The sequence below is a fragment of the Dipteris shenzhenensis genome, chromosome 30 (genome assembly GCF_047967505.1).
Source record: "Dipteris shenzhenensis isolate YYH24624 ecotype China chromosome 30, Dip_SZ_1.0, whole genome shotgun sequence".
NCBI lineage: Eukaryota > Viridiplantae > Streptophyta > Polypodiopsida > Gleicheniales > Dipteridaceae > Dipteris > Dipteris shenzhenensis.
In genome coordinates, this window is record NC_141625.1 from 44,882,224 (window position 1) to 44,954,312 (window position 72,089).

The window sequence follows — 72,089 nt, forward strand, 5'->3', positions numbered from 1 at the left end:
CTTGATCCTACTCAATATGGTTTTTTCCTCGACGGCATATTACATATAGTATTGCTAATGCATGTGGGTATAAAATATGCCAAATATATAGAGCAAGATGTTTTACTATGGCAAGTTGACATGGCTAAAGATTTTGACACTATCTAATCGGATTTCATTTCACAGACTATGCATGTATCAGGTTATGGTTAAATTTGCAGAATATTATTTACTGGCTTTACAGTGACACTAAGACTGCTTGCATACTCTCAGGAGATATTTCTGAAGCATGGACTCTCCAGTGCTCAATTTGTCAGGGCTGTCCACTTAGTGCATTGCTTTATGCTATTGCTATAGATCCCATGCTTTAGTATATGGATCATTTGGTAAGCAACAAATATGCTTCATGGTTTGGACATTCCTGCTAGTGGTACACTGATTGCTCAGGCATATGCTGATGATTCCTTTTTTACTCCAAGGAATACTCAGCAGGATCTATCCTCTCTCCTCTCTTTTTGGTTTGGTTGCTGGCCTTCATGTTAATTTTCAGAACTCCAAATTGTTACCTTTGCATTCCAAGGAATGGCATTCTCTTTTATGAGCTGGTGAATTGTCCAACCAAATCAGCTGGTTCGTCATTTGGGTCATCCTCTTGGTTGGATGATTACTCGTCGATAGGAAACTAATTGGGTTTTGGCAAAACTGAAGAATAAACTTGAATATTGGAAACTTGACACATGGCTTTGCATGTATTTAGTTTTATTTGCCCTTGATCATGTTCAACAAAGGGCATCTTGCAGCCTTCATGTCTCTGGTTATGGAAGTCTTTTGGTGCTCTAAACATGGCAAAAACAGGCTTATGGCATGTATTTAGTTTTATTTGCCCTTGATCATGTTCAACAAAGGGCATCTTGCAGCCTTCATGTCTCTGGTTCTGGAAGCCTTTTGGCGCTCTAAACATGGCAAAAAAAGCTTGAGGTTACTTTCGGTGCAGCATCTATGCTCTCCCAAGATGCATGGAGGACTTAATATTCTGAATCTTCATGTACATATTCTTGCTCATAAAGGCAAAATGATGCTGCAATTTATGCAGGGTTCTCAGCCACGGGCTGCCATGATGTGTCATTTGCTCTCTGAACTTACTACCCCTACCTTTGGTTATTGGCAGCCCACTCCCTGGGACTTTATCTTAGGTTCTATTGAGGGAAAAATCAAAGGCTGCCCACTGATCTCCAACATGTTGATGGACTGGAAACATATTCCATCTTGGAATGGAATGGCAGGGATTCTTTACGGGGCAACTCTTTTACGTTCTAAAAGCATACATTCGTCGAAAGAATTTTCCCCTTCGTTGGCTTTGCCAGAGCCTCGACATTCGCATTTTCTGAGTATGAAGGGGATCCATTATGTTGTAGATGTGATTCATGATGATGGGACCCCATTTTCTTTCCCTTAGGCTACTACAAAATTCAGTCTTGGCATGCACTACCGTCTTGTTTGGTGTCTTATTACTCATATGCTTCAACCTTATATTCCAATACCTCCTTTGGAAATTCGGGATCACAGCTTCAAGACTGGACACTTCATTTGCCAGGGTCGGCATGTCGTCCCTTGAAGCTATCTCACACAATAGTTTCTTCTTTATATAAGGTTCTTTGGACCTTGCCTTGGGTTTCACAGCGGGCAAACAACCTTTGGCATATAAATTGTCTTGCATAATGGTGGTGACGGAGATTGTGAGGGGTTTGGAAATCTAAAATTCCACTTCCACAACAGGTTTTTTTTTGGAGAATATTGTTAGGAGTTCTTCCATCAGGACAGTTTCTGTCACGCAGACATGTTGCTCCACATGTTTGTCGTAGATGCTTAGCTCCACGAAAGTCAGTGCCTCATCTTTTTGGCATTACTCTCACACGTGTGACTTTTTGGGATTCTGTGCCAGCGTTTACAAACCGGATTTCCCAGTGCTACTTTTAGAAAAACTTTCTAGTTATTTGGGATTCACCCACACAGACAAGGTTTTGATTTGTTTTTTGTATGGGTTCGTATTGGGCACTATGGACTCTTTGGAAAGATAGAAATCATCGAGTCTTAGGTGATCCCATTTTCCCCCTATACTCTTTCTTCAGACACTCTTTGCAGCAATCTTTTTTTGATTGCTTGCAAACAGGGACTTTTGATCATGATGTATATTTGTCATATCTTGACATCTTCTCTTGATGTACTTGACCACATCCTGCTTTGGGATTGTGACTCTGTAATATAAAAGCAAAATCTTTTCACACAAAAATGTGTGTGTGTGTGTGTGTGTAAGAGAGATTGAGAAAGAGAGAGAGAGAGAGAGAGAGAGAGAGAGAGAGAGAGAAGAAAGAAAGTTTTTAAAAGTCCTCGGAAGACCGATGGATCTATGAGACTAATAGAAAATGAAAACCTGATACAAACAAGCAGAAACGTGGAGCCACTAAAACGGGCATCATCACCATGCTGACTGCTAAGTCCTAGGTAGTACATAGTCATATCATCAGTGATGACATCATCATCATCCTCATCATCATCAACATAATCACCATCATCATGTCAAACATCGTCACCAAGTTAGGCCAATGCAGCACAATGTGGGGACCTCACAAGGCTGTAAGAAGTTAGGGGAGGATTGAAGTGAGGCGAGGTTGTGCTGATGTGTAGCTAATGATGGAATGCTAGGGACTGTCGATGAGCACTGCCTACCTCGGTCTCCTAGCCGTGACTTTGCTCCTGACAAGGGCTATGGTAACCCCTGTGAATTGTGACCCAAGTCTGAACATGGATGGGAGGTCGCCCAGTGTAATCTGCATGTTCGTCCGTTGTCGAGAATGGCATGACTCATGCTCTAGATCTCTGCTGCACCTGCTATCTGTGACCGTGTAGTCCATGTGGTTCGACCAAAAGAACTTCGTGATCTTGATCTTGACAGTAAGCCCAAAGTCTGTCTCTGTATCCAGAGTAAAAACTCCCTGTGTCGAATTCACAATCTTCTAGTTCTCTTAAACGGGCTACAATCTCTTCTAATGGAGTTCTTCTAGGCATTTTCTATATCCCGTGACATTTTTGCAAAAAGTGGAGAGGAATGCCAAAATATCCCCCCGTGTCAGCTCTACCAAATATGCCACCAATGGCCAATCCCTATCATAAGGAATTCCAATGCTGCCAGAAGCACCACTGTCTTGCTCTCAAGCTTGTCCCCTTCTTGTGAACATTGTTTTCATAGTGCATAGGCTAATGACTATTCAAAAACCATTCTAAATTTGAGTGTATGGTTTCTTACTAGTAACTTCACCTACAACATGTCGCATTACTATTCGATAAATTTGCTCTCATAAATTAAGATCAATAGTATTGGAAATTGTTATTGCTGATGTTAGATGTAGATTGTACGTTCCTAAAGAAGGCATTATACAAATTTGCAATCAATCATATATGTAGGAAATTTTAAATTTGCTTGGTTTATGTCCTTTGAGTTATTTTACAATTCATGTTTCAGAGGATATGCATTTGAATTACTATGATTATTTTCTTGGTTTTTGCCTGTAGAAGTTGTCTTTCTCTCCATGGAATAATTATTTACCTAGAGATACAGATGTGTCTTTCTCTTCTCTTGCATCCACGCAACCATCTAACAATAGAATCATCTGCATAATCATTGAAAGGTCTTCTTTCTCAAATTTTACTGCTCTTATCTTTCCCTTCTCAACACCAATTTGGGACATTGCTTTTTCCTGGTCAGAACATTAATAAAACATTGAAAATACACACTTGTAAGGACAACTTGGAAGAGAAGCTAATTAAGATTTAAATTATCACAGAATTCATCTGGGACAAATTGCGTAATTCATAGACAATAATAAGGGAACCCAAGTCCACTGTGCACTTTGCTTGGCAATTCCAATTCCCGAGTAATTATAGCACATTTGAGAATTCTAAATTGTAACTATTTACAACACCAATGTGAGATTGTGGGGAGCAGTATTTATAATGGCCACACTGTGCTACAAGAGACACTAAGCAAGCTGATGCCTGACTTCAGCATAACCTGAAGATGCTTCCAAAGAACGTGTTGAAACATTGTTATCATGCATCTTCACTCTCTGATTGTCCACCGATTACCGGATGCTGTATAATTGCTCAAACTCTGGTCGCTGCTCTCCCCACTGCTGTCAGCACTTCCATATGTGAATGTGTAATTGTGTTTTCTTGGTTTTCCTGTTCCACTATCACTCAAACTTCCACTTAAAAATGGATCATCAATGCCTTTAATGGCATCATCAGTGAAGCAAAGCCAATTATCATCCTTAACTTGCCTCCTTTTGGTCTTGTCATGCCTCCTTACCTTCTTTTTAAACTGATGAAAGGTGTTATTCAGACGTAAAAACCCTTTTTCAACAGGTTCTCGAACTTTGTCCACTGTGAACTTTACATCATTCACCATCTGGAGGAACAGAATAGTGTCAAAATAATGCACGATACATTAAGAAAACCAAAAATACACACGTGAAACAATCATGTCACCACAAAAATCCTAGTGGAGGAAGCTCCATGCCTTCAATTAGATAATCGTTCTGTTTCATTCAGTCAGAATTGAATTTCCTTGTCAATGTAATACACCGCAGAAGTCAAGCGCCACTTCCATTCAAATGGAGAGGTACGATAAAAGACTCAAAGATAATACTCATAAGAACCAATCATCCTGTTTAAAAAAAGGACTCCTATCTACATAAGAAGAGTATGACCAAAATTTCGTAGGAATTCCGAAAAGAGGTCAAAATACATTCCGATGTCCATTCTATTTTGGAAACCATGCATGAGGATACTTGTAGTGTCCTTGTTAAATGCCATCCTCCTTGTATCAACATCCATGTATATATCCTTGAGTAGTTCTCGGATCTCCTCAGCCATAGAGAAGGTCTAAAGAAGGCTCTCAATATCTGAACAATGTGCTCAACAGAAGGCTGGCAACAAGCTTGCCACGATCGCCGAGTCCTCACCCAGGGTTTAAAGAAGGTAAGACATGGACACTGAGAAGCGGATAACCTGTACAAGAGGATGAGTTTTGAACAAGCAGCAATGGCTCACTGAAATAGCCACAGTATGAGATTAATCTCTTTCTGCCTGGGGGGCATGTTGTCCTTTATCATCTTGGTCAATACATCCAAGAGAGGTCAGCCATCTATATGAGTAACCTTAGGATTTGCGAAAATTCAATCTTTGTCTAAGAATTCTCAGAAGACACGCCCACAACACTTGCCAATTTGAATTCTGAAAGCCATCAGTGTCCCTAAGAATCAGAAGCATTGACTCTGATCTCATGGTATACAGGCACCTAAAAATATTGGGGCACTCCAAAGACCCCACTTCAGAGAGAGGATTACATGTTTATGAAAATGGTAGGCCTTTTCACCTGGAATATTTGAATCCCATTGCATGGATAATTACTATTGATTTTGCACTGTGAAGCAACAATCTGATTTAGAAGGGGGATGCTAGACTAATTAAAGAAACTAGACACCGTCCACCACAATCCCTAAAAGGCCGATCCTAAAAGTTAAGTGCGACACAGTAACATGAGGAGACTAGCCTGTGATAAAGTTGACCGGGCACTGGTCATCACAATCCGTGAAGGTGCAATCCTACAGGATATAGTAACACGAGGTCGATACTAGCCTATGATAAAATTGATCAGGCACACACTCATCACAATCCGTGACAGACCAATTCTATTATCATAACAAGTGTACTCAATTCTTTATTCAAGGTCCCACTCACAGATTCTAATTGAGTTAATCATCAAAGCTGAGCAAGAAATCAAAACAACCAAGTCAGTCCTGCAAAGAATTGAAGACTTACATATTCACCACCCTTGAAGATGACGTCATGCATGCTTTCTTTCAGACTTGTTCCTACATCTGAAACATTGGGATGGTAAAGCCGCATAATGCTAGGCCTTTCAGCATCCTTCACCTCTTCTAGATCAGGTAGTGAGTCAATTGATGCATAATCAGATAGAACTGAGACACTCCCACGCTTTTGAGGACCCATAAGCTGATAAGGTTTTGCTGGGAACACATACACATGGCAAACAGCTGCAAATCCCATCTGCATGTAAAAACAATAAAAAAAGACATTTTTACAGCAGTGGAAAAAATTCATTGCTCTCTCTGTCTCTCTCTCCCTCCCTAAACCCTAAACCCTAAACCCTAAACCAGAGGGAAGGAATGGTACACGTCATGGCAGCGAGAGAAGCAGGGAAAGGCTGCATACAGAGATGGTAGGGTGATCATCCGAGAGAGAGGAGATCAGGACCAAGGGGAGAAGGAAGAAAAGGAAGAGAAAGAAGAGGGTGAATTATGACGGTGTCGGGCCAAGGGGACACAAAGTGGACTGAGAATTGTAGTGTGGAATTGCAATGGCACACTTTGGTCTGATCCAGGTGGTTTGTCGGAGACATACACTGACAGAGACATGTCTTCTACATTGAGACACATAAAAGCCCTGAGAAAGGACTGCCCACCATGACAAGATATACATGGGAGTCATCTCGTAGGAAGGAGACGAGGAGAGACACTGGTGTGCGGGGTTCGAAGGGAGTGGCTATCCTCTTTAGATCACACATGAGGCCTCTCATATCAGTGGCACTAAGAGAGGAGCATGCACGACGCATGTGGATACGAGTCCAGCTACCAAACGCACGACCGAGTCTCATAGCAATGTCTTATTTCCCTCCAAATTTTTCATCCTATGCACGTGAGGTCACCACAGAAGGGCACACCCCATATGAGTCGATTCAGGATGATATCACTGAATTCTCTAGGCAGGGGGACATCCTCCTTCTTGGTGACTTCAATGCATGCACAGGGAATAGGCAGGTGGGCCTACTAGACTCTGCATCGGATTCCCTCATAGTACCAGATGATCTTATCTTGACAGGTGACCATGTCAAGAAGATTTCCCAGGACAAGGAGCTACTCATGACTGAGTTTGACATGACTGACCTTGGGTTATTACACTACTTCCTTGGGATAGAAGTGAAGCAGGCCAAAGACAAGATCTTCATTTCACAGGAGAAATACTGCAGAGAACTTCTGAAGAGATTTCAGATGGAGGATTGCAGGACAGCAATAACTCCCATGGAGGTCGGACTCAAGCTAAGTACTTGTTCACAACACATCTCAGCCGGTCGATACTCCTTTGTACCGACGATTGGGAAGCTTGCTTTACCTTACCAATACTCGACCTGATATTTGTTATGCAGTTGGGCTATTATGCCAGCTCTTTGCTTCTCCCAGGAAGAGTCATTGGGATGTAGGTTTACGGGTGCTAAGGTATCTAAAGGGTACTTGCACCTACGGGATCACCTGCACCAAAGGCATCGAACTAGGCGGGTTCTGTGACAGTGATTGGACGGGTGATGCTGACACCAGAAGATCAACAACAGGGTATTGCTTCTTACTTGCATCTGGTGCCATCTCTTGGCTGAGTAAGAAGCAACCCACAGTGGCCCTTTCATCTACCGAGGCAGAGTACAGAGCCACATGTACAGTAGCTTGTGAGACACTGTGGTTGAGGTGGATTCTGGAGGACATGGACGTGAGTCAAGAGGACACAACAGTGATGATGTGCAACAATCATAGTTGCATAGCCATTGCCAAGAATCCAGTGTTCCATGCACGGACCAAGCGCATCGAAGTTCATTACCACTTTGTTCGAGAGCTCATCATTGACGACGTGATCGAGCTCATGTACTGCCCGACCACCGACAACTTGTCTGACCTCTTCACGAAGGCACTCCCTCGAGAACAGATGGAGCACCTCATCAGACGTACGGGGATTGGCCCACAGTTGTGACATTGAGGGGGGTTGTTAGAATCTCACTGTGCCCACCTATGAGCCCCTGATTTGAGGGGACAAGGGGCAGTGAGAGGTAGGAGGGCTGGGGAGAGACCCAAGCCGGCATTGGAGGGAGGATTGCATGGTAAATATAGGCGACCAGCACATGGGCTGGTTGCAGCCTGCAACAGCAGGTATGAGGGGGCTCTAGGCCTCACATGGAGGCACCAGCAGCAGCACAGACTAGCCGCCCATGGCACCCTTATATAGGGGCCTGTGGCAGGCCAAGTTGGCCCAACCAGGGCTACCGACCAGGGATGGGGCCCCTATGGTTGGCCACCAGACAGGGTAACCGACCCTGCTGGTCGGTCATTTGAAGGGGCCTGGGAAGAGCCTATAAAAGGCCCACTTCTGCATTCAGCCCAGCATCCAGTGCAATACAGAAAGCCCTTCTCCAAGGCCATGTTCAGCACTCAGATCTGGGACAGTTTTGTGAGAGAGAGTTCATCAGTTTTCTCCAGCACCCTGCTGTGATTTGTATTGCTCCCTTGGAGCCATTTTCTGCCCACCATCCGATGGATGAATATACTCTCTCTCTCCGTCTATATTTGCTGTTATTTCTGAGTGTGTTTTTGTCGCATCTGTGATCATCTATCTAAGTTGAGTATGTAAGAGTTGGAGAGATCCTGGGTGGAGGATTGAGTGATTCATTCCCTCCTCGTTTCTAACATGATCCCAGCCAGAAAATATCAACCAATAGGACTCACGGAGGCGAGGGCCGCAGGGACTGGAGCCTGAATCAAACACGCAAGACTCGGTAGGCACTAAGACGCATATCACGCTAGGAGACCTCACTTCCATGCTCACTAGACCATATGCATGACCCATAGGAGTGACCGTGCACTTGTTCCCCGCAAGGCTACAGCCAGGAGACTTCAGCGGGCTGTACATATCGATAGCCACCCGCGCCCTATCACAGGGTTTTTGCCAGCTTCGACAACCCCCTCTCGCTGGCTTCTACTCATAAAATTTTTTAATGTACTGACGTCGTTATGGGCAGGATTATGGATTATGGATTTTATATTTGTCATGGGTGTTGATGCCTATTTAGTGGCTCCACCCATCAGAGCATTGTATCAACTTCTCTTAGTCTCATAAACCCTTTTTGGTGTTTTAATAGACTCTCTCTCTCTCTCTATGAAAGAGACGGGGGAGAGAAAATCAACCATGACTATACTATCAAGGCAGCAATCGACATCATAACAAAAGAGTACATGGGTACATGTTTGAAAAAGCTAGCTAATGGGCAGGCTCCAGACACAGAAGGGGTCTCCATCCACCACTCATTCATTGTACACTTTTTTGATGTGACATTGAATCCTATAGACCCTACCTCCTCGTTCCTCCTACCTGCTGCCTACTCTCTCTCTCTCTCTCTCTCTCTTCTCCTCACCCTTCTCTCTCTCTTCCTGTCCTTCTACCCCCTTTCCTCACTTCTCACTCCTTCTCCCCCTTCCTCTCTCTCTCTTCTGCCAATTCTACCACCTTCCTCCAATCTGCTCCTGTCTCCTTCATTGCATTGGTATCAAAGCATTGCTCTTGGCACATGTCCTTCTCTTCCTTCGAGACATGCAAGCAGTACACCACAACCACGTGGTTGGGAAGCACTCAAAAAGAAGACAATTGCTGCTGTTCATCATAACCACCCCCCCAATCTGGTGTGAATCTCTGACGCTGCCGGTTGTTTGTTGAAAGCTGTTCACCAACACCTTTCAACAAAGAGCCTTACTCAAATCTGCAACTCGAATCTGACGAGCCCCACTTGTTGTTTGAAATCGATGCTCCACCCACGGGACAAATCATTAGGAGACAGTCAACCCAAGCAATACCACGAGAGCCTCAAAGAGGACAGATGCTTGACGACAAAGCTCTGTTCCAACAAAGCTCATCCATGAGCATTGGTCCTCGTTTGCTACGTCAGTCGCTGGTAAAGGCGTTCCTTGTCAGCCCTCATGAGTCCGTCGCGTGGCAGTCTCATGTCAATCCATCTCGTATCAGACAGAAGTGAAGGAAATTTGGCAGCCAACATCCAACGCCCCACGTTGTCATTCAATTCGTGCCTAAGCTGCCATGACGTGCTGTGCCATCCGTCGCCTAGCCCAACCGTTTAGCCTAAGGTCAGAGATTAGCCTTCAATTAGCCGGGGTTAGTTAATCAAGGTTAGTAGTTAGGTTTAGTTAACTTAACTCGGGTGAGGCTAGTTAAGTTAGGTCCAACTAACTCGTGGTTAGGCTCAGTCATGGTTAGGTAGCTAAATAGGGTCTTATCTTAAGTTTGAATATGTGTGCATAGGAAGAAGAGTATGCAATAGCCTTATCTATATACGAGTCTAATAAGAGACAGTAAATCAGAGATATGGAACAGCCACAAATTCATTAATTTTGAGTGACAGAGGCAACAAAGCAGGTCACAAGAGTGAAATCTTCACTAAAACTGGTCTCAAAAGAGGACATAATGAAGCGTAAGATTCTCCCTTTTTATTGGGTGCAAACAGTACCACATAGCAAAAATTTTGATGTTCTGTACTTCAATAAGCTAGCAATAGCTACATTACCTCTATACAAATAATAAAGTCTTGAATTCGAGATTGTATTGACTCTGCAAACATTGTTTTGAAAAGCCCCACATTGAAAACCATGGCAATTATAAGTCCCTGCCACCAAGTAAGAAAAACAATTGATTTGAAGCACAGGAACTTCGCCAATGGCTGAATTGGTGCAAGTTCATCTTTGGTCATGTTGTAAAACTGTATAAGGCAGTATAAAGCCCAAGATTGACTAAAGTTGATAACAACAGCAATATATGGGTACCTGTAAGAAATTTATAGAAGTCAGGACTTGGAATTTTAACTAAACCAGAGATGCAATAACCACTGATGGAAGATATCAATAATTTCAATAGTATTAAATAAAAAGAACAAACAAATCTCCATGACTACATATATGATTCCTTTACAAAGGTCAAAATCCAACTTTGAGTCTCAAGTAGTTGGTCTAATGATTCTATTTGAATCATGAATGTAGGAAAACACAGGCTTACAATGTTTGTCATCAACATCCAGTATCATATTATGGCCAAGGCTGTCTAATCATCCAAATTTCCCTGTGAATAAATTTCATTTCTTTGCATCACAGGTGAGCAATTCACATTTTTGCATAAAAGAACTCAAACTACAAGAACATTTTATTCTTCAGTTCAACCGTTCAGCGCAGCCTCATTTCCTGTAAGGGGTTTGTAAGAACTTTGCAAGGTTTAGCCTTGCACTTCAAGCCTAACTGAAATCGAGAGGCCCCTTTGGCCCTGTTTCACATTCTCTAAATTTGCCCTGTTCTTGGAACAACTTTCAAGGGTGGTGAAACGTCTCAGGCATAAAGCCTACAAGCACAATCTAAAACTATACACCAGACTTAGTGAGGAACACCATATGTAAGACAAATATGAAAGATTACAAAACAGCTGGCATCTCTTCCTTCTCTAAGGATGGCCTTAAATACAAAAAGTGAGGGCATTAGGACTGCGAAATTTAACCATACAAGAATGCATATGTGTGATATATACCATTTTCCATGTGTCACTTGACAGATAGACTAATTGCCTATGCCACTAAAACTGCGCACTATATATGGCCTTAGCCTCAACAAATTTATGTACTGACCTAGTTGCTTGCTGTCAGTCGACGACATCGCAGTTCAGGACTTAAAGATCCCGTCTTTAAGGACAAGAATTGCATGACGGATCCCTCGATATTCTATGAGGTGATTGCTGGGGAGAGTATACTCCAGATCAAGCAACATCACCACGTGAGAAAGGTCTATAAAGTGCCAGAGCGGCTTTTTTTCAATAAGAATGGTCACCTTTAAATCAGCGAACTATATCTCTTGCAAAAAGTGATAGGCAACCAGGCTATAAAATTTTCATGGAGTTAAGGCTAGTTCACAGTCATATCATTGCTTCAGCCTTTATAGTAGTTAAAATATTTCAATATCAAACAAGTTCAATTGCATTCGTTAAAGGAAATTCTGAGGCACTTGATACATTCAAAATTGCAAGGCCTGATATAAGACCTACTGTGACAAATGAACCCAGTACAGACAAATAGGAGAGGTGATCTCTCTCTTGTGTATTTGGATGGTTCTGCGGAGGCGGGAGAATTATTTCGCCTAACAACATCATGTGAAAATTGAAAGCAGCACAGTGCATTTGGATAGTGAAGATATGAAATAAGATATGTTCTAATGAAAGCCTGTGATGGATTGGCCAGAAGCAAAAACCACATATAATATGTACCAGCTAGATGCATGACCAGAAGAAAGGGTTGTGTCACAATATCAGTGTAGGGCCACAACAATGCAATCGCAAATTAGAAATTCAACCAGAGCAGCGAAAGGAAAATTTTATTTGAAGCATGGAGAAGTTATTTAAGGGCGTTTGGATCATTGGGACATTCTTATCATATTCCTCGAGAAACAAGAGCCATGAAAGGTACAGTTTTTCTGGTCATTGGTCCACTCATTCAAATAAGCACTACACATCAATTGTTCTTGTTTATAAGCTTCAAATTGCAGTGTGCTTAAGGCTGATTCAGAGTGTTTTATGGCTGTTATTGCTATTTTCTACTTTTCTTTCCTGTGCCAAGCTCTTTTCTGTTGCTCATACGTCTGCACGAGTTCTATTCTTGACTGGAAGCTCTCTTCAGCATATTTCTTACACATTTGGGGCGATATTGTGCATACCATTTGCACTTTGGAAAATGTTCAATGATCTAGGGCATATGATACGGTGATGACACTAAACACTGTCAGATTGAAATTGCAAACAAGGAATGTCATATCAGCAGTGATCTGCATTTGATGAGACAGGTACTCAGGACAATAACCTGTGGCAGAATAGCTAACAGGATGCAATTTTTTTAAATATTCCAAACGACAGGGGCAGAGGAGCATATTGAACACAAGATCAAGCATCCAGCTCAAGAACACACTAACCTGTTTAAAAACTCACTCATTAGCTTTTAGAGATGTTAAGAGATCAATATTTAACAGGACAAAGGTGTAAGATTTGGCTCTTGTACAAAGTTAATGCAGCAACAAGGTCCGCAGGAAGTTGGAACCTCCACTAATTCTGATACAATACATGCTGAAAGCTTGAAGAAGAAGAATATAGGGCAAGTGAACTTTTTTTTTTGGTGGCAAAAAATAGACTTCCATTAAGTATGAATAGAACCCGCAAGAGCAAGCTCAAGGTGGAAATACATCGTGCAATGCATGAGAAAAAACTCCTTAAAAAGAGGTAGAAAATAACCAAGGCTGAGGCTGAAAATGCCACCTCAACCCTGTGGGAGTCTCAGAGAAGATGGGGGAGCCCCTCCATTCCCCAAGGAAAATGGCCCTCCTAGTCGAAGCTGCCCGAGAGCTTCCCGAACCTGGATCTCCATAGGTTCACTACAATCCCACCATGAATAGAAAGCTCGAAGAAGAGAGTGATTTTCCTATTCATGTGGGAGAAATATGAAAACTATCCCGATGAAGAGCTCTGGAAGGCCTCTAGCCTCTACAGCTGAGCTGAAAACTTTCATTATACTGTCAGTAGTGGTAGGTGAAAACTTTGAGATGCCTTGAACGTGCAATTCCATCAAATATTACCGCTTGGTGGAACTGATTGCAACTCAATGTATGGATTGAAGTTCAATGCTGATAGCTTGGTCCATAGTAATCGCTCCCCGCGGGTGGAGCAAGGGAAACACATAAAGCCACCCTCTTTGTACCAATACACCTTTAAAAAAGTGCAGGGTGGGTGTGCTATGTGTGGCAATCTTCTTAAAAAGATATCCCCTAATAACATGGCATATACGTGAGCTTTAGAATATCCTAGAGATCTCAAACTAATGAACCACCTAGTACTAGAGCTCCCTTAATACAAGGCCCCTTAACCCTTAATGCAAGGGTTCCTTGATCAGGGGGATTCATGAAGTAAGCTTAAGCTAAACTAGCTAAACTTGTGTGGTAAGTGTCACATAACCCACATCACTCAGTTTTCAGTGATGCATGTTCAGCAGGGTACACTTCAAACTCAAAAGGCATTACTTCCTAACCTAGAAGGAACTTGAACCTTCTATACCATGAAGAATGAATATGGTATGACAATTACTATGTCCATACCAAAAATCGCCACTTTTCTCATTCAAGTTGTCTTCTGCAATATGTTTAACAGACAAAATAAGAACATTTAGCATGCCCTATACCAAACTGAGGTTCAAGCTCACACCCTTTGTCCCATTTGAATTCTCCTTCTCCATATAGATTCCACCATTCTAGCACTAGTGATAAGAAGGCACAGACTGTCTTCAGGATCATCTGCAAAATAAAAAATCTGCATGAGTTAAGGGACGCAGCTTCATAACTTCGAATTCTAAGCATGGCAATTGATGAGATAAGATTTAGACACACATTCCACTATAAAGTGGGGAGCAATGTGCTCCTACAATTTCAATACAAATATGGAACGTTTCATCCAGGATTTGCTACATACATACTGCACAATCCCAAATTTGAAAGCTTGGTAGAATTCCTTGCCAAGGCTCCAGGGCTTCAAGCAATAATTAAGTGGAAAGAGATGTGTGACAGCTGCTTTGCCAGATCTTTGAGCTAAAAGTGGAGTTCGAGGACCTGCAATTGCTTCTCTCTCCATTGATTGAATGGTCTTCTCTTCGCCACCTTCAGAGAAGAACAACGCTAAGGAACCCTTACAGAAATAATTAACGCATATCTTTCCATGAAACAACCAAGTAATGTCATTATGTGTATCTTTACCAGTAGTACAAGAGTATGACAGATAAAAGCTAATAATGCTGATATCTAATTTTCTTGGAATAATAAGGCAGCAATGAACATGTTCAAAACGTTTTGCATGCAGGACAAGAATATTGGAGTCCAAACCTCACAGTTATAACTAGCAATTTCAACACCATTCTGGTTATAAGCTGCCCCTGGGTAAAATTTCGTATTGATGTCTCGGGTAAACAGTCAAACATTTCTAGCATGTAGTGTGCTTTCCCTGTCCTCTCCCACTCCTTCCTTGTAGGGCTGCCCTTTCTCCCTGTAGCCCGCTTCAGGTGCCTTTTTGTGACCCTCTCCTCAGCCTGTTTCAAACCCCCCCCCCCCTTTTCTCCAGGTCAGGTCCCACACTTAGAGTAACCATCTTGAGTGATGTTGCCTTGTCAAATCTGCACCATGCTTAGATGGGTCTACCATTTGAGGTCAGGGCTAATTTTTCTTTCGTAAGGACTGTGTCATAGACACTTGCAAGATATTTTGACAGACCACAGGTTCAAAGGAGAAACCAATAATCCTAATGAGTGGGACGAATGGCTCTCAGCTTTGGAAGGATATTTCAGATTATATTCAATGGATGATGAGGGCAAGATTCTTTCTGATGGCTGCGCAATGTCCACACCTGGATGAAGATGAGGACTTCATCTTGGAAGCCCTACACATGGGCAGCTTTCTGAGACCTCATTAGTGTCATAGCTAGAGGAAAATTACAGCAGTACAGCCCAGGGTTGAAGGCCTTACATATGAGGACTGAAGATCCTTGGAATATTGAGTAAGCACAAGAGCTGCTGGAAATTTTTGAGCGTGAATATAGCATCTATAATGAAGATGATTTTCAGTGCATTTGCGCAGGACAACATAGCCAGAGATGCAGCGGATATGAAAAAGCAATTGATTGTGCAGCTTCTTGATGATGAACCTGCTGCTAGGTGGGATCAATGCTTACATTACCTAGGAAGTGCCACAACATCTAGGGCAAAGAACTTTCCTACTTTTCCTTTTGACCTCATGCAGGTTGGAGCATGTTCATTTTACAGCAGGGGCTTTCAGAGTTTAACCATCACTTGAAATTTTGAGGACAAAATTTATATAGAGCAGGGATGGTTGTAATAAAGGCAAAATGTTGGCCAACTCTCAGCTTTGGAAGGATATTTCAGATTATATTCAATGGGTGATGGGGCAAGATTCTTTCTGATGGCTGCGCAATGTCCACACCTGGATGAAGATGAGGACTTCATCTTGGAAGCCCTACACATAAGCAGCTTTCTGAGACCTCATTAGTGTCATAGTTAGAGGAAAATTACAGCAGTACAGCCCAGGGTTGAAGGCCTTACATATGAGGACTGAAGATCCTTGGAATATTGAGTAAGCAGAAGAGCTGCTGAAAATTTTTGAGCGTGAATATAGCATCTATAATGAAGATGATTTTCAGTTTATTGCATTTGGGCAGGACAACATAGCCAGAGATGCAGCGGATATGGAAAAGCAATTGATAACTACCCTTCTATGTACTCCAAAAAGCAGCCTGTACCTTCTCAGCTTCCACTTCGAACAGCTCCCAAAAAGTCGATGTAGCTTGCTGATTCTCCTCTCCACAGCTTAGGTCTTTTTAGCCAGCCTTAAGCTTTGATACCATGTGAGAAGTGCAGCGGTGCGGAGCAACAATGGAGAGAAAACAGCAAACACTCACAAGGAAAACTGGAAACAAGAGAGACTTGCACAAGGATCTCAGGAAAAATCTCCTCTACTGCTGGAGAAAAACCTCAACCGATGAGTGTACAACTGGCTGCTGAGATGCCAAACAAGGGAGGGTCCCCCCTGCCCCAAATGAGCCGACTAGGGGGGGATAGGAGGCCGACTGCAAGGGCCGACCCTGGTCTGGAGCAGACCAACCAAATGGGTCGGCTGTAGCAGCCTGATGGGAGGCCAAGAGGCCCGCAAAACAAGGCACCAACCAGGCGCATATGTGCGGCCTGGTGGCAGCCCCAAGGCGGGGCTGAAGGCGCCTCAATACCAGCCTGTAGCAGGCCCGGGATGGACCTGCAGACCCCTGCACCCTCCATGATAGATGGCGCCCCTCCAAGACCTCGAAACAGAGGCAGACAGCCTCGCACAGGTCCGTGTACACACAGGCCTCCATGGTGAACCCCCTCTGCCTCTCCGGGGCGGGCAAACCCACAACAATGGCCCTGAAACTCCCTCACATGGGCGGGTAGACCCACAACCAAGGCCCTCACTCAATGAGACAGGAGATGAACTCTAACAGAGTTTTGGTCCTGGAGATGTGTGTGTGCGCGCGCACGTGTGTGTCTTGTTATGACAGAATCCCCAATGCATTATAAGCGTGATTCACAAAAAGATAACCCTCCGATAATCTTGCTGCTGCAGTTCATTCCTATGTGTTGCTTTGAACCTCCAACTCCATCATTTGCAGCATATCTCAAATACATGAAAACTCCGACTTTAAGGAATGAATCTCATATACTTACCAAAGGCATTACCCCACGATTTTCCTCTATCCATATATACTTATAAAGGCATCACACTACTATTTCCGCTATCCTTAAAGCATTATTTCATAATTATTTTGTCCTTCCTGCTACTGCAGCCATATTTAACAACAGTGAAAGAATGCCTGTGGATAACCTCCTGCACATTGGGATATCTCTATTCTGTTCTCATGCACTGACATATAGGAAGAGAGTGCCAATGTTAGGTAACACACAATGGCAACTCATTAGAATCAATACGTTCCCCTAATAGTAATCCTGCATCTCCACTGTTTCTTAAACTAAAGTTAGAGGTGTGGGATGGGACTATTCTGGCTGCCTGGATACAGATGCTTGAAAGGAACAACTAACTTTTTAACCTAGCTTCCTCAGTTCCACAACCCATAGATATAAAGAGCTCTGAGCTACCCAGAAACCAGATTGTGCACATGCACAAACAGCACATTTAGACACTGCAACGTATAGGATGGACTGCTTGACATTTGACAGCCTTCCCAACAAGAGATTCAAATCAATGGAACACACGTATGAGACTCTACTCCAAACCCAGAGAGACATTCCATAGCATCAAGATGCTTAAAATATCAAAGATGCACCAATCATCCAAAACCTTTAAAAGCATGCAAACCAGAGATTCAAATCAACAGAACATTTAACTTGTACACATATGAGACACTACTCTAAAACCAGAGACGTTCCATTGGATCAACGATGCGCCAATCATCCAGAAACTTGAAAGGATACAAATGATGCCCTCACACACAACGATGTTTGTGCAATTGTTTTCTAGAAGACAGCCTCAAACGATGCAAACAGAGCCCACAATAAACCTTTACCTAGGCAGGCAACAAGGTAGCGTCCAAAAGAGTAGAGTGCAAATGCTTCGTAGCAATCTCGCAGAATTTCCCACTCTAACTCAGCTTCCGAACTCCACAGTGACACAAACTGCACCCCAGAGTACAAAAATGGTCTTTACTTTGATTTCCAAAGAGAGGCTTCATTCCGTAAAACGAAAAGATATTAGGATTCCCAATCTGCTGATTGAGCCATCACTTTTTAGTTGCTGAGTTTTACTCACTAGTGATCAACCAACACAGACTACACACGATTATACAAGAAGAGACATAGGTCTACGTATAAAGAATCTACATGGCAGATTTATTAAACACCGTAGAATCTGAGGTAACTTGCAACTAAAAGCTGCGAGTGGTTGATAGATAATGCCTTACAGATTCTGTTGCATATAATGGCACAATTAAGATTACACCAATCATCCATTTTTGCTCCTGCCATACAAGGAAATGATGTCAGATAAAATCCTGATTTCATTTCGTGCTCAGTTCAAGCTGTTGTGAGCTAGACAAACTAAAGTCAAACAGATCTATTGTTAAGTAGGCTTCCCGTTATCTGATTTGCCATTCCTTTTACGGCTAAGTGGTTATGCTGGAAACAGACTGACAAAAGAAAAAAAAAACAATGTCTGGAGATATCAATTTGCTCAAAAACCAACGTACGTTTTCAAGGAAAAGCTGATTAATGTCAGGAGAATTCAGCAAGTATTATCGAGAAAAATCTTCATCCATTCTTTTTCCCTGTTTTCTATGTGGAAGAACGAGAGACAAAAGAAAGGGAAAAGGGCTTTGGGATTGACAGGAGGGATCTGTGTTAAAAAATGCTGTATAAATTCAATATAATAAGAGCACAATGAATGTGCCTAAATTCATCAAGCCCATGAGATTAGATACTTTGAAACCAAAGTGAAGGCTAACAAATTTACATTCCAAATTTTCCTGATAGGAACCATCCTCCCTTTTCAAAGAAATGTCCATCTTCTTGAATTGGTTCTAAAAGCCCACCTTAATGGTGATCCTTTTCTTGAAGCTTGTTCTATTTCCAATTCAAGCAGTGTGTCATGCTAAACTTTCAAAAGGTTTGTGTGGCTTTGTAATGAGGTATTAAGCTGAAGTTACTGTCAAGCAGAAATGCATATACTGCTACTCTTGCAAGAAGGGGATGGATATCTCATAGATAAATGTTTTCTCAAGTACAAACTAGTATACTTCAGTTTTCAGCTAGCTGGTGCAGACTTCAACATAGCTGTTTCACTAATATTCCATTGCATTCTTCTCATAGACACAAATCCAGTAGACATGGCAGTATTAGCAAAATTGACATCCATACATAATCCACTCATAAGAACACTTCCATATACTTATTACAGTGACGCACAATGACTCTTACACCATTCTAGCTCTGACAGCATTTCAAGGCACTGCTTTCCTTTGTAAATTGCAATCATTGATTTTGTGTTGGTTAAATGAGTAGAGGGTGCATTTTTCAATGCAGCCAGGCAGGAGTCTTTTGCAAACTTCAAAATCATTTGGCTTGTTCTGAATCCAAATACTTATTTTTCAAGTAACCTTCATAACATTCTAAATATAACTTTGTAAGGCTTTAATATATCCAGTCTTACAAAACTTTTTGTAAAACAAAGAAGAGAGGAAAAGAGAAGGAAATTGTAAGCGACATGAAATACAACGAGTGAAGGAGAAAAATGAAAGTAAAAATAACTCTGTAAGCAAAGCTAAAATTATGTTCTCACCCATATCCATGCAAAAGCTGCTATCTGCGCTTCATCTTCAAGTTTTGTGAGCCGATTGCATTGGGCCATGGGCACACGGAGAAGCAAAAAGGCCGCTTGCAAAGAAGAGATCTATTTTTGTTCATCTAACTAGCCTTGTCAATAGCCTAGACCTCATGATAGGGAAGGATTCTCTGCTAAATCTGGTTACTTCTACTCTACTGTTTGGAGTCATCTAGTCTAAGGCTATCTACTGGTCCAGAATTAGTTAGAACTTGTTAAAGATAGCGCTAGTTCTGTTTCACTCAGGTTAGGATCACTCCTACCTTTTAAATTCATCACATTTGACAAGATATGAAAAATGAATTTCCAACATTGTAAAATGCCATAATAATATAAAACATAGGGTTTCCAATAATGAAATTAAAAAACCCTAATCTAGAATGCGTCTCCTATTAATAGGTGGCAGTATATGCCATGTCAGCCCTAGCTATGTGCTAATACTATTGCTAACCAAATGGAAGCTCTCCCGATGGGGTATCTAACAATCAACTCAAAGGCTTATCATGTAAACCACAAACCAAGTAGACCTTTGTAAAAACAGCGTCACTTTCAGCACCACCGAAATCTTTTTACTTGCTGGCTGATGAAAGCTTTGTTGAGAAAGTTCACACTCTCCCTCTCTCTCTCTCATACACAACTAGGGCCCAGGGCAACATGTCAGGTTGGACCCCCCCGAAGGCTTTTATTCATTCAGAAAATTCTGAGTACAAGAGTTCAGCTCACGGGCTGCTTTTAAAATCCTACGTGAATCCATTTTTACAAGAGAACTCAAAGCTCATTCCTTTTTGGCAACATGCCAAGTGTCCAAATCCTAGACTGGCCTTAATTACATGCCTCAAAGGGCAATTTCTGGGTCTTCGTAACCGTTAACTAAAGCGCACAACCATGGCACCCATTAATGGTCAGCCCTTTGCAAGCAAAGACTAATCTGTGAACTATTCCTAGTCACTGTCCCCACCAAGCAAACATGTGCACATAACATAGAACAAATTCTTTGGTCAACCGAGGTCAACCCTCTTGGTCGTAATTAAGGAGGCCTGCCCATCAATTGAAGCGCATTAATTATGGCCAAGTCTCTCCAACTGAGATTGGCGCATCTTAGTTAACCGAAGTTAACCCTCTTGGTGTAAGCTAAGTCTTGTTGACTGAAGTCAACTCTTTCTGACCAAAGTTAGCGCTTTGGTTCTTTGGTTAACCGTGGTTAACCATCTTGGCCGAAGCCAAGTCTCTCCTAACCCGGGTTAGGCTTACTTAGTATCTTTTACCGAAGTCAATACTTTGACCAAATAAATGTAACTCTTTGAACATGTTACATAATTAAATAAATGAAGAACTCATTAATTACGATCAATAAATGGTCAGCTAGAACTTTGACTCTTAGTTGAAGGAAACGTCCTAAAAAGTTAGGAAACCCCGTTTCCTAACATTTCTAAAATTGAGACGTTTCCGAAACTTGGAAATGTTTTGGAAATGCCTAATCTACAAATGCGCCAGAAGAAAAGCGAACAAGGGCAGGTATTGACAAGAGATGATGGCAGGCTCTTGCAGTATCATGGTGGGTGCATAGCGAAGGCTTTAGAAGTAACACAAGACTCGGATTAGACGATCTACATGGGTGACGACTAATTCATTAATGCACTATACGAATCGCATCTTCAAGGAGCATCTGCTCCATGCTCTCCAAGAATCCAATTGCTTGCCTTGCGCACATGTCTAGCTTATATGGTGCATGTTTTGTTTAATTACTAGCTTCTGTATGTGAGCAAAAATATACTTTATTCAACCTACCCCTGCCGTTTCCTATTGACGCAAGTGGCGTTTCAGTAATGTTTCAAAACCACCACGTTTCCTGCATGGAAACATTTCGTGCAACATAGCTTTGACTTTGGAGTATTTACAGCTTGGTGACATCCCCTCGGTTTCTATTCAGTTGACCTCAACTGAAAAGCTTCCTAGTAAATATCAAAAAGTTGTGGATGGCCAGATAACATGTCTTCATCTGTCCACTTGGCATCCAATGCCGAGTAATTCTTGAATTTTACAAGATACCTGTAAAATTCCTTGCCTTATTCTAGATGGTAGAAGTGCCTAGGCTGTTGTGTCGCTCATTGGTTTGGTGTTGCTTGCTGGCCTCTGCGTGGATCCTTGCTTTGTGTCGCCTTGAGGTCTCTAGAGGCTTGCAGAGTCGCGGTGAAGCAACAAAGTTGGAGTCGCACAGAGGTTGATAGAGCGTCGTTGAGTCTTGGTATTGAGGCGGCTTTGGATGTTACTGTTGAGTCCGCCTAACTTGATGAAGGCATCGACAAGCGACAGGCTTGAGTGTTGAGCGAGGAGCGATGACGGGCTTGATGCTTGAGCAACGAATGACACGTCTGAGGCCTGAGAGCTGGAGCGACAAACGACAAGCTACGGAGCTGAGCGACCTGCTTCTGTCTCCTCCGTCCTGAGCCTTTGTCTGGGGAGCCTACTGTGTGACGAACAACCGATGCCGACGGGCCTGCACGGCACTGTACACCAATCTGAGAGTGTTGGAGACGAAGAGCATGCACACGGCGGGTTGTGGGGTTATTGTTGAGAGGAGTCCTAGGTTTGCCTAGGACGTGCCCCTTGGAACTGGAGATTGCACATCAAGTGCCATACCCCCAGGGGTCCTAACAAGCTGCTCAGGATTTTCCAATGCTTCTTGCACCTACAAATCAGCTCCAAGACTCAAACGGGAGCTGGATTGCCAAGAAGCTGTGCGATTGTGTGTGGGAGCTCCTGCCTCAACAAGCTGCTAGCGTCTCAAGAGTCGGGTCTGCTTTGGTGCTCTCCTAGACCAGGTGTTGTTCGAGTTGTTCTTGGGGAGTTCTCTGCATCTTGAACTCCAAGCTGTAAGCTCTGAGTGGCAGCTTGCTAGTCTAGAGCTTTCGAGGCTTGGTTTTTCAGTGAAGTCTCGCCAAGGGTCGCTTGAAGTTTTGACCTCTTTCAAAGCTCTTCCATCTCCAATCAATAGGCACTTCTTTAGTGGCTCGAGATTCGGTGGTGTTTTTATTGTTGTTCTTTTTAGGAGCAGCCCAACGGAGACCTTGGTGCAGCTTCTGCTTCACAACTCCAACACTTTGGAGATTCGAGCCTTTCTTCCTTTTTAGGCAATGCAGCTCTTCGTGTTTGTTTCTCGGGAGAATTGACTTTAACAGCGACCCTTGGTTTGGCAAGAAGGACTCACCTTGACAGCGACCCTTGGTCTGGCAAGAAGGGCTCACAGGGCAGCACCTTGACCCCCACTGTGGTTAAGATTATGCTCTCTCCGGAAGACAAGCAGCAGGTCAAGTGTGAAGTACAGGCTTTGCAGGAGCAGCTGCACTCCCCCGACACCACGGCCTCCCTTGTCGAGCAGAGCCCTATCCTACTAGGCCCTCATGTCGTCTACCTCCTTCCTTGGTACCGTGGCTTCACAGTCGAGGACGTGGATTCGACTCATCACGTGCCACGATTCCCAATGACGCTCCGCTTCCCGGGGCTTTCGTAGGAGTACAGATCTATTCTTCCTTCCATAGGAAATTGTTTTGGCACAGTTCTAGCATCTCCGCCACAAACAGTAGCTTCAGTAGTGGCAAACGATGGGGTCCCCGGCCTCCGGGTTATCGCAGAGCATCCAGAGTCCCTCCCAAAGGAGATCCTCTTGGAGACCTTAGATGGTGGTGAGTTCAGACAGCGTGTGGAGATCTTTGGCTTGCCTGAGCAGTGTCTTCGGTGCAAACAGATGGGTCACTTGGCACGGGACTGTTTGGTGGGCAGGGCCCCCTCACCAGAGACAGGAGCATAGGGAGGCTCAGCGCCGTCCGTCGGCCAAGCCCCAGCAACAGACTCAGACACCTTGGGTCGAGCCCTCCCAAGGGACTTGGACCAAGGTGGAGAAAAAGAAGCCCTCCAAATCAGCTCGAAAAAACAAAAGAAGGAGAGCCAGACTTAAAGAGCGCGAGAAGGCGCATACTTCTTCTTCCCAGGACACAGGGAAGGGGAAGGGGAAGGTGCCAGTAGAGTCCCTGGACCGGACACAAATGGAGGAGGATGAGACATTTTTCGGTCTCCCCTCGGACCCGCAGGCGACAACAGAGCAGAGTACCCACGTTCCCGTTCAGCAGGAGTCTGGAGCCCCAACAGGGTCGGCTCCGGAGGACCCTCCGCCTCCCCCACCCCCTCCTCCCGAGGTTGCCCATTGCCACCCCCCCTAATCCCGCCCCCCTCTCCCCAGTTGCTGTTACTCTCACCTCCCACCCCCCGGGCTCTCCTTCTTGCCCCCCCCCTACCCCCTTACAGCAGCCTCCTCCCCCCCCGCCTGCCTCCCGCCCTTCCTTGTCTCGGCCTACGGCCAAGGGCACTCTTCGACGTGGCCCAGTCCAGGCTCTGCCTCCTCACAGTCAGGGTCATCGGGGCCCTTTTCTCAGCTTCTAGGTCCTAAGCCCCGCCTTGGTCATCCTCTACCTAGAGAGTTTTGGAGGCTAGGACCGTGGAACTACCTAGAGATTCCGGAGAGATACCCGCTTGCTCTGGAGGTGTCTGTCCAGATTTTACAGCCTCGAAAAGGGGGTTCCATAGGAGTGTACAGCTCTCACACTCGTCCCTTCTGGGGATTTCACTTCTCAGCTAGTGGGGAAGAGCAAATCGGAGATTTGGCAGCAACCAGAGGACACTCCGGAGGGTGGCTGGGCATCCTAGGTAGCCGAGGCGATTCAGAGGAGCAGTGAGGAGCTCCACACCCAGGCTCTCCACCGTCGTTTTTCCCTTTAGAAGAGAGAGAGAGCTTTGAGGCGTGACTTAGCCTCCATTGAGCGGCTCGGGGAGCAGGACACGGAGTCCCAGTGGCTTGCTGACAGATATGAGTGTGCATGTCTCGAGCTTCAGGACACGAAGAGTCTGTATACTATATGCGTGCTTAGCTGACCCAAGGGTATTTAATAACCTCCCCTCAAAAGGTACTATACATGAGCATTCCTCCAACACATACTATGCAATAAACCCCAAAGAAGAAGGGCCCACCCCTATGCACCTCATAAGCTCCATGCAAGTGAGCAATATCTGTTTAAGGACAAATAATAGATCACATCAAACCTTGTAGACAAAAGCCATGCAACATCATAAATTAGTGAAGAATTAACCCACTAGTCAATTCACATGCTCACTATTGAATACAAAGAAATTTTGAATACACAGATGTAGAGTCTGTATCCAATATGTGTGCATAGCTGACCCAAGGGTATTTAATAGCCTCCCCTCAAAAGGTACTATCCATGAAGCCTTCCTCCAACACATACTATGCGATAAACCCCAAAGAAGAAGGGCCCAACCCTATGCACATTATAAGCTCTATTCAAGTGAGCACTATCTGTTTAAGGAAAAATTATAGATCGCATCAAAATTTGTAGACAAAAGCAATGCAAACACTTAAGACAATAATCATGCATCATAAATTAGTGAGGAAATAACAACTAGGTCAATTCATGTGAATACAAAGAGATTTCGAATACACAGATGCAATACCCCAATCATTGTATATCAAGTACCAGCAGGAAGCAAGAGAAATAATTACCTCAGGATTGTTGTACCATGAAAGATGTTCAAAAATAAGGAATGTTGAAAGAGCTAGAGCAATGAGCACAAAGACACCAGCTGTTAGTATTGCCCAGGCAGAGGCTCCATTTGAGTATAACCCTATGCCTTTTGCAAGGCTCAAGTCGCCTCTCATACCCCCTCAGTATTGACCAGCAAATCAACCTTCTTCTTCCTAGCATCAAATAAAAAAACTAAATATTCAGCAAAATTATAAATATTATCAGATAAATCATTCCGCACCCTCATAAAAAGGTATCTAAAGCCTAAATTATCGCAAACTCTTGTGATTCATTTTGTATTACGATAAGATTAAAGCCTCCATTCATTGCCTTTGGAATAAATGTCCACATTGACCACCATCATATGCAGCCATGTATATAACTCAACTGTGATCACATGCATGCATGTTCAATGTTCCAATATGTAAAGGTGTTCCAAAAATCAGAATGGAGAAATATGCGCATCACAAAAAGGAAAACTTTGCAGAGGTTTTACAGTATCCACGTGATCAATTCAAATAACATAATAAAATGTGCATATCTACCGCTTCGAGTCAATAATTGATTATCTTCTTTTAACAGAATATTACAACTAATCTTCTGATCTCATCAAAGCCTCACCAAGTTAGTTATAAGGTAAGTAGGAGACTGAATTTGTGCACTTAATATGGTTCAAACAAACTAAATTTTGAAAGGCTAGCGTGTTTAGATTACCCCAGTAGTAAAATATATGGGAGAGAGGAGAAGATAGATCATCCAGTGACATTTTATGCTCATGATGAGAATGGAGTTGCCTCCCACATCTCTTAGGATACAAATTTTGTAATATAACAATTTCCGCCTAAATTTACACAAGTCAGGCAACGTTACTCAGTATGTTTCCCTAGTTTGAAAAAACATAAAAATTGATCAATTCATCAATGGCTGGAGAAGAAATTGCTATCATTGGCCCCACGCTCTGCTACTCATGCTAGTGTAGTGGGAAACTTTCATGAAAATCACTCAAGAACAGCAATCTTATGAGTAAGATGATGAACCTCATTCATGTGATGATCTCTGATTTCAATGGAACATGGCAGATAAGTTGCAAAGAATGCTAGAAGACGAGCACCTCACAGCCAGTAGACTAGATATCAGCTACCTAATCAGTTCACAACTGTACCAAATTATGAGCACACTACAGCAGACGAGGAACAGGTAATAGAAGACCCCACAGAGACTTATTATCCTCCAGAAAGTAAGGAAAACGCCCCTAGCCATCCTCTTACTCTGCCTCTTCCTCCGCCCTCTCCTCATCCTCTACCACTTCCACTTTCACATGTTTCATAGAAGTTGGTAGTAGGACTACGTCAAAGCTGGCTTGCTGTAGCCCAACCCCCGGAGAGCACCCACGAATTCATGCTACCCTTATGCACCACCACATGTGCACACAACTAAACTGGGTGGGATACACACAAATCTGGAGGATTGCACAAGCCAAATGGACAGCCAACAGTGACGTAGCTGTAGCCCAACCCCCAGAGAGCACCCACGAATTCATGCTACCCTTATGCACCACCACATGTGCACACAACTAAACTGGGATACACACAAATCTGGAGGATTGCACAAGCCAAATGGACAGCCAACAGTGAAGTATATATCCTGCTTCAGAATACGACAGAAAATACAAAAGTGGCCCTCAGTCTAGCTCACACCTACAGCCCTGAGGCTGCTTAGATCCAGCACACAAGGTGGCCTCAATCCTGCTCCTACTGGTGCAGATCCCTTCTTGCGTTTCGGTGGCTGCCGGGAGAGCTCCAAGTGACCGCAATACAATGCCCCAAAAGGGGCTATCTATAGGGAGAGGCTGGGTGTCTCATCCTTTCCTTAAACAGGCCAACTGAATCCTATATAGGGCCTAACCTGTCAGCCATATGGCCAGCCTTAACCTAGGCCTCTTGCCCCCAACCTAACCAGTGTGCTGCTGACCTGTAATCAGGCTGCTTACTTGCACCCAACCCTAGCTGGCTGTTGCAGCCCATGGTTGGCCTTGTTCTGAGTACATCCAGCAGGCTGCCCTATATAGCCTTTCAAGCCCCCCAGACAGGCCACCTAGCCCTCTTGCCTGGGCCATGTTGCTGTTCATGTAGCAGCCAGATCCGAGTCAGATGTGCTGCCCACATGCAACCCCTTGACTCTTCATGCAGCTTAGCTTGCTGCCCACATGGCAACCCTTTCCTTCTCAAATCTGCCCATGTGGCAGCCTCTCTTTACTGCCCACATGGCACACCTCTCAAACCCTAACTTATTGCAAGTGTCATGTTCTACTCATTCTCCAACATACATGATACTACGGATGCTGCTGAGGGAAATTCAGGAACGTATTGGGTGTAAGCAACCATCATATAGCGGCTGAAGTACACACATCTTGGGCTTAAAATGGAGCAGTGGGAGTTGCAACAGCAAATTGCAACTAAGACTTGTCCAGAATCAAATGTGTAAGCCCCTCGACACATCTACATTCTAAGGCACCTTGCCCAAGGATTTCATAAAATGCACCACGGTGGTTACCATCTATGATCTATGCATTATCTGCCTACGGTTAACCAAACCATCAGGCAGTTGCAAATCTTTGGTATAGTGCATTTTCATATGCTTCAATTTTAGATAGCTACCTATTGGCTTAGTGGTTGCTGCTCACCAAAGGCTTGAACGTCGAATTGTCGCACACCTGCAAATGTTTCGTGAAGCTACTGGCAACGCAACGGATACAATTGCTGAAACCATATCGCCTCATAGACATAAGCACACACACAAATCCAAAGGCACGGTCTACACGAGAACTCAATATATATCAGCCCCTTAAGACTCGGCCTGACAATCTTGCTCCAATTTCCACCGTTGATAATTGTGGATCAGCTGAGCTAAAGCAGTTGAACAGTGCGAAATAACCTCTCTCTCAAATAAAGAGCGTAGAAATACGCAAGCAACATAGATTCAGATCGACAAAAAGACTTACCTTGAACCGTAGCAAAAGTGCGCTGAGAAGCTAGGTGGTCAGCGATCGATCGAAGCAATTGAACCAGCAAAGGCGGATCTCCGGGCAACGATCCAAATTCTAATTGAGTTTCCGCGTGCTGGTGGGAGTCCTTGTAGTTTGCCACGTGTCAACGAATACAACATAATGGTTTTGCAACGCAAGACAATACGACTTTCGTTCTCTTTTAAAAGCTATCTTGTTCCCCACGCTAGTTAGGCCGCGTGTGCCCTCGATGTCCCTCACATGAGGGGGGGCCGTTCGTCGCCCCTTTCACAAGCGGCGGACAAAATCACATTATGTATTAAATGCTCCAGAAAATTCCAACCAACTTGGTTTAGTTCAGTCGTTGGACTGTCAAAATTTGTACATGGTAGACCCGGGTTCAAGACTCAAGTCATGCCACTGCATGCTTTTTGGCGGAGCTCCATGGAATACCCTTGTAGGCGGCAAGTTGAGGTTAACCAAAAATTTTATGTTCGTCAGGTGTGACTGGACTACCGCATCGTTCTTTCATCGCGACGGGCGTCTGCGTGTGAAATGGGCTTTGGGTGCGCTTGAGCTAAGCAAGGGATCACGGATGGGTGGGCGCCTCCATTTTCAAGAAGCTTCAACCACTGATTCATGGGTGTTGGATAGTGGTGCCTCCCGTCACATGACCTGCAAGAAGGGTCTATATTGTTCCATGCAGCCTCTACAGGAACCCATCACCATGACGGTTGGAAATAACGCAAAATGCCCTATTGAGGGTACAAGTACGGTTTCATTTGTTTCTGTAAATGGAGATGTTAAGAAACTATCTAATGTGCTATATTTGCCACAAATCAAGAGAAATCTGCTATCAGTTGCTTCCAAAACTGACCTTGACCATGAGGTGAGGTTCAACAAGACAGGAGCAAAAATTCTGGATAGTGCTGGCAATCTTGTTGGCACAGAAGTAAGGAGGAACAACCTGTATGAGCTAAGTGCTCTTACAACCACCACTGGAGTGGGCACAAGCAAACTTTGGCACATTAGATTCGGCCACATTGGATTTGCAGTGCTGAAGGAGACGTAGAAGCAAGGCATGGTTGCTCACTTACCTGCAGTAGCAGAAATTAAAGAACCGTGTGAAGCTTGCACGATGGGCAAGCAACAGAGAAAGGCATTCCCACAAGAAAGCAAGAATAGAGCAAACGCTCCTCTAGAGTTGGTGCATGTTGACTTGTGCGGCAAGATGCCTACACACGCCTTGGGGGGATCTTCCTATTTTTTATTGATCGTCGACGACTATAGTAGGAAGATGTGGGTGTACTTTCTTCGCGAAAAGGCTCAAGTTTTTTGTAAATTGAAGAATGGCTACAGCTTGTTGAAAATGAAATAGGGAGAAGAGCGAAGAAAATTAGATTGGATGGTGGTGGTGAGTTTGTTGCTACAGAGTTTGGAGATTTTTGCAAGAGCAAAGGGATCAAGCGACAAATGACGACATCACATACGCCTCAGCAAAATTTTGTTGTTGAGTGCCGAATGCGGACCATCGTGGAGATGGGGAGGTGTATGTTGAAAGGTGCTGGACTGCCAAACCATTTGTGGGTTGAGGCTGTCAATACTACGGGTTACATCCTTAATCGTAGCTATACAAAAGCACTCAAAGGTAAAACACCACATGAGGCTTACAGCGGCGGTAAGAAGCCATCTGTCTCCCACTTCAAAACATTTGGGTGTGAATGCTATGCACATGTACCAGACAAAGAGAGAAACAAGCTACAACCAAAAAGCACCAAATGTATCTTCTTAGGCTATTGTGATGAGAAGAAAGCCTATAAGTTGTATGACCGAGAGGCAAAGAAGATCATAGCGAGCCGCGATGTGGTGTTCAGGGAGCAGCCACATGCAGTGGAGGCAGAGAAGAGCTCTTCCACTTTATCATCACGTGAACAGGTAATTCACTATGGACCTGTCCCAAGAGCTATAAAGGAGGAGGAAATATCAGATGATGAAGGTATAAGTCACCAACCTTTTGTTACACCACCGGAAAAGCCATTGCCATGATGGGTAAGGCAGCTCAAGGACCATGATAACCAGATGCCTATGTCTATTGAGCAGCATGCAGATGGACCAAGGCAGTCTCAGAGAATAGAGGAGCAAAGGTGGGCTTCTACTCACATAGTCAATATGGCCTTGATGGCTGAGATTATTACAGAAGTAAAGGAGCCTGCGAGTTTGGAGGAAGCACATTGCAGACTGAAATTGGAAAAACGCTATGCAAGTAGAATATGACAGCATCATGAAGAATGAAACTTGGGAGCTGGTAGATCGACCACCTAACAGAAGGGTTATTGGCACCAAGTGGGTTTGGAAGGTAAAGTACAAGGCCGATGGGACTTTGGAAAAGTACAAAGCCAGATTGGTTGAACAAGGATTTTTATAGGTTGAAGGGTTTGATTTTTAGGAATCTTTTGCTCCGACTACCAGAATGACCACTATTCGCACAATACTATCGATGGCTGCTCATAAAAAGTGGCCAGTTTATCAAATGGATGTTAAATCAACATTCTTGAATGGTGACCTCAAGGAGGAGGTGTACGTGGCTCTCAGCCACCAGGGTTTGAGGCCCCCCATTCTGAGAACAAGGTATGCAAGCTGAATAAGGCATTGTATGGGCTGAAGCACGCCCCGAGAGCATGGTACCAACGGATAGACAAATTCTTTCATAAATTAAACTTCAAAAGATGTGCCTTAGATGCTAACTTGTATGTGTACAAGAAAGGTGGAAAATCTGCTATTATTGTTCTATATGTAGATGATCTCCTTATTACAGGTGACTATGAAGACATGATCTAGCAGACTAGAAAGGTGTTGAGCATTGAGTTTGAGATGACAGACTTAGGCTTGATGCACTACTATTTGGGGATTGAAGTCTGGCAAGATCTTCATCTCTCAGCAGAAATATGCAAGGGAGATCTTGAAGGCATTTGGTATGTCTGAGTGCATGGAGATAGCTACACCTATGGAGGTAAATGCGAGGTTGTCTATGGAGGATGCCTCACCACCAGCAGACATCAGGAGGTACAAGAAGTTGGTTGGCAGTCTCATCTATCTGTGCAACACCAGACCGGACATTAGTTTTGCTGTTGGCATTTTGAGCAGGTTCTCTAATAAGCCCCAAGAGAATCATTAGAATGCAAGGATGCAGGTGCTCAGGTATGTGAAGGGCACTCTTGATTATGGCATCACCTATGGTACGGGCACTTCCGTGGCTGGTCATTGTGACTCAAATTGGGCTGGAGATGTTGATTCTAGGAAATTAGTTTCTGGATATTGTTTCTCTTTAGGTTCAGGTATCTTCTCTTGGACCAGTAAGAAACAACCAATAGTGGCATTGTCCTCTACCGAGGTTGAGTACAAGGCAGCATGTTTTGCTGCATGTGAAGTAGTGTGGCTGAGGAGGATCTTATGGCACATGGGAGTGCAAGAGGATGAGGCAACTGTGCTGAGGTGCGACAATCAAAGTTGCATAGCCATTGCTAAAAATCCAGTGTTTCATGCGCCCAGAAAACATATAGAGATTCAGTATCACTATGTGCATGATTTGATCAAGGACGGGATAGTGGAATTGGTCTACTGTCCAACTGAGCAAAATGGAGCAGATATCTTCACCAAGGCACTAGGGAAGGATCAGCTCCAAGGTCATCTCTAGAGACTCAGCATTGGGCCGAGAAGGTAGTTCACCTATAGGTGGACATTGAGGGGGGGTGTTAGATATGCTCAATGCCCCACCCTCCTAGTAGCCACTAGTGGTCTAAGGTGCTTTAGTTGTAAGGCCCCCATATGAGAAGAAGCCATGTGTGAGCTCGAGACACTGGATGGATCCTGACTTGGATGTCAAATGAGGTCTATCAATGAGAGCGTTGATGGTAGAAAGGTGTTCTATGTGAGTCTAGCCTATGGGCTAGGCAGGGTAGGTAAGCTGGTAGCACAACGAGGCACATTGTCTTGATTGTGTGGGAGCCCCTTACGCTCACTGGGGTTTGGGACAGGTATAGGGAATATTCCCTGAATATTCCAAGGACGACTAGTTGGTTCCACCAACTAGCTTGATTGGTCGGCTCCACCGACTAGGTTGACTGGTCGGCTCCATCGACTACGTTGATCCGACTACCACCCTCATAGCTATAAAGAGGTGACCTTCCTAGTCCATTGTATCAGATCAAATCAGATCTTCCAACTAGTAGCTCTTCACCTAGTATCTGTCCAGATTGCCATCTAAGCTCCACTATGGGAGCGCACGGGTGGACGGAGCCATCATCTATACTACATCAGTATTGAAGGAAAATTTTGTTCATCTCGAGTTTGCTATGTACTCTCTATTCTTTGTTCAGTTTCTGTTCCGCTATGCTGTGTAATTTAACAGTTAGTATTGCGGGTGATTCCATGTTAATACTAATGTCACTAGTGTTACTGGTGTTATTGCAATTGGTTGAGATATCAAGCATACAATTGTGTTGGGATTAGTTGGTGTGATGATTCATCAATTGATTGTAAGAACTAACACAATGGCTACTTGAGTACAACTGATGAGTTAGATAACGAGGAACGGAGATGGTGAAGGTGATTTGGATTGATCAAAGTATCTATTGGCTATCAAAGGCCATGGGCCATATTATGAAGTAATGAATTTTAAGCCAGGGGATAATTTATTTTATTAATTATGGATGAGGGCATATTAAGCCTTGTGATATTTTAAGCTCGTGGAGCTATGTTGAGCAATCCCTCTAATTATGGACAAGGGATGCTTTTGGATGTACTATTATTGGCTCTTTGCTTTTTTGGAATTACAATTATAAATACTCTAGATGGGGTGCAAGAGCCACCATCTAGGGAGGCAGATTGGACCCCATGTAGTGTTGCTCTCTCTTCCTCTTCTCTTGCCCAATTGTTTCCTTGTTCTTGGTTTCTATGGTTTTGGTAAATCTTGAATTTGTGACCATGTTTGATTTTCAGTTTTCGTAACAGTGGAATTAGAGCCTAGTTACGCTCTAGCATGATTGTGGGAGGCAAGCGACATGATTTTCTCCAATATGATGACACAATCGTTCTTAGAATATTCTTTCTAATTGTTTCGATTACTTAATCACTAGGTTTTGAGTTTGTATGCAAAAGTTATCAAAGATGCTTCAAAAATCAACGCTACAACTGCAACTGACAAAAACGAACAACGCATGCTTGTTCAAAGGGTATGAGCTAGTTCTTTTGAGTGGTTGGATCAATATATTCCGACTTCAGGTAAGAAATTTATGGTTGTCTCTTTTCAATGCTTACTGTCAATGAATTGATAGAAGTAGTCTTTGGATAGAAAGATGAATAGCCATGACCAGAGATGACTTAACCTTAGGGCATGAGGATAGTAAAGATTCATATTCTTATAGAATTAATGATATTTAAAGTAATAGTAGCATCATGATGTGATTTCAAGAATGGAAGTCGTATGGAAATCGCAACTCGGATGCCGCTCTCCTAAGGGAAAGACCATGGCTATTTAATTTGGAAGAAAGCAATAGGACTAAATTAAGAATCGAGAGCTACAGATGAAATAAGGATAAATAGATGCACTATATGCATGTTATTGCTTCGATAACAATCGACAATTTCTCTTGTCAACTTAGTAGACACAATCAAGCATACAAGCGTTGTGATGAGACAGCCAAGGCATCTCTAGATACATCTTTTATCTTTCTTCTTTGCTTTACTTAATTGCTTTTCTTAAGTTGCATATGATGAGGTCACTATGAAAGAGAGGCTCTACAAGGAATCTCTTTTGAACCACAAAGTTATCAGACCGATGATTGAACGGGAAGCAAAATAAAGTTGATTGGAAGCAAGCAAAGATTTGGAAGGACAAAGGAGATACGTATCTATTCCGATATTTTTATTTTCTTATATTTTCATTTTTCTTACTCGCATGGAAATATAGAGACAAGAAAGAATGGTATGGCGACGGAAATGAATAATTGAATTTGAAGAAGAGTGATAAATCATATTAAAATAGCATGAAAAAGATAATAAAATATGATAGCCTATCTAGGATCTACGATGATCTAGGTGAGCTAATAGTTGTATGATTAAATAAGCATGATTATGTGCATTAATAAGGATGAGAAGATGTACATCATGTGGTATGTATGAAATAAGAAATACTATTACTTAGAGGGCTTGTATCCTCATAGCTTGCTTGAGTAGATGTTAATCCTAACTTAATTGTAGATATAACAAAATTATTATTGTGTGATACATATGGTATGCTTCGATAAAGTCCTCTACTAAAGTGAATCAAGTTAGAGAAGCATAGATATTAAGGAATATGACAAATATAATGCTTGAACCTGTAAAACAAAATACATAAGCAATGAATACATGTGGTATAGTACTTTCTCTTGGTACAAGATACGAATAAAAATAATACTTCATAAGTTTTGAATTGGCTAAATTCATTATCTCTTGGTTAATGAGAGCTTAAGATCTCTTAAAGAATTTTTTTAACCATGATGCTACTTGATGAACATCCAAGATATTACTCTTCACATCTCTACTCGTTGACTCGGAAAGTCAAATACACAAACTGAGGTCAGTTGTAATCCAAGCAAGAGGGATGTTACGGAATTGTATTTCTGATATTTCTTGCTATGGAAATTATTTTATTTTAGTCAAGTGTGACTATGGCAAAGTATTCCATAGGAGCGCACTGGACGCGGCGGGTGTCCTAGTGGATGCTTTGTGGGGTTTAGTTGGGGATGCCTAACTACTTGTGTTTTTGCCAAGCTAGATGGTTAGTATTGTGGGTAATGTCACTAGTGTTACTGGTGTTATTGCAATTGGTCGCAAGGTGTGTATTTTGATGTTTATATATCAAGCGTACAATTGTGTTGGGATTAGTTGGTGTGATGATTCATCAATTGATTGTAAGAACTAACATAATTGGCTGCTTGAGTATAGATGATGAGTTGGATAACAAGGAACGGAGATGGTGAAGGTGATTTGGATTGATCAAAGTATCTATTGGTTGTCAAAGGCCATGGGCCATATTATAAAGTAATGAATTTTAAGCTGTGGGCTAATTTATTTTATTAATTGTGGATGAGGGCATATTAAGCCTTGTGATATTTTAAGCTCGTGGAGCTATGTTGAGCAATCCCTCTATTTATGGACAAGGGATGCTTTTGGATGTACTATTATTGGCCCTTTGCTTTTTTGGAATTACAATTATAAATACTCTAGATGGGGTGCAAGAGCCACCATCTAGGGGGGCAGATTGGACCCCATGCAGTGTCGCTCTCTCTTTCTCTTCTCTTCCCTAATTGTTTCCTTGTTCTTGGTTTCTATGGTTTTGGTAAATCTTGAATTTGTGACCATGTTTGATTTTTAGTTTTCGTAACATATTATCCCCACATACAAGTATTATCATAGATCAAGTCGCATTCATGTAATATATTTTATTATTTTATTTTGAGATATTAGTACATAGTAGTCCATTTAGGCCATTTATTCCATTGATTATGGGGAAGCGGCCTTGAATCTGCAAGTCCTCCCTAAGTTTTGCCTAACATGGCATGTAAGCATTGTCATAGTACAAACAAGTAAAAAAGTGCTCAATAATGATTTTTTACATTACTTATTGATGTACCTTTTCAAAACAACTTGTCTCTAATTAGTATGGTTTTTAAAAGAGTATAAATATTTTTTTATATAAAGCATGTAAGGAATCTCTCTCTCTCTCTCTCTCACTCACTCACACACACACACACACACACACACACACTTTTTTTGTGGAATATTTTAGTCATTATATTACAAAAAAAGCTATCCCAAAAAGGGAGAGCTATAATACATCAAGAGAAAATCTCAATGTAGGACAAATATACATCACAATCAAAGACACGAGATTGCAAGCAATCAAAAAGTGATTGCTGCAAAGAGTGTTTGAAGAAAGAGAAATTGGAAAAAACAGGATCACCAAAGACCCTATGATTGTGATCCTTCTAGAGAGTCTAGAGTGCCCAGTATCGAACCCAAACAAAAAAGAAATCAAACTCCTGTCTGGGTGGATGTACACACACACGCGCGTGCGCACATATGAAATGAAGTGATGTAAATCTAAGAATTGTTCCATGGTTATACTTTGGTGGAATAAAATGTGGAAAAAATATGGAAGAAACTATGCAATAATAGAAAGACTCCAACAACTGTGTTTTATAGGATATGAAGAATCAAATTCCACCCTATGATGAATCTTTTTTATTACATTCTTATAAAGTTTCATTTCTTATAAGGGTTTTCATTTATTGTGTTTTATTTTTTAAAATATTGAGTAACTATAGCTAGCAATCAGTGCTTGTAAGGGTTTTTTTTCATGTTTAATTATGTAACTATAGCTAGTAGTTAGTGCATGTTGTCTATTTGTTAGTTTTCTTATCTTGTTAATTTTTAATTCTTTAGTGGAAGGGGCTTTACAAAAGCTTACAAATGCCCTTGAGTTTTTGTAAACCACCTTAGCCCAAAGGAAGTGAGTTTGCAAGCTTTTGTAAATGTTGTTCAAAGATGAGGGAACCCCTTTAACATAAAGTATGCCAAATCTTATAACTAGCCTCCCCTTCATTTGAGTTTGCAAAAGCTTGAGCCTATACTGTGGACTTAAGAAAAAGGGGGTTGTTTAGAAAGGTTTTAAAAAAAAAAAGCTTTGTTATAAAAGGAAAAATTAAAGATTCATGTCAGCATGAACAAAGGGGGGGTAAAAGGGCTAGGGAGCTGTAAGGTTTCTAGTATGTTCAATTAATCCTAAGATGCAAACATGAACTATTATGTGTAGTATTAAGCTTCAAAGCTCAACTATAAATTTTAACCAATTTATGACTATCATGTGTACGAATATCCTTCTAATTGGTTCGTGACAATAAGAGTCAGTATTGGATTGTTTAATCTTCATTTTGTGTCCTATGAGGAACTCCTACTTATTGCAACTTGGCTTTAAATAAACCAATCCGTCTATTAGCATAGCATCAATTTTCCAAAACAAATGTGTCAAAGGTTCAAGCCTCCATGTTTTCTTACAATAAAGCTAGTATTGATGGACTTTTGCATGATACAAATTCTACCATGATAGAAATCATAGCATATAGATGATGCAAGACATTGACTTAGTTATCATGCACTAAACACATTGCAATCTACCAAAACCATATGTAAATATTTGAAATAATGACATGGAAGTAAGGTAAAAACTATCCATATCTAAAATATGGAAAATAAGGAGGTGCTAATTACATGAAGAAATGTATTGACACATATGTAGCTACAAAGATACATAACTTGACAAAACATGGTAGTCCAAGCAATTAGGATACACATCACTAAAGCATAAAACCAAAACCTCTTTAGGTAATCGGCAACTCCTCCCCAAGAAAGGTGGTATCCATCTCATCCACTATCATGTAGACATAAGGAGGTAAGGGAGAATATCTGATTGCCTCATAATGAGGAGACACCTCACTAAAGCATAACCTGCTTCAATTTATTCGACGACCCTCCTAAGCAAAAGTGGCATACACATCATCAACTATCATTTAGACATAAAGAGGTTAGGGAAAATATCTAGATTAAAAATATAGGTAGTTGCTATGTCATTCTTAGCTTGGGCAAACAATAGCATGATCTTCAAATGTATGTATGCATAGTGCACGTTGTTACTACAGCCAAAAGACAAAGTGGAAACACTACTACATATGGGCCTATTTTTGTCACCTTTTTTGGGGCAATTTCTTGTCATTTGGATTTTTCTTGGGTCCCGAAGGATAGAACTTTACAATCAGTTGTGGAGCAAAAAATTCATCAATATACTCATCAAAACAAGCATTAGTATTAATGTCGCTATTATGGATAGTTATTAATGTCACTAATGGTACTTATGCCAATGCTTATAAGTGATATAAATACTACTGCTTATGTCGACAGCTTATGTCGACACTGGTAATTTAAATCTTTTATAGAAAGTTATTTCCATAGCTCTAAAATTCATATTAACCAAGATTTTGTACCTTCGATGTAAGAGACCAAGGTCTTCTATGACAGCAGCTTCGGCTACAATGACTGTGACAACAATCCTTCTATATAGAGTCACAACAAATGTACCCACTCTTTTGTTGGATATTCCAAACTTTCCCAAAGTTCAAATTCTTGAACATTTGATGAATAGAAGAGTGTGACTAGTAGCAAATGTGATAGGGGAGAAGTAGGCTACAGGTGTCATGTGTGGAGAAGTGGAAGAAGAGCAACCAGATACTTTGATACTATCTTGTGAAATGAAAGTTAGAGTGCTAGAGTGAAGAAGAAGCTTGCAAATGGGAGAGGGACTGATGGAGAATGGAGGAACTCAACATATCAAGATCATGTTATAAGTATCCTATCTATCTATCTATCTATCTATCCACATATATATATATATATATATATGTATATATATATATATATGCATATGCATATGTATATGTATATGTATATCATGCATACACATTGAACCCCTATCCAATATCTACATCCACCAAACACACTGACATAGATTTAACCACTCCAATCACATTGATGCATAAATCTCAATATAGCTAAGTTAAGCTTAAGAAACAATAAAAAAGTAGGACAATTCCTTGGAGAATGCACTATTTAGGGTATATACATATACATCTATAAAAATAAATTGTGGTAATAAAATTATTAGACATTAACAAAATAAGAAAATATTTTTTCTTACTGTGGTCCCATGAATGAAGTGCTAGAATATAGCCTTTTTGTGAGATATATTAGATAAGTTGAGTACATGTGGGAACAAAACTGATTAGATTGATGAAAGCATATGTCCTTGTGTGTGTGTGCGCATGTGCATGTTTACAATAGATAGCTAAACCTCCAACTAAACAATTATATACTTTTATTAATCATACATTTTTGTACACAAATCAAAACATTGTTTAGTACTATGATAAAATGCTTTAATGTGCCTATGAATTGTCGATGTAATGCAAGTTTCTTTAATTTTCCTTGCGGAATTTAGAAGTAATGTAAATTTATTTTAAAGTAAAGAAATTATTGCAACCCTGTAGTATATTGTGAAACCTATCATACAAGTTGAAGGGAAAGTACTAAGCTGCCACCATCTGGTTGAACACTTTGATAGAACAATATATATTACGATGGGAAAGAAGGTTTAAAACACAATTCCACAGTTATTAACCATATCACATCTTCCACAACTATTGATGTTTTGTTTAGTGTACATCCGATCATTTTTTGTTTCATCTTATGTATCCACATTTCAATGATTGATTACTGGTATGCCCAGTTTTATAAGTCATTGATTATACCTTGCCAAGGGCCATTTTGTTGCTTCTATTGATGAAGTAAGTATTTTCCTCACTTAACATCATAATTTTCCAAATAATAATCCCACTAATTATGTTTAGTACTTTAATTTTGTGGTCTTTTAGCTTCTAGTCTCAATAAATGAAAAAGTAAGAAGAATCTAGAAAACCAATAGCAAATGATAATAAAATACAAGGAGAGCTGGTATATCTTTCTAAGAAGAGCAAAGATCAAATGTTAATTGATTTAAGACACTAAATTGGAGATAATGAAAGCTAAATCTAAGTAACTAACAAGGAGACTCTTTTGAAAGAGAGATTATAGATGCAAAAATATAAAAATATTAATACAAAAGTCTCTCTCTCTCTCTCTCTCTCACACACACACACACACACACACACACACACACAATTCTCATTTTCTTTTTTGCCCTTGCAATTTACCTTTCTCTCCTTTATAAATCCTTCGACAACCAATCCTATTTTGTCCTTTTTCACTCCCTAGCGTAACCACACTCCTCTAATTTTTCTATAAGCCCCCTTAATTTCCCTAATTTCTTTTCCTCAAACTCCCTTATTTCCCCCTTATTTTCCCCTTAACTTTTCTCTAATTCCCTCCATATTTTTATTCTCAATCTCCCTTATTTTTCCTCTTTCTCTCTCTCTCTCTCTCTCTCTCTCTCTCTCTCTCTCTGTCTACATCTATCTTTCTCTACCCTTTTCCTATCTCTCTATACTTTCTCTCTCTCTCTCTCTCTCTACCCCCTTCCTCTCTCTCTCTCTCTCTCTCTCCTGCTCTCTCTTTCTCTCTCTCTCTCTCTCTCTCTCTCTCTCTCTCTCTCTATTGTCTCTTCATTTCTCTCCCAATACCCCCCCTCTTTATCTTTCCCCAAACCCCCCTATTTTACCTATTCATCCCCTCTACTAAGTATTAAATTCTAATCTTTCCTAATTCTCCTAGTTTTTCTTAAGTCTTACTAACCCTACCCCCCTTTTTTCTCCTTTATTATTATTTGGTATGACTCACCCACACAACCCCTGACTTGCCCTCGGTCCATGTTTGGGTTCCGTCCCATTTTTTCCTTCTTTCTAATTATCTCGTTTCTTCCACTAATTTTTCCTAAAGCTACTTCTGATTTTTTCCTAATTTTGTCCTAATTTTATCCTTAAAATCTTATCCCTCTATTTATTAAAAAATTCTTTTCTACTATTAATAATCCCCTGTTTAGCCCCATTAAACTATTCCTATAATGTTTTTTACCAATTAAATTAAAAAAACCCCTTCCCTGTGCTTATTCGCCAGCCTGCAAATCTACGTTCTTAGTTTTTTTATGCTCTCTCTCTATCTTCCCAACTCCTCGACTGCCCACCCTACTACCTATTTAATGCAACTCTCCTTCTATCCTACCCACCTCATCATTGCTTTTGGTGACCATCCCAATCTCTACCCCTGCTCTCCCTACCTCTATGCTAGATGTACAATGCCCAAACGTCCTCTGTTTTACCCGCATGCTCTCTTGCTAGGCCTCAGTACTATAACTACTTTGTGCCTTGAACTCCCGCTGTGCTTGCTTACAATCTGTTTGATTTGCCTTCCCTCCACCTGCCAGCTCTGCCATCTCCCACGCTTCTGCTCCCATCCTTGTGCCTCTATTCTATTCTAAGCTCCCTTTTCACTAAATACAGTGGACCTTTTCCCACTGTATTCTATTTCAGCTGTAGTACTACGGCTATAGTGCTGCCCATTGCAAGCCTCCCTAGCTATGCATGCCTCCTGTGATCTCTACCTTGTGCAATCTCATAGACCTCTTTGGCTTTGTGATTCTCGCCACTATGGACTCACAGGTGTTTTATTTATAAACCCCTCTTCAAAAATCCCTCTTTATACCTTTATTTAAAATAACCCCCAACTCGCCCACCCCCCCTTTTTTTAATCTAACCCTTCCCCCTTTCTTTTTATCCCCCCTCCTTCCTCCCCCTTTTCCCCCCCTTATTTTATCCCCCATCTTCAATTTGTTTCTCTTTATCGCCCATCTTATGTCTACATTTTTATTATTTCCCCCTTTTAATCTTAGTGTAATTAAACACTCTCATTGTCACTTTTATTCCCTTATTACCCTACACTCTCCAAATTTTATTCTTAACCATTCTTAAGATTTTTATTTGATTATCCAAAAAAGTAGTTTCTTATAGTCCTTATCCCATCAAAGACCTTACCCCCCCCCCCTTTTTTTCCATTTTTAAACCTAATATTTTAAAACATTTCCTCATCTTTAATTTTTTCTTCTCAAATTACCTTTACTTAGATTACTTTTTTTCTAACCCATTCCTTAAACCTCCTTTCCCCATTATTTCCATTAATTTGTGTTAAAATTCCCCCCCTTTTTTTCAAAGGTTCATTATTTCTCTCCTCCTTAACCTCTAGACTGATCATGCTACCCAAACAATTCTTATATTTACATTTAGCTTGATAAGTGTATGACCAAGCGTTAATTTTTATTATGACTCTGATAACAAGGTAGGGGTGTTTATGACACCTGTCTTCTCAATGAAAGTTAAAATTGGTTTTCACTATTTTGCTTGTTGGATGGTGGCAGGTAGGCAAATTCCCCTCTCCAATAAAAATGATGCTGCCACAATGAAGCTCAACTCCTCGCATTTCCTTTTTTCAAAAATGTTCACCCTCTAGTGATGCTACTTCATTCATAGTGGATTTTCTATTTACTTTAAAGTTTGTCAATAATACATTTCTCATTCCTACTCTAAATTGTCTTCTCTTCACTATGTAAAGGGGTGTTGTAATGTCTTCTACACACACACATGTATGTTTTATTGTGACAATGAGGTACATGCACAATGACGAGTGCACAAAATGTTCCATAAATGATGTGTTTTATTGGGATAGTGAGGTACATGTACAATGACAAGTGTTTTATTGTTTTATGTCAGGAACGATAATTGTTCCATGTATGACATAGTATGGTTATGATGTAACTTTTTGGTACATTAACATATGATAATGGATGGGGAGCTCGGCAAGTGAAACTCTTTGTAGCCACTTCACCATAATGTAAAAATACTACGATACAACCATACATTGATTGGAAAATGGTTAAAAGCAGCATGAAAATATCGTTATGTGTGGAGTTTCTACTAGGAAATAGTGCGATTTGCATTCCAATAACACACTACATGGGAACTGACAAGGTCCTTGGTTGATGGTAGGCGACTCTATATATACTTTGATTGGGGACGTACTGGACTCACAAGCCTTGTCCTTCCACCTCTACTCTCTTCTACAAATCTTTGTTTCTTTGCTCCTTGCCATAACGCATGGACTAGTAGACATAATACAAATTTCTTTCTCTGCCCCTTGCCATAACGCATGGACTAGATGCATGCAACTCAGTAACCTATGTGGATTGGGTGATGATTAACTTGTAACAATAGAGTGGTGCACTTGTAGAAGGATCATCCACTAACCAGTCTGAATTTTAGTTGGATTCGGGCATATTCATCACAATCTGGAATTTGGGATCATTCAAGCATGCACAAGTAAAAGACAACCACATACAAGGGGAGCGACATCCTAGCTTATGTAAAAATAGATGCATTGTGATACTCCGAGGTAACATGCTCGTTTATAGAACCTGAGTATTTTTTTTTCTTGTCACGATGCTGTTTTGTGCCTAGAGCTATTTTGAATTTCCACTATTGGGAAACCACTAAGCGCACTGGATCTATTGTGGATGTTCCTATAGGAAAGGCCATGTCAGGTTGTGTAGTTGATGTGTTAGGAGTATCTATTGATGGAAAAGGTGGGGTGGCCGTTGGATCATCTCCAGTCAAAAAATGCAAGGTCGAAATGGCATATAGGCATGGGACTCACCGGATTTCGAGAAGGGAGCCCGAGACCATAGCATGCCATAAAAGCACAATTGAAGGTGAAACGTCTATGAGATTATGCTGATTTGCTTAAGCCGTTGTATCCTTCAAGTAGGGTTTTTGAAGTTTCTTGGGTAGATTGCAAGCAAATACAATAATTCACCAGCTCAACTATACGATATATATTTTCCCTTCTTTACACTAAAAAGTTTCAATGAGAGCTACGTTCACAGTGTTGTATCCTTATGCCATGTATTGCAAAAATGAAATCATGGGATCATGCACCTCCAAAGTAGCTTGCAAGAAAGAGGGTGCACGTAGCAGAATTTCTAAGACATATTTAGACATCTAGGGGCTAGGGAATTACTAACTTGGAAATTTCACGCCCCAATCTGCATCATAGCAAAACTCTTTGAAGGAATCGTACCATCACCAAAATAGGTAAATTAGTGTTCAAACTGTGGGGAAACAATGTGAGGTAATGATGATGAAAGATAAGGAAGCAAGAAACTATGGGCAAAAGAGGAAGCAGGAGTAAGGATTTGGCAAAACAAGTGAGTGACCAAATGGTCACTTGAGCGTGCATATAAAGCCAAAAGTGGTACAATGCCAAGAAGACCCATCATCAACTTTAATAAGGCCTCTCACGAATGCATGGTAAAACTTTCAATCAATTCTTTTACATTGAATGATTGTGTAGGTACTTGGCCTACCAAGCAAAAGCTCTAAGGGGATGATGTATCCACAAATACATGTGGAATAAATGGTTCTAGTCTATTGTATTATAAACCTCCATATCAATTCTTGGAATGTTTGGTCCATGGCTAGTGAGATTCTTGGATAACACGATGTTGGTTTCTACGATTGCTTGTAGAATTACGTTCTACAAAGGAAAATAGCTTTTTCTATCTTTCATATCCCCACCAAGGGGTGATGTGGTATCTATTGTATCTATTTCTTTTATGGGTCATTCATAATTGAAGTTCAATGGGGCACTCATGCCACTTCTCCTACGTGATGCTACATATACAAATTGGTGGTCTTAAAGGGATTTCTAAAGTCTACGAATGACTTATAGGTGTGCAAGCTTCTTATGGAACGTTTGGAAGCTGGTGGTTCAAAGACTTAGTTATCCTATAAAGTACCTCCTAGTAATTAAGTCAATCTTAACAATATGACCACTCAGATATCAATGCTTATAACTAGATCTTTAAAATATGATTTCTTGGTGTAATAGATTCTTTATGGAATGGTTGGGTCCGGAAGACTCAAATACTAAATTGCATCATATGTACCTCATGCTTGCTAAGGATATCGATTCAAATTGATTATAGTTGTAATTGCATTTGCTATTGTGACATCGATAACAAGTGGCACTTTGCATTGAAGCCTGCAGTCCAACAATAAGAGATTTTTTGTTCTAACATATTTTTTTGTGGATGAATGAAGGTGAGTGGAGCTCCTTCAATTTCATTTGCAATGTGTTACAAGCTTATCAAATTGAGTTATCCTTGCTTTTGTGTGTATATAATGTAGACCCCACATGCTTTGTCATGTTTATTTTGTAAAGTACTTTTGAGTAATGTCTTTGTTTGAAGAAGTGAATGCAAGCGTGTCTATCTTTAAAAGTCAACACACATACATGGGGGGAGGGAGAAGGGAGGATAACCCTTGTCTATTGACATACATGGCACATCTTGCTTTCCTTCTTGTGTAGGGTTACACTCCTTTTTTGGTTATAATACCAAGTTTGAATAAGCTGTATTGACTCATGAGTTTCCTACACATGGAAGTAATGCTTAAGTGACCCATGAGTATCCTACACTTGGAGATACATCCTACCAAGGATGATTTCCACAATGACTACTCATTAGTAGATTTTCTATGTGAAAACTTTTTTTATATAATACTAGAGACAATAAAGTCTTATTTTATGGAGACATACCATTTCGACTCATAGCTATATCTACTATTCCCCTCCTTTCCTTAAAATTTTCCCTTTATTTTTCCCTTTTTTGTTGATTCTTTATTTCTTTTAGCTTTAAATACCTTAAAATTTTATGAAACTTGCACACTATTCCTACACAGTTTCTCTTTCCCCCTTCAATTTTCTTCAATTTCCCCCTCTATTTCTAGATATTTTTAGCATGAGTTTTACCTTTATTTTCCTTCTCTCCTTACCCTTATTTTTCTTCGATTCCCCCTCCATTTTCTCTATAATTCTATCTTATCCATCTATTTCTTTATGTTCCTAATCTATCTATCTCCCTTAACCCCCACTATTTCTTTAGGCTTTAAACCAACTCTTTATCTATGTTCTTAATCTATCTTTCTTCCTTAACCTTCGTTTATCTTTTTATTTAATTGCCCCTTGCTAAAACCCCTTTTCTATTTCCCCCTGTATCTTCCCTTTTAAAATTTTCTTTAAAAATTTTCCTTAAAATTTCCCATAAGTAAAATTTCCCACCTTCCACACTCTCAATACTTTGATCTATTTTTCAATACATTTCCCCTTCCCCTCTGTTTTTTCCTCAAGTTAACTTACCCTAGCATATTCATCTCAATTGACTGACCCTACTCCACTAGTTATAAACCCACCTTTTTACATATTTAACACCAATGGGAGTTGCTTAAGCCTGTATTTAAGCTACTTTTTAATTGTGACCCCAATAACAAGAGAGGGGTGTTTATGACACCTGTCTTCCCAATCAAATTTAAGCTGGTTCTTACCATGTTTTTTTGTTGGATGGTGGCAGGTAGGCAAACTCCCCTCTTCAATAAAAATGATGCTTTCTCCAAGCTCAACTTCTATACAATTTCCACAAAGTCATTACTACAAAATGGTCCATTGCTGTTAGTTTCCTTTATAAATAGGGATTCACTGACTTGTACAAACTTTCCTGTTAATGCAATTAGTTCTATTCCATTGTCTAGCTTTGCTCTTTTTTGTCTTTTCACTATGCAAAGGGGTGTTGTCAAATCTTACACACACACACACACACATAGATGATCCTTTTCTTCCTTTTTCCCATGCAACTTACATTCTTTCCCTTGTTACGCCTTTGGTAAAGCTTTTTTAACTACCTCTCCCTTCTCTTTATCTTCAAATGAAACTTCCTCCCACACTCTATACCCTTGCCCTCTCTTTCTTCTAATTTCCCTCACACCCGCTCTCAACTTCTCCCCCCTGCCTTTTTCCTAATCTAAAATCTATTTTTAAAATAAAAAAAAATTATCCTAATATTTTCCTATTTTTCTAAATATTTTCTAAAATCTTCCTGAAATTCCCTTATTATTATTTCTCTCTTTTGTCTAATTTTATTTTTTAAATATTTCTCTATGTTTCCTCTCCCCAATCTCTTTCTCTCTCTCTCTCTCTCTCTCTCAACTTCCCCTTAGTTCTTTCAATTTCCCTATTTTCTCCTCTCACTAATCACTCCTCTCTCTTTTCCTAAATTCCCAAAGTTCATCTCTCTCAAACTTCTCCTCTCCCTATTTTTCCTCTCTCTCCCTTTTTTTCCCTAAGTTTTGCTTTTCCTCTTTTTTCCCCCTTTTTTCCTAAGTTCTTTTATTTTGTTCTAATTTCTTATTGTTCACTAATTGTTCCCTATTGTTCCCTTCTTTTTTCTTTTTTCCTCTAATTTCTTCTATAATTTTTTCTTTTATTTTTGGCCATTCTCCCAATTTCCCCCTTTTATCTTTAATTCTTATCCTAATATTGTTGACACTCACAACATGCATGCCTTGAGCACCAAAATAAAAAGGAAACAATGAACAATGAACTAATTAAAGCCCATGTGAGTATGCCACTCATACAATGCTAAAAGATCCAAAGTGAATGACTAAAGGAGGAGAGTGATGACCCATACTAATTGAAGTGCACTACCCCCAAAGAGAGTAAGTTGAAAGGAGGAAATAACAAATCAATCTCTATTTAGAAATTGTGGTAAGAAAGGACTAATAGCTAGGCTTTTGTAGCACGTTCAAAACTCTATTGTCACCAATGCCACCAATGCTACAAAAATCTATTGTCTCAATGCGACCAATACTACAAACAACTCTAACGGCAATGCTATCAAAAATCAAATGAATCTTCCATAAGGAAAGAGAAAATTTAAATGAGAAAATCTCTAAGAAAAATCCATCACAAACTTTAAATTATAAAACAACTTACACTACCATTAGCAACCCATATATATGAAGAGCACTCAAAGGCAAATATGAGCATACACATAGTAGAAAGCAAGGGAAGAGAACAAAAAGAAGTCTCTCCCACTAGACGAAGACAAACGTAACAAAAGAGATCTCTTGAAGGTCCAAAGAGATATAACCTCTAAAAATCTAAGAAATTACATAGATTTGACTCCTCATTTTTAGTAGGAGCGCTTTTACCATTTATAATTCAAGTAGAATCAAAAGATTTGTGATATATGTAGTTTGTTTCTCAATTAAAAATGCCTTCTCAAAGGAAATTATCCTTTGCTTAGGTAGTAAGCATAAAAACTCCATAAGGTGGAGTCTAATTGTTCACACCCTATGAAATGAACTTGGTGGAGGTATTTTGTGATTGTATTCCTTTTTCACTATTTTTTTTGCATACCATATTAACAGTAGCTATTTCTTGTGTGTGTGCGTGCGTGTATGTGTGTGTGTGTGTGTGTGTGTGTGTGTGTGTATGTGTATTTGTGTGTGTGTGTGTGTGTGTGTGTGTGTGTGTGTGTGTTTGTGTTTGTGTGTAAGTGTGTGTGCGCGTGCATGTGCATGCGAGTGCACATGTGTGTGTGTGCACGTGTGTGTGTGTATGTTTGTGTGCATGTGCATGTATGCAAACATCTGTGTGTGTGTGTGTGCATGTGCACACACTTGCATCCACCCCTTTGTATGTCCATGCATTAGAATCAAACTAAGTAAGCTAATTGAAGATAATTTGTGTGTGCATGGAAACCAAAGTAATTAGATTGATTAAAAACATATTTCCTTGTCTGTGTGTGCACGTTTGGGTGTGTGTGTGCATCCATGTGCATGTGTGTGTGTGTGTGTGTGTCTATGTGCATGTGTGCACGCATGCGTGCGCACATGCATGCGCATGCGCATGTGTGTGTAGGGGGGGTGGGTGAATTCATCCATCCCTTCACACGTCCATGCATATAGAAATATCCCTCTATGAGTGCTACAAAATTCCATAAGATTACAATGTAAAATAAATGGCTTATTGATCTCTTAGACAAGAAGGCCTTAGAGCCATTGGTGGAGATTTTATAGAATCCAAACTCATCAATCAACATTTTATAGCATATATGTGTTGTCTTAGATAAATTGGTCAACAAACTTCCATCTACCTTTAAAGGAATGTTGTCATGTAGCACAAGGTGGTGATGGCTATACTCATTACGGTGGCTAGTTGGCTAATTGAGAAGTCAATAGACTTGCAACTAAAGTGCGAATTTTAAGAAAAGTAAGAATTCCTTTTTTTTAATTTGTCCCACAACAAATGATTTCAAATGTTTTGAGAATGACATTTAGTATGTGTTAATGAGTCCATGATGCTTAAGAAGACATAGCTAGAGGTACTAGTGATCCACCAGAACTTGTCTCTATGAGCTTTTTAAGAAAGTTGTTGTTGTTGGATGGCTTAGTACTCTAGACAGGGGAATGAAACTCAAAATGTTCCCATTCCCTAACTATGACTCGTAAGTTAGGTGGGGTTGCTAGGTTGGTTAATGGATAGAATTATCAGCTAGACTACTATGCCCTATATAAATTCCTCCATTTAGTGAGCCTTGATATTCAAAAAGTGCCTCAAGTTTTCATATCTCCAACAAGAAGAAGAGCAATAGGGAGTGTATTATAGATATAGCCAACTCGTATGTAGCAGAATATAGCATTGTGGGTGAGATCACACAACATCGCTTCAAATACCAACTCACTCTATGTGCGTGTATAGAAAGAGAACACTTTTGCTATGGAGAAAGTACAAACAAATGTATAGCCAAAATACTATCATATATAGATGTCAAAACCAAGTACACAATCGAACATATTTGTACTAATAGCTACAGCCAACAAACATATATATGGGGCTAAATGCAGGGTTACATTCTTACTGAAAAATACTAGGCTATTATTATCCTTATGAAGCCTTGATATAAGAAGACTATTTAGTAGAGTGCTAGCCTTATTTTCAATTATAGTGGTCAACTAAGATGTATCTTGCATGAACTAGAGGTTCCAAGCTTTAATACCATTTCAAAAAAAGGTTTGATTATAAATGGGTCCATGGTTATCTTTGTAAAGACTTTAATTTCTAAGAGTTAAACACGAATTTCCTATCTTAAAAAGAGATTGCTTAGTGCTACTATAGAACTAACGGGGTTGGAGGGGATATGCTTCAATCCTTTGGTTATCAACAAGGACTATAATATTTTATTAGAGATAATATATAGGATAAGAGTGCAAGTAAGATCCTAGATCATCAAAGTTTCTAAGAAAACTAGCAATTTTTGGTCTCCTGCAATCACATGTAAAAGTTTCCATTTCACAAAAAAATGTAATAAGGATTATATTAAAAAGACTTAACACTTGGACAATTCTTCCATCCAAAACCAATGGAGTTTAGTTGTACCTTAAAGGAGACACAAAATAAAGTTTTAATTGCCTGGAGAATTATTTATCTTAGGTAAAATATATTCATGATTTTATGTATCAACAAGGAAAAAACATCCATTCGAAAGGTGGACCACCTAGTCAAAGCAAGTAGATAGTAAGATATTGCATTTGTAGGTGCAAAAAAGTGACAATATCATAGCAATAAAATTACCAAAAATGCCTTAATGAGTAGAGTAGCCAAGCTTACCAACATTATCTTTGGAAGAAAATAATTAGTGTAAGTATTACAATGCTTATATGACATACCTCATCTCTTCTTATTGCTTTTGTAGATAGAGCCATGTTCTAATATTGGGAATCTACTAGGATTTAGAGCCCTCCTCAAGATTGCAAAGAAGCATTAAAATTATCCTTAGTTGGGGATTGAATGTTAGTGATAGGATTGAGGTGGCAGTGAATTGCATAGATCCCCTCAAATGTACCAAAGGAAGTGAGCATTGTCCAAGTTTTGTTGTCTTATTTCTCTAAGTATATCGTTTAATGTGGAGATGAAACTTCTAGGTTAGGACTACATATCATACCTACCCTCCAAGCCATGACTACAAATGAGCTTATTAAATTTCTTGTTCCTTCCAAGGATTACTTAGTTGAGCTAGAACATATTACAAAGATCAAACCGTACTATATTTTTAAGACAAGGGAAGTTGTTAAAACTTGGGTGGATTGCACGAACACTTTGTTGGAGGTAATGAACTCACCCCTTGTGTAAGTTCAAATAAGCCTTGTAATCATGCCAAATATATGTGGAAATAGCTTTGGACACTTTCACACATTATATACATGGTTTTCTAGTCTTGTGGTGGGTAACCCACATATACGGCAAAATTGTAACCATTGGCATTTGATTGAACATCCTCTCTCTCCATATCCTTGTAGGGACCCTTTTGGAGGAGGGGGGGTCAAGTGACTAGGGTATGTGGCTTGGACATGTGTTAACCTTTGGCTAATCCAACAAGGTATCAGAGCCTCAAAATTTTTGGTGGACTAACCATTCATGTGCCTCTGTCATGCAGGTTGAGAAATGGATTAGCATGATTTTTTGTGATTGTTGATGACATTGACTTATGGTGGTGCAAAGCCTAGTGGCAACTAGTGGATCCTATTGATGGACCACCAACCATTTACTCACTATTGATGTGACTTAACAAAAGTAATGCCACTCAAGGACTCATTCATGGAGAACTATTGGAGGTAGTGACCTAATCTCTCATGTAAAGTTTAAATAGTCCTTATAAATAGGCCAAATACATGTGGAAATTGTCTAATGTGAAGCGGGCTTGCATACATTAAACATTTGTCTCTCTAGTCTTATGGATAATCCCACATATATATGGACAAATTGTAACCATTTGCATATAATAATTGAAGACCCTCTCTCCATATCCTTGAATGGACCCTTTTGGAGGAGAGCACAAGAAGTAGCCTTTGTGGATATGCAACTTAAAACATGGTAGCCTTTGGCTACTTTGACACACTTATTGATCTATATAGATGACAAAACTATGGATTTAAAGAACTTATAAGATGATCATAATAGCTTGATACTAGCCTGATGCCCATATATAGTTTGGAGAATACATGAAATCCATGAATTCCTAATCCCTCGTCAAACTCACAATCCTAGTTCCCAATAGATTAAGTAGTCCATACCATATAGCTCTATAAAAAATTTAAACACAACCACATATTTATACTCCCAAAAGCGATAACCATGTGGATTAGCATTCTCCCCTTATCAACCTTAGTTCTCCTATTTTGAGTTATCACATATCTAGAAGCATCATGAGAGTAGCAAATGAACTATGACATTGGAATCGATTAAACTAAGAGTAAAGAGTTATAGACTAGTCCCCATTGTTATATTAATGATTACTACAACCATGACTCTAATGAATACATTACCACATTTTTTACATTAAAAAACATTACCAAAAGGCTACTAGGGTACTAAGAGTTCACTACCACCATGACTTGAATGAACACATTACCAAATTTTTACATTAAAAAACATTACAAAAAGGTTACTAGGGTACTACCATCACTAGGGTACTAAGGGCCTAATCATGCATAAATAGCTTATATGCTAGATCATATGCTAGATCATCCATGTATCTCATGTTTTAGTAGAATGAAAGAGAAAGGGTACTAGGGGCCCGAATACCCCTTTGTCACCCTTCCTAATTGTTGGTTGAACTCATGAGACTAGTTCTTTGTGAATAGAGCAATGCAATTAAACAAATCTTTGTAGTCTCACATGGCATGATTACATATCTTAGCAGTGTCAAACGTGGCATGATTACATATCTTAGTAGAGTCCAATACAAAAATTACCACTAATATATCTCACATGAAACGAAAAATTTATTTTCTTCATTAGATAATGAGCAATCATTTTGTTAACTACATTGGTTTTTATACGTATATAGAGATGTACGCCTTTGTCACCCTAATTGTTAGTTGAACTCATGAGACTAGTTCTTTGTAAATAGAGCAATGCAATCAAACAAATATTAGTAGTGTCACATGACATGATTACATATCTTAGTAGTGTCAAATGTGGCATGATTACATATCTTAGTAGAGTCCAAATAAAAAATTACCACTAATATGTCTCACATGAAAAAACCTTTCTTAAATGCAACTATAGTAACAAAATTTTTGTTCTTCTTGTTTCAAAACCATACCTTAAGTTGACCATATGCTATGGGAGGAACAAAAAAAAGTATGGGAACTTAAATTTGTGTGTAAACTACTAGCTTGTTAGTCTCTTTATTTCATGCTTAGTTTTTTTACCCCAAAAACATGTTGCATAGATTTAGACTTGTGAACCACAACCTTACACTTTGATATCTAATTCACTGATAGTTCACTCTTCTTGCATCGGCAAAAAAGTATGTAGCCTCAGCAACGAGACCCCCACCAAACATCATAGCCATCTCCTAATTGCACAAATATCACACATGCATACAAACTAATCTATAAGCTCAATGATATGGGTGCAATTGCATCCAACATGTAAGCAAGATATCAAGAAATGCCAGCCTCAGCAATGAGACCCCTGCCAAACCTCTTCCCAAGAAGATTTGACTCCAACTTCAATGTTCTACATGCAACTTCTACATACGATTCCTACATGCAACATGCAAGTCCTACATGCAACATGCAACATGCAACTCCTACATGCATGTCCTACATGCAAGTCCTACATGCAATATGCAGCTCCTATGTTCTACATGCAAGTCCTACATGCAACATGAAACTCCTACATGCATGTTCTACATGCAAGTCATGCAACATACAACTCCTATATGTAACTTGCGATTCCTACATGTAAGTTCTACATGCGATTCCTACATACAAATCCTACATGCATGTTCTACATGCAAGTCCTATATGCAACATGCATCTCCTACCTGTAACATGTAGCTCCTACATGTGCAACATGCAACTTGCAACTCTTACATGCAGCTTCTATATGCAAGTTCTACATGTAGAGAGAGAATGTCTTACAATTCCTACATGCAGAGAGAGCAGCTCTCCAACTTGTATAAATACCCCATAATGGAATGAAGCCCACACTCTTTGAGACATTATGTTGAGTTGTACTTTGGTATTCCAAGCAATTGTCTCCAAGTGTCCATGCTTCCTTGCACTCCATGTCCAAAACCATGTCCTAACTTGCAACTCCTCCTCCCCCTCCTCCAACCTTGCAACCCCTCCTCCTCCTCCTACTCCTCCTCATCCTCCTCCTCCTCCTCCTCCCTCCTCCTCCTCCTCTCTTCCTTGGGTTATGGATTATTGTAATCACATAGCTGGGATGCCATGCATGAAATCCAGTGGCTGTGGAACTTGTGTCGTGCCATTCGATCTTGTTGTAAAGCCTTGGTACCATACAATTTTTGCTCTGCTTCCAGGTAGCCTGTATCCACCATTTGTTCGAACAGAGATATGTGGCATGCTTCTAAGAAGATGACTCTTTGATCGAGTCAGCTTGTAATCTAAGCATCGATCCGTTCATTAGGATTGAAACTGAGTGGAGGCAAATGGCAGTCGATGTGGCTGGGGACCTCCAGAATGTATTCCAATGTTTTAAAGGAAGATAGCACTTTGGCGAAGGAAGCGGTCAATGTTGTTGCACATTATTTTCTCATGCTCGATGTGCCTTGGATATTCAATTCTACACCAGAGTATGGTTCGATCATTGGCCAATTAATGGTGCGATCTTCAACCAAATTGTGTACTATGTTGGCTTCCCATCTATGACGTCATGGAACTGCATAGAACTTGGGATGGGTTCTGAGACATGGAGGTGCATGTAGGTACTCTTTCAAGAACATTACATCAATGAGCTTGGGATGGCACCAATCAAGTTGGGTATCCAACTTGCTTACCCAATCTTCACTAATTTGATGCTGGCAAAGTTTGGTAGGGAAGTTGTACAGGGTCCAACCATCCACCTCGAGTTTTTATATTAGGATATTTGCTCCAAAATTCCTTGATGGGGTCACTGGGAATTGGTATTACATCAAAATCATACCCATCATTAGAATTTGGCATGGGAGTGCGAATTGGATTATCTGGATCTTGACATTCAAAATCAAATACTGGGTCATTTTCTGTTGATGGTAGCACAAGTAGTGTCGAAGGAGATGATGGGGTAGGGAGAGAATCTGGGGAGAAATATGGAAGACCGTTAGTTGTGGAAGGAGGAGCAGAGGGGAGGGGGAGAAGAATTGGACAAATTTTTTGAGCAGCTTGGTAATCCTCAAGCGTAGGATTAGCAAGGGCAGGGAAGAAGCTAGATGTGAGGGGCTCGTAAGTTTGTGACTATTGGGTTAGTTGAAAGTGGTGAGAGGCATGAGCAAAGAGACAATGAAGGGAATAGATGTTAGGATGGAGCTAAGGGAAGGTTAAGAGAGTGGTAGCAGCAAGGGTAAGTGAGATTATGAGGTTGGCAGAGAGAGTGGTTAGCTATGGGAAGTTGGATGTGAGATAGGCCCTGTCATCTTTCGACACATCATTTTGCTAGTGCGATGGGATCATCAGCTGCAAGGGTGGGATGTCGGTTATGTCATGCCTTGCAAATAATAGTGATGGCCTTTGTAGCAATGGCAACAATCCAGCAATAACTCTAAGAGGAGGACTACCCATGAGGCATACATATGCGATGAAAGCATCCCGTCCTGAGTGCTATAAACTCGGCATGTGTAGACATGTAGAAGATATGTTTCTTATCTTCGGACAAGTCTTGGGAAATTATGAGCAGAGTTTTGGTCCCTATAGAATGTTCCCATTTGATTGTTGGATGAGCATATATGATCTTGATTTGGAATTGCTTCCATTGGATAAGCACTCGTGCGTTGAGGTGATCTTCCACTTATAGAGCAGCCACCACAAGCTCTTGGTACACCATCGTTGTGCATTGTAATGGGACTTCATTGGTGTTGTCTTCCTTTGCCTCATTGTTGTGTACTAGCAATTGAAGTTCTAGCTTGGAGATGATTATCTTTTGGGATTGCATCTCATCCATTTTTTCTTTATATTTATGGTAGATGGATGTGTATGCCTCCTTGAGCTTTCTCATTTGCAAGGTGACCTGTGCTTGTTGAGGAATGACTTCAGTTGTATTGGACCAATGGTCCAAGGCTTGTGCTTGTGAAGTGCTGGCCTCTTCAGCGGTAGCAAGTTGGTCCTTTAAAATTCTGTAGTCTCTTGTAAGCCCTTCAATGCTAAACATGCGTATTGCCAAAGATTCTTGCATGTCTTCAAGCTTGTCTTGGCAATCCTGGAGCTCTTCTTCTTTGTGGATTAGAGTGAGTCAAGCTTGTATGGGTGCCTCCATCTGCTGAGCATGTGCAAAGGTCAAGTATTCATAGGAGGTCTGTAGGATTGCTGTAGCTTGTACTGCTGCTATCAGCTGTATTTGGCTTTGGTGGAGGTTGGAGGTCACATCCCTCACTGCCTTCTCTTGAGCTTAGAGAGCTTGGTTCATGCACACTTCTTCTTCATCTTTCTCATCTATTTGTGCCCAAAGTGCCCTGACCTCTATGGCAATTTCTTGGAATTGGTCTTCAATTGCTGCTGCAGTTGCTGCTGCAGTCTGTCTTTCCAATTCTCGTGCATGTTTCTCCTTGGCCAAGCTAGTGAATAGTTTTGACATTTGGATCATTTGGCTAGCTTGATGATGGAGAATGACAGACGATGATGAGGACTAGCGATACTGCTGATACAATTGGTGCCCATGTAGCCATCTTGATGATTCTGTAGTACTTGTTGGGGGTTGTTTGGACAATGGTATTTCAATCACTTGGGTACAGTAGTCATACTGTTGATATGGCACTAGCTCCCCTTATGGCTCATGGACTGGCATGATGTCGATGGTCGGTGCTGGTGTCGATGTAGTCTCAGGCTCTGGTGCCGATCTAGCCTTAGGCTCATACTGCTGTTGTTGTTGGAGATATATTGGTTGTAGTTGTGCATTGAGTTGTAGCATCTCGTGGGGTAGTTCCTCAATTCTGATCTCTAGAATAGGCATTTCTTCTGAGGTATATGAATTTGCCAATGTGATAGTAGGAGAAGTTGGTGATGGCACCCATGCTGGTGAGAAGGGAATGTCCAACTCCTCAATAGGTTTTGGTGACTGGGACAAAGTCATTTCTCATTCCTGTAGCTCTTTATTGGATGATTACAGCCAATGAGTGTGGAATTTTACATTTTTGGCTTGATGAACCATCTAGTTTTTTTGTGAAGAAGATGACTAAGTGCTGGATCTAGTCTTAGCTTCCTACTCAATAAAACAAATGTGCAGAGTGGAAGGGATCGATTCTTGCCGCATTTAACCCCCAAGATTGTGGATAGGAATTGTGCTGCTTCCTTGAGGCGAGGGTTAATGATGGTGCGAAGTAATATCCCGTCCCTATGGAACATTGTGTCCTTGGCAAGGAGAGGCTGTACTTTGAGAAATTTAGCATCAGTAGGCCTTGTAGGGTACTTTGCACCTTGTATTGGGAGTGAGAAGGCCCTTTGAATGATTGTACTATTGAGGATAATGTTGAGTGGGCTCTGATGTATAAAGATGGTGCCGTACTTGCCAACCTGTGCATCCCTAGAGTGGTAAGAATGGAGAAAATCCTTGCTGTATGTGGTCATTGTAGGATTATCCTCCAAGGATTTTAGGCTCTCATACAAACTGCCCAGACCCCTTTGCTATGTTGTTCCGTTGGAAGGAGCATAAGTCGATGTAGGTGGCCATACAAGTTCCAATGACTGGGCCTCGTCAATGGTTGTGTAGGCCGGTGGTGACTGGGGTGACATTTGTTCTTCTTGGGTTTCCATGTCATGCACATAATCCTCTTCAAAGCTATCGCTTTGAACCACAAATTCCTATGGTTGCTGTGTTTGAGAGGAGGTAGATGGCTGCAAACTCTGGAGGGGGTCTCATGGTTGAGGCAGTGGGCTCTTTCTTCGCATGCTCTTTAGTGGCGGCATTGTTTCTGAACCTGCATCAATGTGCATATGGTGTACCATTGATCATTAGATTAGTTGGCATGCAGGTAAGACATTTGTGTGTGTTTGTCAGAGATCTTATTTTTACACATGCGTGGAGAGTGTGGAATGAAAGTGTGTGGCACAATTATTCATGCAATTGACTATGTGTCTAAGTGAAAGCGTGTGAGTGCACGTGACCTAGTAACTAGGTAGGGACTAACTATATGCTTTTTTGTTGTTGTTGGGATTTCATAGGGTAGTTAGGACTCAGGCATCACTTCAGAGCCCTAGGTTGAAATCGGTTGATGCCACCTATATGTGCAAAGACATACATATGCAAGTGAATGCTCGTGATACAATCTAATCCTAACTAAGGAAGAATTAGGTTTCCCAAATCTTTATTTTTGTCGGGCGTGGCTGGTGTGTTGAAGTAATAGTGCTTTAGTTGGCTCCCGTTTATGGTTGTATTGAATTGGACTCCATCTAATGTTTCTAACATCACAGCTCCGATGGGATTCATTTTTCTTACTCAGTAAGGTCCTTGACCTAAATACTTGAGTTTTCCCTTGTGTACTTTGGCATTGTATAACAAGACCAAGTCACCTTCCTTGATGTCTTTGGCTTTAAGATTCCTGTCGAACCATGCCTTTCTTCTATGTTTTTTAGTTGTCATGGCATGGTAGGCGACTAGTCTTGTCTGTGTATGCTTCTCTAATTGATAGAGTCTTTCTTTCAAGGATGCATGATCTCCCATGCATTCCTGTACTGCTATGCGTAGGCTTGGTATTACAAATTCTAGTGGGACCATAGCTTCAAGGCCATACACCAATTGAAAAGGTGTATTTTTTGTACTGACCTTCAGTGTGGTTCGGTATGCCCAAGACATTTAGTTTCTCTGCACAATTAGAACGTTGTGGTTCTACTACCTTGGTGAGGATAATGCATAATATTTTGTTGGTGGATTTGGCTTGTCCATTCCCTTGGGGCTAGTAGGGTGTGCTTTCTCTATGGATTACCATAAAGCCAGCATACCAACATAAAATTGCAAACAATTGTTGAGGACCTCTAGCAATACAGTGAAACATACCAATAGATGTTTTAAATAATTGTAAATGTCATCGACCACATTACAACAGTTGTAAATGCCATCAACCACATTACAAAAACATACCAATAGTTGTAAATGTCATTGGCCACATTACAAAAACCTTCCAACCAATAGGGGTGATGGATTGTAGTTTATTTTAGGTGAAAGCCAACGTTCAAAAACTAGATACAAAATGTAGCACTTTGAAAACTTATCATGATAAATGTAGGAGGGTGTGAGGAAGCAAGGGAGGAAGCAATAATGCCACAATAAAGAGAGAAGTAGGGAAATAGACAAAGGAATTTGCTCAAGAGAAATTGGTGAAATCTAAGCAAATTAATTGAAGAAGGAAGCACAAAGAAAAGGCAACAATAAGGAGATTAGATAAAGTAAGTTCCAAGGAGAACATGGAATTGAAACCCTTGAAGGCATAGGTCAAAGGTTAGATACCCATTGCCAAGACTTAAAGAAGTATAGATGAAGTTCTTATGATGGTAAGAGAGAGAGAGAGAGAGAGAGAGAGAGAGAGAGAGAGAGATGGGACCACAATGTGTGCATGAGAGAGGGGGTAGAGAGAGATGTGACAGAGTTAGACATAGACGAAGATAGAGGGTCCATCAATGAAGCTAGCAAAATTTTTGAAGGCATCTACCAACCACGTGATGACATGGCATCTACCAACAATGCGATGAGATGCAAGTATAATTGAAAATCTTCTCATGCAACTCATGAAGCCAAATGATTCAACCAAAATTTCCCCAAAGAAAAAAGGTGATGAAGAGCCTAATGCAAGAGCACTAGGAGAAAAGCAAGTGAGAGTGAGCATCACCAAGTTAGCATCAATGAAAACACATCTTGCACTGTAGGGCATGATGAATTCAATGGTAGGAACCCCAAGGGCCAATTCCAAAAAGAAAATCAATATGGCTATGGAGCTAGGATTGAAAAAGGATATCAAAGTGAATGAGAAGTGAATGCAGATCAAATCTCGATTATGTCAAGGTCAATTAAGAGGAGACATATAATAAGGATGTGACTTTTGAGAGTATAAGTGGAGACTGCATCGTTTGGTTGTGTAAATTTGAGAATTGTTGACGCTCTATTAAGGACATTAGAGATTCAAAGGCAAAGAAGAAGATACAAAATGGATGGGGGCTTCACGATAATTGTGAGGATACTAAAAACAAGGAGATTCAAAGGAAAGAAGCACATAAGAGTGGATGAGGTTAACTCTTAGCTACTAACAAAATATGAAGAGGGGAGAGGAGAAGAGTGGAGATGAGGAGAGAGGGCACAGCTAGAGAGCACACCACAAATGACTAACTGTACACTAACTGTACACTATGTTTAGTTGAAAATAAAGAATATATACAAACCCATTTAGGGTTACGGTTAGGGCATCTAACCCTTTCCTTTATAGCACTCTATTGGGTTAGTGCTATGCACATATGATCACATGATGGTGCTATGCACACATGATCACATGATGTTGAGTGTGAACTCTCAACACCTTCAACCCTCAAGATCGACATCATGAAGTAGGCCTTCCCTCAAGATGATGATTCTAGGGAAACGAAGAAGGACTGAACATTACATTCCATCACACCCCTTTAATGGGAATGTCCTTCCTCTACGTCAAACCAAGAGCTAGTCAGTGTTTCTCGAAAAGCTCTTTACTGAGTGGTTTGGTAAAGATATCTGCAACATTCTCTTTGCTATCACAATGATGTAGTGTGATGTCACTAAGTGACACTCTTTCTCTAATGAAGTGCTCTCTGACATCAATGTGCTTTGTCCTGGAGTGGTATACTAGATTCTTGGCCAATGCTTATGAGACGATTGATTATCATAGTATATTGTTGTTGGCTTTGACTCATCAAAGTAATTTGTTTTTGACAATAGTCTTCTGAGCCATATAGCCTCACATGCACCTGTAGTGAGTGCTCTATATTCTGCTTCAATCAAAGACAAGGAAACAGTTGAGTGTTTGTTTGACAACCATGATATAGCACCTTGACCAAGGAAAAATGCGTATCCCTGTGTCGATCTCTTGGTCCCATGATCTCCGACATAGTCACTGTCATAGTATCCATGCAACTGTGGATGATTCCTCTATATTCTATTCTAAACTGTCTTGTATCTCTGATGAATCTCAAGACTCTTTTGGCTACATTCCAATGAGATTGTTTTGGATTTGCCATAAACTATGCTAGTGAGCTTACTGCATAACAAATATCTATCGTGTGATAGTCAGATATATAAGAGATCCAATGAGCTACTTGTAGTACCTATCATTGACTGTAGGATTTTCTAAATCTTTAGTAAATTTTGAAATCTGTTCCATGGCAGTGGCTGTAATCTTGCAATCTACCATATGAAACTTCTTCAGGAGACTGTCAACATACTTGAGCTGACTCATAAATGTGCTATTTAAATCTCCCCAGAACTCAATTCCAAGACAATAGTGCATAAGTCCAAGATCTTTCATGTCGAACTCTGCAGATAAGTCTTGTTTTAGTTTTTTGATGAAGCTATCCTTGCTTCTTGTCACAATTAGATCATCTATATACAAAAGTGCAAGAGTAATGTCTTCCCCTTGAACTTTGTAGTAGGGAGTATGATCTGCATTGGACTTCATGTATCCCAGATTAGCAAAATACTTGTCAATTCTATTGTACCAACTTCTAGGTGCTTGCTTTAAGTCGTAGAGACTTTTCTTGAGATGGCAAGCCTTATTCTCCTTTCCTCATTCAACATAACCTGCCGGTTGTTGCATGTAGACTTCCTCATCTAGATAACCATTGAGAAATGCATTCTTGACATCGAGCTGATCTAGAGCAATGCTTAGTGAGAAGCATCTTCCGAATCAGTATTGGGCAGAAGCAATAGCCATTGTGAACTATTTGCTTAATCGGCTTCCTACCAAACCGATACAAGATATGACTCCTTATGAAGCATTCACTGGACATAAGCCACACATTGGGAATCTCTGCATATTTGGTTGCATAGCATATGCCCACATACATGATGATCATCGTAGGAAATTGGATGCGAAGTCATGCAAATGCATCATGGTTGGCTATACTGAAGAAAGCAAAGCATACAAGTTGTATGGTCCCATTAACTGCAAAGTCATCATCTCCAGAGATGTAATGTTCAATGAGGAACCAGAATGGAAAACCTCAAATACACAGGAGATGGAAGCATTGACTTCACAGTCATCTACAGAACAAGTTGATGAAGAAGAGCAAGAATTGCCAATAACACCCCAAGTAGAGCCACAGCAGCTCAGACGATCTACTAAGGAAAGCAGACCTCTAGCCAGATTGACATATGCTCAGAAAGGCAAAGAAATTCAGGTGGAACCACCAATTATGCTCTTATGACTACCATCATGGCTACAGAAGAGCCAGTGTACTTCGAAGATGCAGTAGACAAGCCAAAATAGCAAACTACTATGATAGAAGAAATGGATGCTTTGTATAAGAATAATACGTGGGAATTATGTGACCTTCCACCAAGAAAGAAGGCCAAAGCAAACAAATGGGTATACAAAGTGAAGTACAATCCAGATGGAAGTATTCAAAGATACAAAGCCAGACTAGTTGCAAAAGGATTTGCACATCAATATGGTCAGGACTATGATGAGACTTATGCTCCAGTAGCAAAGATGGATTCCATACGGTTCTTAACATCACTAGCGACACCTCAGTCTACTAAAGTTTCATTCTTCCTTTCAGCTCTTGCATTCTGCTGATGAGTATCAGCACATGTGAATTGTCTTCGAATGCCGTGACTTCTGCAAAAGTTCATGAATGCTAGACATGTATTCACCTCCTCTATTTGATCTTATGACTTTGATCTTTGTTACTGTCTGGTTTTCTACCATGGCTTTGAATTCTTGAAATTTGGAAAACACTTCAGATTTCTCTTTCAGAGAGTAGACCCAACAATATCTGCTGTAGTCGTTAATGAAAGTCAAGTAGTAAAGTGAACCATTGATGCTGCAGGTCTAAGCATAACCCCATACATCTGTATGGATCAAATCAAGAATACCTCGTGCATGAGAGGTACTTCTGCCAAAGTTGGTTCACTTTTGTTTGCCGAAGCAGCATGCTTTGCAAACCTTTCCAAGAAACTGTAGCTTAGGAATCCCAATTGCCATATTCTGATTCCTGAGATCTAACAAGTACTTGAAATTGACATGACCATATCTCTTGTGCCATTTTGCAGATAGTGGCATTTGTTGCGGTTCTCAGCTGACATGGCATGCTTATCTGGTACTGTAGCTAGCATTTTGTATAAGCATCCTTCCTTGACACCTTTTGCTACTAGCTGACATATTCTGGATTTATCTCTAATAGTGCATTCATCTCTGTCAAAGATGACTCGGTAGTTGTGTTCCGTCATTTGACCTACTGACAAAAGGTTCTTATTGAGTTTCGAAACATAGAGTACAACTTTTACCAATCCTTTCGTACTAGTGAAATTGTTCATAGGGATAACACCTGTCCCTTGAACTAGATTCAATGTGTTATCTGCTATGTAGATGACATTTTTTTGACCTTCTAATGGCTTTGTTTTTGTGAACCATTCCTGATGATTTGTCATGTGAGATGATGCACTGCTGTCGATATACCAAGGATCCTATTCCACTTGGTTGACTTGATAGCTGAAGTCCTCTTTGGGATTGGAATCAGTGTCTAGGTACACTGCATCAGTTTGCTGCATTTCCTCATTTGCAAGAAACATATTCCCATGTTCGTTTGCAAAATGACTGTGACTAGAATGTCCACCACGATGATTTCCTCTATCGTAGAAATTCCCTCGATTACTGCTGGATTGACCACCTTGGGCATACTGCTTCTTGCAGCAATCTCTTTCATAGTGTCCAGACTTATGACAGTAGTTGCACTGGATGTTTGACACATTGGTGGATGCATTCCCTCATCCTTGGAATCTTCCTCTGTTGGAATGATTTTCTCTTTGTTGATTCTGATGTTGAGGATGATGCTGATGTTGATGCTAATTTTGACTTTGCTAATGATGATTACCACTTTGCTGATTGGTATAGATCTAGATCAGAGTAGACTAGATCGCCATAGAGGGGATGCTTTGAATCTCCCCAAGTTGCCAATCTAAGCCATGCCCAAAATTCTCAACTAGTACCTACTCGGAGTCAATCCATACGCTCACATACGATTTCACATCATCACATTACTTGAAACCTTACATTCATCAGTTCAGTTTGAGCAGACTTCAGAGTGTTCAGAGGCATTGCCAATTGTTCAGTGGGCAGATAGCACACGATTTGATTTTACACACATATGTCATCATTATAAAGCCTATTTGGCTATTTCACAGCATTGTGCACATCATTTCAGCCTTGTAAAGCCTTTGGCTATTCTGGCATTAGTTGCCACAAGCCTTGTAATTCAAATCAGATTTTATATATTGCAGTTCTATCTTCACCGACAGTTCAGATTTCACTTGACACAGTCAGTGTTTTGCAATTGATTCATACAGAGATTTACACGACACTTTGAGTACCTTTCTTGCACCATGTCTATGACTAGCAACCTCAATCTAGAGGCATCTGCTAAGCTAGACAACTCCAATTACGGCACATGGAAATATCAAATGGAGACCATTCTTGTACTTTAGGACAAATGGGAGTATGTCGATGGATCTACACCTAGACCATTGGACAATCCAGCCACTAGTAGCTCTACTCCACCTATTGTCACAGCACCAGCAGCAGGATCTTACAACAAAATCTACAGCTACACAAATAGTTTTCGCACCTGTAGCAGATCCTGCCATTGCCCGAGCTCATGCAGAATGGGATAAGAAAGATAAGTACACATATCATCTGATCAAGTAGAATGTGCAAGATGTCATGCTAGGACAGCTCAACACAGTCAAGACATCGAAAAGGCATGGGATATGTTCACAGCTTTCTATGAGTCCAAGAACACATCCAAGATTCTCACACAGAAACCAAATCAACCAGAGTTTTCGCAATAGCAATGAAACTAGTCATGCTTACGTACTCAAAATAAAAGACTACAATAATCAACTTGCAGAGACTAGGAGAGGGATACGAGAATCTAGTCCAGAGTATTGCCATCCAACGGCAAATTCTGACACTGAAAGAGCTCCAGTCAATCCTACTTGGTGAAGAACTCAGGACGCAAGCCATTCAAGCACGAAAAGGTCATTCTAATGATCATACATTCACAGCTTCAATTGGAAGTAGAGGCAGAGGCAAGCATGTAGGAAGTGGATTTGTCAGTGAAGCTCAAAAGTGAGTGATACTTGCACCAAAATGTGCGCGTGATGTGATGAGCACGTAGAGCATAAAAAATCGAGTGACTTTTCTTTTTGTAGCACCCTCAAATTCTTCCTGGATCAAGAGATACGACTTGATCTTTGTAGAGGGGCAAAAGGAGTGCAATGGTGCTCAATGATGATGTGTCATTGTGGGTCACATGCAGTGATGATGTGGCACTGTGCCTAGCAAGAGGTGTGCATGTGGAGCCCTATGTTGAGGTGGTAGGATTGTTCACATGAAGGGCCTCTGAAGAGGTAACTGTGCCTACAGGGGTCAATGCTGAGTGGACGGTTGAGGTGGCACAAATGATGATGTTAGTAGATAACAAGGCTGTGTTGATGTGGCATCTGAGTTGGCAATGATGATGTGTCTGCTGATGTGTCATTGATGATGTGGCTGATGAGTTGGTAGGCTGATGTGGCCCTGGGTGATACCTGATTGGACAGCTAATGTGGCAATCAGCTGAGGTGATGATGTGGTAGATAAGATCTGCCATGTGGCAGATAGGGGTTGACACGTGTCAACCCTCGGACCACACCGGGGTGTGTGGTAACCCTTGTGATAGGGTTGGTGGCCTATGCCACGTGTCGTAGGGAGGCTCATCGAGATCTTTGAAGATTTCGATGAAGATGTTAACAGAATCACAAAGATTCTGTCACGTAGATTCTGGACGCTTGAGCTATCTGGCCGTCTGGGTTGAGCTGTTTGAGGGAATCAAAGCCCGTGGAGGTAAGGAGCTTGCTGCTGGGCTGGGCTGCAGCCGTTGGAAGAGCTGGCCGATCGTTGGAGTTTGCTGCTTCGGTGGGTGCAGTCGGAAGAGCTGGCCGTGGAGCTTGCTATTGCTCTGATCACTGGGAAGAGCAGCAGGAGGATGCGCGTCGCATTGGAGACAGTAGGTGTGTGCTGCTCTTGTTGGAGAGGAAGCACTGTAGAGGCTTCGATGGAGCCAGGTCGGTGGACAGGAGCCTACGCGGAGCTTTTGGACTTTGGAGCGGGCTGCTGAGACGGAGCTGTCGGTCTGTTGGCACTGGAGTTTAAGCTTGTTGAAGGTGCAGCTAGGCCGTGTTCGATGTAGGAGACAAGGCTGGAGGTTGAGTTTGCTGGTCGCTGTAGAGGCTGGGGCTTGCTTGTGGTCGTAGGAGTCTTGCTTGCTGCTGTTGCATGCGCTTCTTGCTGTCAGCTGCTGTAGGATGCCGTTTAGGTGCTGCTACTAGCTTGTCGCTTGTCGTTTGAGTCAGCCTACCTTAGGTTGCGGTATTGGCTGCGTAGAGTAGGATGCTTCATTGTAGTTGTGCCGCTGCTAGAGTCGTTGCTGAAGGAGTTGCTGTTCGGGAGCTACAGCTTCAGAGGAGGCTACAGACTTGTGTAGCAAATTGAAGGAGCCGTGGGAATGGCCGAGTTGCTGCCCAGTTGTAGCTTCTCTGCTGCTTCCTGTTGAAGGAGTCGCCTAGAGTTGGTCGACGGCCGTGAATGAGTTTGCTAGGAGGCTATGAGCTTTGTTGTAGGCTATTGTAGTGGAGTTGATGGGAAGCCGGCTGCTTTGGCGAGGAGTTGATAGAAGGCGCTTGGAAGATTCACTTTGAAGAAGCTTTTGGACACTCTCTATATTTGAATGAAAACTCAAACCTGTCAGTCAGAGACCTTTTAGAGAATCCTCACAAACTTAGAAACTATCACTCAAACTTCTCACAATCTAAATCTCTCTCTCTCAAAGAAGTCTAGGCTCTCAATGATCTCTCTCACAAGGTAGATCTCTCAAAGAACTCTCGAAGGAGATGAACGGGCGGAAATTCCACTCAAATGGAGGAAATTTCTCTATCAAAGAAGAAGTTCTCTCAATGGAAGAGAACACTCGAGCTCTCTCGATCTCTCTCGCACTCTTATGGATTGCAAGGCCTCAATGGATGGCAAGGGAGCTCTGATACCATGACAAAATATGAAGAGGGGAGAGGAGAAGAGTGGAGATGAGGAGAGAGGGCACAACTAGAGAGCACACCACAACTGACTAACTGTACACTATGTTTAGTTAAAAATATAGAATATATACAAACCCATTTAAGGTTAGGGCATCTAACCCTTTCCTTTATAGCACTCTATTGGGTTAGTGCTATGCACATATGATCACATGATGGTGCTATGCACACATGATCACATAATGTTGAGTGTGAACTCTTAATAGCTACATCCAAGACATGATAGAACATGCAATAGAAACCAAGCATAAGAGGCTAGATAGAGTGGATGAGGCTGATCGTTAGCTACATCCAGCACATCATAAATGATACAATAGAAATTAGGCATAAGAGGCTTGATAGATTTCTTCACACAAATGCAAGTATCTTCGCAACTTGAAATAGGACTCTAGGCCGTTCCAGCATACTTTCACCAGGGTTAAGCAATGGATCCCTCTAAGAAGAGGAAGATCATAGAGGATCAAATCAACGTTGCAAACTCGGTAATCCAGTAATCTACTCTATGAGCTTTTAAAAAAAAAATGAAGCTACTTTCAATCTTTGTACCGATGGAAAGTTCCAATAAAGCTATTGATGATTATTTGAATGCCCATAATAGCTCCAAAAAAGTATCATAAAAAGCATCACAGAGAGCCCCATTTTGTTGAGGTGATTGCATAGCCAGCTCAATATTTAATTCTTCATGACTTTACAATCAGCACATTGATGTTTTCTCTCGGCATATTGTGTGAATGGTCTAAAACCTAGCACACTCATAATCTAATCTTGATGTACCTTTCCTTCCATTGTTATTTAAAGTAGTTCTTACAATGTGTAAATCATGGAGGGGAAATTGTTTCTTGTATGCCCATGTTCATGCATAATTAGTTTAGAGTTATAGTTGGAATTCCTCTTCCTACAAGCTTAGGATTATCACTATTTGTAAGGAGCTAGACGAGACATCAAGTGCTAAAGCATGCCGAGTGTTAGGCTCCTTCGTGGTTTTGTTTCCTTAATAGCTTTCTTGATGATGGTTTCTCTCGTCTTTTTTCACTTTGCCACCCATATGTTAAACATTTGCATAGTACAACCAATTGGTATGGACTCCTTCCATTCTAGGTTAGCTGCAAATGTATAAACGAGCTTCCACAAAAAGAATAGACTGCTTCTCCTTTTCAATCTTCAATACTTTTGGAAAACCATGGAATTGTTGGCACTCTACTTGAAAGAGTCTATATTCTATTTCATCTAGCAACTCTAGAATCTACGCCATTGTTTACAAATTTTTTCTTATTCAAGCTTGTGATATGTTGTAAAGTGTGCCTATGAGCAAGCAACGAAACTTTGTCTTCCATAAGGGGGTGTGCATTGTGATAGGAGAACTTTAGCCTACCTGAGAAATTTAGTGTGCCTAATGAATACAACAAACATGGCAAATGCAAAACACAATATAGAGCCATAGAGCACACAATCATAATAAATGTATAGACATATAAATTATTTACAAAAAGATTCTTTTTTGGTAAACTCATTCATTTAGCACATGCAACCACCTACTTTTTAAATTTATGATGAGAAGACATGAAAACTTTAAGAGTCAAACATTAAAAAAGAAATCCTGTCACAAAGAAAAAAGAGAATGTCCTAATCAAGATTTAACATTGGCATATATGTGGCCCTTAAGGCTAGATATGTCTCAATGCATACTTAAATAAGAACACAAGCCTAATAAAAGCCAAGATGATCTTTATGTGAACTTTTGCATAGTCAAGATGGTTGATAATAGGATGTTCAATATCACCATATGTACAAACCAAGTAAAGGCCACATTATGTAAGCCACACCATATCACCTTGATACCAACTCGAGAGACATTTGACTAGATAATCAAGGCTGACATATATACGGATCCAAGGTTAGAGATGTTCCAACTAGATTTTCTTAAATACCAACCTGAGTAAGGTAGACCATGAAACATGTATTGAATCTTCATTACTATAACTGTATATGTTGGTTACAATGCATAAAATAATGTGATATGAAGATAAAGAATTGTGAAGCCCAATGATCTTTGCTCATTATGGTTGCATACCCTTAGAAATTTATTTAAGTTTATGATAATTAGAGATGATTTTTTCAATGTTTGTGCATTTTAAGGCCTTATCAAAACTGTGGTAGTTTTGTGGAAAATGGAAAATTCAATGCCAAGGTCACATGTGGTCAGGGCCTACCCTTTTTTCCCATTTTTTCCCACAAAAGAAGTGAACTCTTGAGGTCATATGGTTTTGTGAGAAAAAAAGACTTTGTGAAGCATTTGAGGGTTGAAAGTGACCACCTTTGCGCCAAGCATTATGATATTTATAACAAGGGGAATTAGTTTTTCAGGAAAACCCAAAGTCATAATGGCTTTAGAAAGGGATAAGGTTACACATATGAAAGTATGTGTATAGGTTTTTGGAATCTTAAACCATATCCTTTTTGTGATTTCTCGGAATTGTTGCACTTTTTGTGAAACCTGAAAAGCTTTCATTTCTTAGTAAAAATGCAGGTTAACTTAAGGATTAAGGTTCGAGAATTCAAGACCTAGAGCGAGATTGCGCATGATCCATTCGTCAGTATGAAGCGTGTTCACGTAAAGAATCGTCACGAGAAACATGCCATCAGAGGGCAAGGATTCAGACTTGGTGAAGTGTTGCTGATGAAGTCAGAGATTAGCCAGTGCGCTCCGACCAAGCTAATGAAGCTGCACATGAAGTCGACCGACGACCACTCATCCAGCAGTGAGCCCCAGTCACCGGCGGTTTCTTCGGCAGGACTAAAACTGTACACCAAACATCTCTGCAAATCCTGGACAATCGACTTTGCTGATGAATTACGATTCGTTGTTGCTTTTGTAGAATCGTGGTGAGTCGGGACCTCTTTGTTCTAGTACTTGTGTCAAAGAGTAACTAGATTGAAATAGATTTCAATAATCCAAACTGCGCTAGGAGTCACTTCTATGCTGGTTGCAGGACTCTAAGGCCGGAATCAATACTTCTGATAAGCCTTCGGCCGTGGCGCCTCAAACGCGGGAAGGACGCCGAGCGCTTTTCTTTGCCTTCCCCGCTCTAGAGGCTCAACATCAAGTGCGCGGCCAGCAGCCATCTTCCGCTAGCAGACGATACTCTGGCTCACTCCAAGGTTCCTTCAAGCTCGTTTGCGGCTAAACGCTGCGTTGCAATGACATTTAGAGCATCGACATTGTACCCCTGAAGCTCTTTCGCATGATTACTCTCTTTCCCAGCTCGTGCCTGCAGAGACATGCTCATGTAACTCGTATCGTTGCACAAAGTAAAGTCTAGGACGGCATGGCAGCAAAAGCATCGCAGCCCATTTCATGCTTTGGGACACATTGCACCAGCTGTTATAGAGGCATCAGCATTCCTTCACGCAGTTTTACCGGCCAAAATCTTCGTTCTGTAGTTTCATACAACCGACTGCATGGGGACAGCGAAGAGACTCCCCGTGATGATGAGGTGCCTCCTGTTGCGACGCTAGGAGGCAACGCTTTCAAACACCGCGTGTTTAGGCGAGTGAAGTCTTCACGTGAGACGTCCTCGAGGCAGCCCACTGCATTGGCTGCGAAAATGAAGGAGGCATGTGGGCTAGCCTTGGCCGCGGCCCGGAAGAGTACGCCACATATTGTAGAGCTGTTCGTGGGGAACCAGCTTCTGATGCTCCTGTCGGTGCATCCCCCGGGCAGGCGCTCCATGAGCTGAGCTCGTCTCCGAGATTTTGACAGCTGTGAAAGAGAACTTGCTTCCCACCAAATCGGGTAACGGATTACTGTAGTTCAAGAGCAGGAGCAGCATCTTTTGCTGCGGCCATTTCTTCTGATATGCTTGCAGTTCGCTCTCTTAGTTGGTAACCATCGTCGCCATTGGCGTGTGCACACCAGTTGTTACTGAATCATGTTCACGAAGAACTTTTTTCTCCGCAGGTCATAAAACCTACGACTGCATAATTTTATAGGTTTTTTTCAAAACTTTATAGATTTTTACAGGTTTTCATTTCTAAAACTCTTTGATTTTTACAATTATTAAAAACTGAAAAAATAAAATTTAAAGGTAAAAATGAAAATCTTACAGGTCCATTGTATATAGTTTGCAGGTTCTCTGTGAACACTGTACTGAATCATAGCATCTGTTATTATAGATCGTATTGCAAGTTACAGTTTTCACGTTTCTTATCAGGTGTAGATGGAGAGATCTTAACTTATTTGTAGTACTTAACAAATTCGTGTTTCAAATATATGTCCCAATTAAACAAAATGTGTCCAACTTCTTAACTTATTGTTCAAGATGTCCCAATTAAACAAAATGTGTCCAACTTCTTAACTTATTGTCTTGAACAAAAAATTTTCCATATTCAAAGGTACTTTGCTAGGGATGGACATAGCACATCTATCTTGCTCGACTCTTCTATTTCAAAATAGTATTTACATTGTATCCCTCTCCTCCTTAAAAGGTAAATCTCCTCAAAACACACTCCCACATTGGCTCTTTTGGTTCATGGCGAGTATCTCTCGTTTTTTCTTGGTTCACACCGTCGTCATGGGTGTTATTGGTTAGCCACACTCCTCACATGTCTTTAGAGGTCGACTTACCCTTCTGGGCGATGGGTGTGGGTTGTCTATCTTTGTGTTTGTGTGTGGAGGGTTTGAGTGGGTTTGAGAAGAACCACCTATTTCATTAATTTTGGACTTTTTGTGTTGTTTTTGGACGAAGCCCAAAAATCCTTCCCAAATGAAAACTTTAC

General features: G+C 40.9%; 2 protein-coding genes across 3 annotated transcripts; one reads left to right on the top strand and one right to left on the bottom strand.

Annotated features, from left to right (window-relative positions):
• Window positions 1-3,810: 3,810 nt before the first annotated feature.
• On the bottom strand, window positions 3,811-28,686 carry LAZ1 (organic solute transporter ostalpha protein (DUF300)). 2 transcript variants are annotated; one of them, XM_087401374.1, is made up of 9 exons: window positions 28,479-28,686; window positions 25,456-25,650; window positions 18,469-18,525; window positions 18,076-18,184; window positions 14,428-14,612; window positions 14,164-14,252; window positions 10,454-10,709; window positions 5,860-6,108; window positions 3,811-4,444 (listed from the first exon to the last, which is right to left on the bottom strand). In XM_087401374.1, exons 2-9 carry the CDS (start codon window positions 25,609-25,611, stop codon window positions 4,097-4,099), a joined length of 1,449 nt encoding a protein of 482 aa, XP_087257500.1. In that variant the 5' UTR covers window positions 25,612-25,650; window positions 28,479-28,686; the 3' UTR covers window positions 3,811-4,096. The 2 variants fall into 2 exon arrangements, with proteins under 2 accessions (XP_087257500.1, XP_087257501.1); XM_087401375.1 differs by lacking the exons at window positions 18,076-18,184; window positions 28,479-28,686 and having other exon boundaries at window positions 3,812-4,444; window positions 25,456-25,583.
• Window positions 28,687-70,120: 41,434 nt separating this feature from the next.
• LOC147882199 (uncharacterized) lies at window positions 70,121-71,323 on the top strand. Its single transcript, XM_087402092.1, has 2 exons — window positions 70,121-70,196; window positions 70,304-71,323. The coding sequence occupies exon 2, from the start codon at window positions 70,640-70,642 to the stop codon at window positions 71,048-71,050; it is 411 nt and encodes a 136-aa protein (XP_087258218.1). The 5' UTR covers window positions 70,121-70,196; window positions 70,304-70,639; the 3' UTR covers window positions 71,051-71,323.
• Window positions 71,324-72,089: the final 766 nt, after the last annotated feature.

What these genes read in the sequence shown, in the direction of transcription:
- LAZ1 (XM_087401374.1), bottom strand. Translation starts at nt 25,611, where the DNA reads ATGAGAGGCGACTTGAGCCTTGCAAAAGGCATAGGGTTATACTCAAAT. An exon ending in CATGGTACAACAATCCTGAG is followed by an intron (nt 18,526 to 25,455) that starts GTAATTATTTCT and finishes CTTGTATGGCAG; the next exon opens with GAGCAAAAATGGATGATTGG. An exon ending in AATTTGGGATTGTGCAGTAT is followed by an intron (nt 14,253 to 14,427) that starts GTATGTAGCAAA and finishes TTTATTTTGCAG; the next exon opens with ATGATCCTGAAGACAGTCTG.
- LOC147882199 (XM_087402092.1), top strand. Translation starts at nt 70,640, where the DNA reads ATGGCAGCAAAAGCATCGCAGCCCATTTCATGCTTTGGGACACATTGC.